The sequence below is a fragment of the Falco punctatus genome, assembly GCF_963210335.1.
Source record: "Falco punctatus genome assembly, chromosome: 3".
In the NCBI taxonomy this organism is placed as follows: domain Eukaryota; kingdom Metazoa; phylum Chordata; class Aves; order Falconiformes; family Falconidae; genus Falco; species Falco punctatus.
In genome coordinates, this window is record NC_137582.1 from 39,359,624 (window position 1) to 39,431,712 (window position 72,089).

Genomic DNA, 72,089 nt, shown 5'->3' on the forward strand with positions numbered 1-72,089 from the left:
TACACAGGGTCTAAACTATAGAGGACTTCATTAGTCATAAGTGCAGCTCACATTTAATCAAGAAACAAATGGGAAGCCAGTGCAACCTCTGGGAAACAGATATCAATGCTGCTCCCACTGACCATGCACATTGCTACTTGCTGAACCCTAAGACCCCTAAAGGGGCTCATTGCAGAAAGCCAGAGGTAGCAGAGGTTTAGACAATGCCAGAAGATCCTGCATCTGAATGAAGATTTTGCCAGTCCTCTGTCTAAGAGGGAGAGGAAAGGACAGGCTTGGCCAGTTCAAGTATCTTGCCCTCTGCAAACAGCCCAAGGTCTAAAAGGACATCTATGGTTGTGAATCTGAGCAACAAAACACAGGCACTTCCCTTCAAATAATGGTAGCCCTGAATCTGCCATCAACCCTCAGGGCAAGCACACTTGTACATCTGCCACACCTGTTCTTTCTTTTTTTGTTGTTGTTTTGGTGGTGGTTTTTTTTTCTTCCTACCTTTCAGTGTTTAGATGTCTTGACCCTTTGAAAAAGGGACATGCTAACTAGATACTAGACTGGTATGAGGGTGTAGAGCTCCCACTACAATAAGCTGTCCGAGAGGAACACAAACAGTAATGAGGCTTTCTGAAAGCTGAGCACTGTCCTGCCTCGGTTTTGGGTACTGACCACGGGACCCACCAAGCTTTACACAGAAGACAATCAATTAAAAAAAAGACAATTAATCTCCCCCGGTGTCTGAATAATGAATCGGCACTGTGTACACACTAGGCATTGCTCTTTGCTTTACCACTTCATTCATGAGAATAACTGTAAAAGACGTAGCTTTTTCTTCCTGCCTCTTATATACACACACCTACAAACGCAGCAACACACACACATATAAACAAGTGCGTGCAGGTATACAGCCACATAAAAATTCACAGTAAGGCTCACAATCAAACGGAAAATTTGCAAATGCTCTAAATGTAACACGCCGGCTAACTAGACATACAACAAAAGACTTCTGAACCTTTATCAAATACAAATTAACAGGAATACATTTGAATTGTTAAGGCGAACATTGCCTTTCAAATAGGTTCGTAACGATTTCCTACTTAGCATACAGACGGGAAAACTATTGTTGCAGCTCCACCTAGTGGGAAATGGGGGAAAACACAGCGGCGCAGCCCGGTCCCGGGGGCCGCTGCCGCGGGGAGAAGGAGCCCCCGGCAGCGAGGGGGGCAGCGGGGCCCCGGGCCGGCCCCATGGGGGGCAGCGGCCACCCCGCCCCCCCGCACCGGGGCCGCTGCGGGGCTGCCCCAGCCGCACGCCGTGCCCCCTGTTGGGGACCAAAGCGGAGCGGCTCGTGGGTTTTATTTATTCCTCAGGTGAGGCAGCCTTGCTAGAAAACACCACCACCACCACCACCACCCCCTTTGATACTGGCGGGACCAAAACAAAAGATAAAGCTGCATCTTTTTTTTAATCCAAAGGAGTCTGAAATTTCATATACATCCAGAATTTTCCTGCGGCCTCTGCCAAATTAAAGGTAAGGGGATTTACTGTGCCCACACTTCACTGCAGTATTTATCTGCGCTTCTGTAACATGTTTCATTACTTCAAAGTTCTTTCCAAATATTAATGTGTCAGTGTTGTACATTTAGCTAGACATGAGTGAAGCCAGGGGGTGGTTACTGAAATCTCTCTGTGCCTCAGTTTCTTTACCTTTGCCTGACGTACCCAAGTTGACAGAATATGAGAATCGTGATGTCCTACAAATACATCACCTCTTCAAGGCAGACACTGAAGGTAAGAACCATTAGCAGGAAAAAACAGAACAAAACCAAATCAAAGCCCCAGACCCTTTTGATGTGTATAGGTGTTACGCTCCATTGCAGTTTTCTTTTCTGAAAGGCAGTGAATGCAATAGAATGTTCTCAGCTGAAACCCTATTTATTTTATTTTTATTATTCATTTTTCAAATATTTTCTTACGGTTTCTTTCACAAGCAGGCTGTGTTTCATTGTGGCCCGTTAAAAGCATCCATCTTTTTAAAAGCCGGAGCACTCTGTTAAGGCCTACTGTGTAAGCGACATCTTTCGCTTCTGTGTTTTTACCAAGTTGCTCCACCACTCAGTTTCTCTGCTCCAGATGTGACAGCCAGAACTGACCTTACATTTCGCAGGGCTCTAAACTGCTGGCACTAAAGATCAGGATTTGAATAACCAACACTCCAGCCCTGCTGCCAGAAGGGCAATCTGACACTGAGCTTCTACTAGAGGAGGCGATATGAAAGAGATCTGGGAACAGAAGCGGTATTAATGGACAACAGACTGCAGATGAGTAGTGCTACACTGCTTCTGCTGAAGTATAGCATACCCATAGATTAACTGTAATTTAAAGCAGCAGTATAAATAATTTCATTATACAAATAGTTTCATTCATTCCAAAATATGTAGTGTGCGTTGGGCACGGTGAAGAGAAAAATTGCAGTTTTGTGCATGTTCTTACAAAAATGCCTGGGACTGTGTGGGGTAAAAATGGAAAGAAAAAAAAATTACTGCGTGTGATTTAAATAGTGAAAATACTTAGTCAGATGTTGAAATTGAAACTTGCAAATATTCCTGTTGCAGCTAATGGGACAGTTCACAGACCTTAATTCAGCTTATCAATATATATTAGCAGAACTGTAGCTCCACAGAAGCAACAGAAGGAGGGGATCCATCCACCAGAATGATTTACTTCAATATTTTTATCTATTTTAGCTTGTTTCTCCTGAGAATGTAAATATTTTTTTCCCAAAGAAGAAACCTGAAAGGTGCATAATGATTTCACTAAATTCACGTTAACTATACGGGGTAAATTAAGCAGAAAACATAAAGGCCAAACACTGTACACAGTAATTAAGCTCAATATTACAGGGCTGTACTGTAATAATTACAGCCAGCACTGCATACACACTCTGATAATTCACTTAAATTGCCTTCAGAACATGCCAAGAAAATCTCCTTTACACAGACAGGAAAAAAAAAAAAAAGAAAAAAGAAAAAAAAAAAACAGAAAGAAAAGCAAATTTGTACTTTTCATGTTGAAAACTATCATTTTTCCTTTCCCTATCTTGTCTATTCTGGAAAAAAAAAACACCACCACACCTAAATATAAATAGAGCATTTACTGTTGTCTTTCTACTAAAGCTTTTAAATTTAAGGAATAATAGATGCCTGTCTAGACAACCCTAAAATTGTTTTAGTTACTGATGTATGGATGACTGATAAATGTCATCTTTTCTGCCTGCAGTGCATTTTGCATCCAGTCTAGTGACATTTGTCTATAGCTGACCTGAGTCTGCATTTTTCATTTGCATTAAGCATTTAAATTTTACAACTCTGGAGCTTCAGGATTCACTGTTTACTGGAAAATACAATGCCATTTTCTCCTCCCCCTCCACCCCAAAGGAGAGATGCTTTCTTTGCCTGTCACGTGGCCATTTTTAATTAAACCAGCAGGGAAGATTCTAATCAGACAAAGGCAATGGAATTTGCTTCATACCTTTCCAAGTGAAATAATTATTAATTCCCTAATTTCACATTTCTCATACAGATAAAATGAAATATGTAGCATGGGCAGTGAAAGGACATTTTTATTTAAATATGGACAGGGTTTTTTTAAACAACACAAAAAAAATTAAGTATTTCATAGTAAATGACAAATACATGGAGATGTAAGAAATTAATAGGTACCACTTGCTTTTAAAATATGCTTTATACTGTTAACATCTTTAGACATGGAATTGCAAGTTGGTAGAATTACCTCGTACAGAGATTTCCATTGCAGAACAGATCACTGCATTTTTACACACTTCTACTGAGAAATGTTTGTTGCTGTTACCGCAACCAATACAGATGGTTTCGGTATTATACTGTGTGTGAACCATATTCTCCAAGCCACCATTGCTCAAACCAGACATGATTTTTTCAATACATCACCTCAGAGGACTGAACTCAATCAAAAGTCTTTGCAACCTATAAGCAGTCTGCCTGATTTTAAGCATGGTTTGTTTTCTAAAGACCATGCAAATATGGGATTGCAGCAAGCTTTCGCTGTTCACAGTTTGTGCAGGCTTTTAAGCTTTGGGCATCTTAAAAAGTCACCAAAAAATAATTCCACAGAAATTACTGTTTGTTGTTAACATTCTTGGTGACAAAACTAGAACCATTTTCATTATATACATTCAATATCATTTTTTCATTGCAGGTTTTTCCTACCAGTATTTTTAGAAGAGTTACCAAGGTAAAAGCTGGAGGAACTGCTTTGCTTTTTTGGTTGTTGAACTAACTACAGAATGGCTTTGGTGGAAGTAGGGAAGACCTAAAGCACATGTCTATCTACCTACATGAATAGCGTCATTAAGGCACATAGATTTGCATACTTTCCATTAAGGGTGCACACAAGTAGTCCACAACAGGCTTTTTGTTCTACTAATAAAGCTATATCAGGGTATCTGCCCTACTGCAAAACCCTCAGGCAAACATTTTCCCCCCTGACTGGTACCAGCACAGTTCATCACAGCTTTGGGGAAGTCTCACTCCTACATACCATTTTCTTTGACAGAATTATAAAAAGATTTCTCTTTGGTGTAAGCCTATCAGGACTTTTCAGCTAATACAAGGAAAAGCAACTATTTCTTCTGTGCCTGCCTGCCTTTGGCAGAAATGCATCAATGCAAGACAGAAGCAGGCGCTTGTACAAACAGATGTGTTAGCAAAATCTCACCCTGCCTGGTAGAAGATCCCTCTAATTCCCTTGATATAGGCAAATTTTGTCTTGGCCATTTTTTGCCAAGCCATACCTTCTTTGCTTTCCATTCTACAGAGCTGGCTTTAGTATTTTCACCTCTCCAGCACAAACCAGCATAGAACACCATCAACCACCAAGCACCCCTAGCAGTCACAGCTATAGTGGGAAGAGTTTGGGGCGTCTATTTCTCTACTAACCACTGCTGCTAAAAATACAGCTAGACCCTAGAAACAGACCAAACTGCAAATGATTGCTGTACACTTTTAACAAGCATAGAGGGTACAATTTTTAAATGGGACTTTTTACCATTTCTGGTTAAGTCGTCCCCCCTAAAAAAAAAAAAAAAAAGAAAAAAAGAAAGAAAAAAGAAAGAAAAGGTTCTTTTGACATAAGCTCAAGAAAGCATATGCTCTGAGCTCAGAGGAAGTTGTAGCAAAGGGAAAATAATTAACTTTCATCTTGTATATAAATCAGTGCAACAGATGTAAAAGTAGGTGTACATTTGGAACCTAGTGACCCAGAACACCAGCATCAAACCTTTGCTTTCTCTCCTCTCCAGTATGACTCCATCCCATAGTTTTTGCTCACAAGGCACAGAAGACTGAGTAGTTTTGGGTTTTTGCAAGTTTCACTGAGAGAAACATTTCTGCCTTGTCTTCTAATGCATCTCCTTTCCTCATAGGAAGTGAGGAATGGTGTCATCACGGGACAACATCCAGTGTTCAGGCAATCTAGGCCACCTGGTCTTCTTAAATGCAGGGATCAGGTATTGCCAGACCTGAAGGAAAAAAACAGCCAATAACACAAAATCACTCTAGGATTGGCCTAAGTAGTCTCCCATTAACATTCAGCAGCAGTGCGATAGCAAAGAAGAGAAAAAAAAAACACCCCACAGATACATGAGAAGGAGAAGAGATAAAATAAGTCCTGAATGAAGAAAAATGTTTCATTTCTTAGCTGTGGATTAAGAGGAGGAAGGGGGCTCTGAAATGGCCTGAAGCTCTTTGCTTATATGAATATCCTTCCAGTGATCTGAACCAACATCAGATGGGAGCACAGAGCTACTCTTCATCTGTTTTCAGCACTGTGGCTCCTATGCAAACTTAGGGAGATACCAAGTGCAAATTTGTGTGAAAAAGCTTGTTATCAAAGGCTAGGAACAGAATTTATTTCAACATTTCATGCTGAAACTTTAAATTCAATGCTGGGAAGCACACTAGAGATTTGCAGGCTTCTCAGGAGTGAAGCTCTCTTACAAGAGGTTACATGTACTATACATCAGGGTCCCAATCTTGCAGTTAAGCTTCTGTGAGCAACCCTTTGCAGTCCATCCCAACTTCATGAAGGGAGAGAGAAAAATGAACAGCACAGCAAGATAAGTTCAAGCACTGAGTTGGTTTCTAAAGCAGAAGGTCTGTATAAAAAAAAATAATAAAAATAAATAGTTGTAAATGTATATATAATTTAATATTTTAGATAACTGTCTATATATGCATACATATTGTAGTCAACAGAAAATCAGAAAAGCTCTTACAAGCCTTCATTTATTTTCTTTCATTTGGAAGGTCTTCTGAAAATCTTATTTCCTTTTTAAAGGACTAAGCAGGCATTTTTCTCTGAAAGTCTCATACAATCTACATTGCAAACTAAACCACTTTAATTTGCAAAAAACTGAAAATTGTCTTCCTGTGACATAAACAATTCTCTCTTCGTAAGAGCAGACCCTTATCAGAAGACAGGTTTTAGGATCCAGCTTGTACTTGATGGAGAAAATTCCTTAGAGAACTGTTGTGTTAAAATGAAAGTGAAAGCACCTGTATTGCTTTAAGGATCTGGTTTTATATCATTGACACAGGCTGAAAATCATTCTTCTGAAACTCCTCGTATTACAACAGTACAAAACTGGTCTGAATTTGACCATTCAAGATTTTTTAGAAGAGATGGAATAAACGTGTGTCCTCCTACAGAGTGGAAGATTATTCTGTTTCTTGGGGGGAGGGGGGGGTGTTGTTGTTCTGACTGCTGAAGGAGACAGTTATTAGGACTGTCCTTTATAAATTTCTCTGTTTATCATTTTTATTTTTTTATTTGTCTATTTTTAAGCTATCCTTCTATCTCACTCACCTTTATAATAACAATAGGATTTGCTTGACACGTACAGGGAGATTCTTCATTAATTTCTGCATACCATTCATCCTTTTATGTATATATTGTGGCATTTAAATACAGAAATAATGCCATGCTATACTGGAGAAGATTGCACCCACCAAATACTTGCCTGGGAGAGACAGGAGGCTAGATAGATGGAAGTTTGGAAATGACATTAAAAGAAGGACAGGTTGCAAATTGCTTGACCAATAAAGTAGAGTGATGGAGGGAAGAACTGAAAAAGTATATATCCTATAGGGATAAGGAGGAATATGGGTCAGTGATGAGAATTCAATTGCCATAATAAAAGAGATGGAAATGAAAAAGCACAACTTTCATGCAGGGGCAATAATTGCCTTTGCATCCAATGGCTAGTGCTCAAAAATTAAAAACAAAGCTATAAAAGCAGAAAAATAGCATGAAAAATAATAACGAACAGTTGGGTCCCACTGAGTGTGACTGCTCTCTCTGTGCCCATTCTCCCTCTGCAAATATCTGCCTGTGCCCAAACACATTTCTGGAGCTGGTCCACACAGTTTTTATAACCTGCTGCAAACAGCACTAATATTTAGAGACATCTGCACTCAACTGTTGCTTATATTCAGGGATCTTCAAGGGCTGTGGAAATGATAGGGATTAGATGTTTTCTGCTGGCAGATGGGGAAACTGAGACCTATATAAAGCAGTGTTTGCACATGGTCCCATGGGCGCTCAGTGGCAAGGAGGAAAAGCTGCTGCAGGAGCGTCCTTAACAGCCTGTCTGTAGTGATCAGCCAAGTCCCTCTCAACACATGTGAAGCTTGTGAGAGGATTTTCTGCCATGAGATAGAAAGTAGGTGCAACAGAGCTGCCTGGGGAAGGAGGCACAGTGCCCCTTGGCTCTGGTGGGCAAAGGGCTGCCCCTGCAAGCTGTGGGATTTTGCAGAATCCCTATCTATGGCTGTGTGATCACCTTCCCTTGTTTGACCCGTGTTAGATCTGTCCTTCAGCAAGGCTCTCATGTAGCGCGGTCTCTACAGCCAAAGCAGTGAAAATGTGAGACCTGTGGCTAGAAACGCAACTTAGCTCTGTATCTTTTCACTCCTAGCTCCAGACACTGTTCTTTTCTCCCAGATAAATTCCTATGCATCCCCCATTCTCAGCTGCATGACTGTAACACATCTCTGTCTTCATGAGTGCGTCTTTCTTGCCATCGTATGAATCAGATGTATAAAACATGAGTCTTCCGTCTCAGCATGGGAGACTGTTGGTACAGACTCCATTACAATACAACATCAGTTGCAACCCTTTTCATGTTCATCATATCAAATTCAGACCTTCGTAACATCCTGACATGCCTGTTTTGTGAGCTGAAATTACCTGAGCATAGGTTCTTCCTAATACGAAATTACTTAGGCTGTAAAATGTAAAAGTTTCCCGACTATTTTCACATGTTAGCAGAAAGACACATAAACACAAAAAAAAGTCCTGTAAATCTAAATGTCAAAGAGATTGAAAAACAAAATAATTCTCAATAAAAGCTGAATTTTGCCCTAAGTGCAAAACAGTTTATAGATTAGTCCTCAGACTTCACATTTGAAAAAAAAAAAAAAAGTGTTTGTTAGCCTTTTAAAATTGTGAATTGGTCCTATCTGGGAGTGGGGGGAGGGCGCTGCACACATTTAAAGAACTTATAATGCATAAAATTTTCACACTAATGAATTTTCCATGTTACGTTATAAAAGATGATGAAGGATGCTTTATCATATAAAAGATGATAAAGGATACTACACTGAATGAGATTCACTAATCTCATGTGAGATCACAACAGTCATTTTTTCGTTACTATAAATCTCCTTTCCAAAGGATGTAGTTAGGGCTTCCACAAAGTTTTAAGATGGAATTTTTAAACTAGTGACTTTCGTGTTCCCAATTTCAAAGAACTTGAAGAGGTGAAAGAAAGTATTTAAAGAAATTGAAGTTCTTAAAAGGTTGTTTGGAGGTTTTGTGCAGGTCAGTCAGGGAAAAGGTATTAAATTGTTTTCTTAGGCTAATTCTCAGTTGTCTTTTACCTCTTATTGTCAAATGTGCTTCATCACAAAAACCAAGAGTCATATAAAGTGAGCTGGAAAATATTTACAATAATTTTGCACTGGTATACACAGATAAATGAAGTTCAGTACAGCAGGGAACCAGTCTCCTATCTCTATCTGCAAGAGCCCCTAGCAAGGTGTGCATAGCACGAAACTTCTGTTTATTTTGGACACGCTGTAAAAAGCAAGGACAAAAGTCAAGTGGCTCTAGTCAGCCAGAAAATGGGATTGCCTGTTAAAACTATTTTTATTTTTTTTGCATTATTGCTTCCACAGTCCTTTGTTTCCTATTTGAAACAAATCAGTAGCATCTGCCTATGGCTTTAATTTGTACTTGAACTGTTTCTGCCTGCTAGTAGCACATTCATTCTGGCTTGTAGCAGTCCAGAAAACCTAAAAGCCTAATTACAGGTGATTTCAAAATCCCTCATTATATTATATTATATCTCCATATTACTTTCATCACCAATACATGCTCAGTTCTGTTGTGTTGGAGAGGTTTTATTTCTGATGAAGTTTTTGTGTGATAATACCAGTCTTGTTCCTCTCCCCTTGGTTTAACAGGACAGTCAAGGAGCTCTACTTTCACTTCTTCAGAACAAGGGAAAATCAAGTTGCTTTCTCACAGCAAATGAGGATATGTTAGTGCCATGGCAGTAAAGTAAGTCGGAAGCTTTACACCGGCTCCAGAAGGGTCTGGATGCCAGATCTTAACCAATCTGCCTTTTACCTCTGTCTAGGTTCTAAAATATCGTTGACAGCATTGCATGGTAACTAGCAAAGCCCTCAAGTAGCATTTAAAAGAAGTAAGATTTGATTATATTTTGTTCAGTGAGAACTATGCAGCCTTCTTACAACTCAAATACGAGTTAATGTCACTTCACGGAAAAGGAAGGAAACCAGATCATTCGAATTACAGGATTGTTGATGGATTAATTTGTGACAGAAGAAAGTGAAAGTGAGGTGGTGACAAGGGGATTAGTTAACAAGATGCAGTAAGAATGCTAGGAGAGCTGCTCTTGCTTTACAAATACACTATACTTTTTGAAGATATTGCTAGCATGACAGATAAAGGGAATGTAGCTGTGTTATGTATTTAAATTTTCCAAAGGCTTTTGAAAATATACTGCACAAAAGGCTTATTTTGAAAATAAAAGCCCATGTGATGAAGAGGAAGCCACAAAATGAATTACGTGTAAGAAGAAAGGAGGGGAAGGAAAGGAATAATGAATATAATACACTTAAAATGGAAGGTATTCTCCTGAGAAGTATCACAGAGCTTTGCAGGCTTAAACCAGGACACCTGCACCTCGTTATTTAACCTATGTAATGCTTTGCTTATAGACTCTTATTTGACCAAATTGATGAAAATACTTTATGGGAATACTGATGTAAAAATATTTGTTTACCTTATTTATACTATTCATACTATTTTTAAAGTATGAAGCTTCTTCCTTGATATCACTAAGATGGAAGAAGGGGTTAGGAATAGCCTTACCATTACAAAACTCACATATTATGGGCTTAATTGTTACAGAAATCCTTTCCCTCTTCAGACATGGAAATTACTTTTCTGTAGTACATCTGTTACAGATCATCTTAAATTGAACACCTGGAACCTCTAGAAAAGAAGTGCCTAGTGGAGTCCGTAACCTAGAGGTGTTGCACTTATTTAGTTTCTCATTTCAGCTTTTGTGAATCACTGGCTCACTGGCTTCATGCACTATTGTGTTATTAGATATCCATGCACAGAATTTACATAGTCTCACTAACCTTGTTCCTGCAATTTTATAATTACACTTGTAGGATGTGTGAAGCACCAATATCCCCTTTATAGGGACAAGGAAAGAGAGAGAGAAACTTAAAGGGTTGGCCCCTTAAAAGTAACAACACAAAGTATTGCAAAATTTAAGCCATCACCTAATGGAATCTTCAGTCATTAACCCTCCATGAGGCTCATGAACCTAAACCTGTTTTCCCTTTTGCAAAGAAACTATCAGAAAGAGCGTAAGCTGAAGTCTAAAGCACTCACACAGAGGTAGGTGATCTGCATTCATGTTCTGGCTCTGCCAGATCTAGACCAAAAATTTTCAACATAGTTCTGGCAGTTTCCATGTAAGTACCTTAAAAGTAAAATACTTAGCTTTCTGGTGAAGTGTAAGTTTATCTCACTGGAGTTAATCTCTCCTTTATAAATTATTTAGTATGAAAAAAGGGAGTGTCTCTTTAAACCAGTATTTTTCTTCTATCACACGGAAGGTCTTGTGTTAGTTCACTGTCATGAAAAAGAGCAAAACAGGGATCAAAATCCAGTTTTCCCATCCCCAAGGGAAGTGATCTTTGCACTTAGTCACTCTTGTGTTGGACATAAAAGTAAAAAATATTGTTCAAGAAATACCTATTTCAGATGCCTGCTTCATTAGCTCTAATTCTAAGCAATGTGTCTGATCTTGGCAAGCGTTAGTTCTTATGCACCTCTGTGCATATCCTCCGACATGTCCTTGGACAATGGTATTGAGGATGGTACCTAAGAACTATTTAATGCTTAGTTTGAGGAACCCAAGAACTGCTGGGGACAAGACATTTGCTAAACGACACACAGAGGAAAAAATGGAGAAACTGAACCTGTTAGTCCAAGTCTATAGCCTACATATGAGATGTGCTAAAATGGAAAAAGGAAGAGCATGTTGTGGCATACTCTTTGATTGGTCACAATGCAGTTTGTCTCCTGCCACCTCAACATTTTGGTGTTCTACCATCTTTTCACATTTGCTAAGTAATTTTACATCCTTCATAGCCATAGTTTTGAAGAAAATGCTGTAATTTGCTGAACAACATAGTTAAGTTGTTTTAGCGGTGGTACTTGAAGAGGACATTTCAGAGGCCATTGAATTAGGTTTAGCATTGTTTCCTAAGTAGGCTGGAACTTCCAACCTGAATGCCGTCTTCTCCTTCCAAGCCATGTTGCTGTGTGTGAGATCAGAAGAAGGGATTAAATTCTCTGGGGCCTGATCCAATAGAAAAATTCCACAGACTTGAACAAAGCTGGGGCAGACATTAAATAAATAAGAAAAAAATCCCACTGTCAAGGCTGTTCTTACCAGCCCAGTTCAGGTTAAATCATCCTACACATACTCAAATTTAAACTCCTGGTTAATTCTTCTCAAATCAAACACTGTATGCAGATACGAAGAAATTTCTTGCAAGGAAAGTTACACTTACAGTAAATTTTGAATATGTCCAATATTAAGATTTACTGCTTGCTTAGGGCATCTGGACTTCAGTTCTTCTCCAACATGAATCATATAACCTCTTTTTTGTTGATATCCAGGGATCTGTAAAATCCTTTGGAGGACAGGAAATTATGGAAGTAATTTGGCTCGGAAATTATGGAAGTACTTTCGCTCAGAAACTATGAAGAGAGAATTTACTATAAGGCATTATATATATGATTTATGTATAATGTCAAATGGATTGTGCTTGGTTTAATGAAGTCTATAGTGCTCATCAGCATGATTTGAAGAATAGTCACACCCTCACTGCAAACTAAAGATGGCAAACATTGTTGACTATTACTTCTGCCTAGAAATTCAGAAGGAACAAAACCACCAAGACTCAAAATCTAACTAGCAGAAAAACAAACCTCAGGCTGGGTATCTGTTGAATAGCACATTTTATTTTGATTATTTCCATGTCTTTCTCTCCTTTCCAGCTTGAGAAAGACTCGAGGTGGCATGATTTCCATGAACCTATTCTACTGTGCTCTGAGGACAGGTTCAGAAGTTCAGTAGCACAGACTTTGCATAGGTCTCCAGAAATCCACAGAGGGGAAGACTGAAAGCTTGTGTGAAGGCAGAGCATACCCTCAGTGGAAAAACTGGCAGGAAACTATCCACCCATAGGCTTTCCCATTAAAGTCTCATTAATGAAAGAATAAAACAAAAAGCAGGTGTTGGTTGTGGAGTGTATTTTCCCATTCTGTGTTGCTCACTCTGCATTTGATGCTCTCGGCCATGACATGCATTTCAATTGCTTGTTACAGTCCGCTGGCATCTTAGGAAAGAGAACCCAAACACAGGCCTATCAAAGCTGTTTTGTAACAACATGCAAATGTGCACTACAAGGCAGAAGGTGTATCAATTTCCTCAGCTTTTATTTTGGAGTGTGGGTAGTATACTAGATACAGAATGGCTTTGTTATTAGGGAAAACGTTAATTACTGAATAGCAATAGAAATAGAATTAGCTAATTTTCACATCGGTATAGATGCAAAATTGTTGATGCTGGCTTATTGCTACAGGGAGGTGTTAGCTGTCAGATCCTATTGATTTCAGCTTAGATGTCTTAATTAGTCAATCCTATTGATTTTGATGAGGATGTCATGAAAAGTAATTACTCTACAACCAGAATAGTCATTTTTCTATTTTAACATCTCTTCTCCTTCAAAAAGCAGTACTTCTAAATTGCTAATGGCACTAACACCAAGGCAGCAGCCAGATATTTGGTTTAAGAATCAAACTAGACTCCTAAGACCACTTATCGTTTTGACAGTTTTTGAAACAGACCACCAGAGCTACACTCAAAACTGTCAAAAAAAGAGTTGTGTTTCAATACTGCTTCTTCCCCAAGGCCTGATTACAGTTTGGTATTCTTAACTTATTGAATTTTCCCTCAAGTAGTCTTTGTGCCTGAAAATTGTTGAGCTGTTCCATCATATTAGCAAGAAGTGCTTGTTCTAGTATAGTATGGCAAGGACAACAAAGCTCAACCATTGCTATGTCACTTCATTCATTTTTCACCTCTTTTCATTTTTCTATTTCATCTCTGACAAGATCTTCACTATGTTTTTGTATGATCAAAGCCCGGAAAGTTAGGTTTTGGTGCAATGAATATGGATCAAAGAATCTTTTTATCTAAAAATCTTGCATTTGGTTAAAATCAATATACATATTTTATAAAACATTTCAGTTTAGTCTCCAGTGCTGTTTGGGTCATTCTTTAATTTAAAATTAATAACTTTTCACAGATAGAAGAGCTCAAGTAAAAGTATTAACTCTTGGAAAATATACTAACCACTTTTGAATGTGAGTATATTCATACAAACCCTAAGAAAAGTTCTCCAGAACTAGGACAGCAGAACACATTTCTTCTGCTGCTCTTATTTAAATAACACAAAAAGGGAAATAAAAATAAAATAAATAAATAAAACAATAAAGCAAGCAACTCTTTATGAAAGGTATCAAAGATTGCTAGGATTTAATGTGCAGAAGTAGAGCACAAGATTTTGACCACACAGTGGTCCTATGTAACTCTGACAGCCTTTGCAAGCAAGGTTAACACATCTTTTCAGTTTTTCTTTTTTACTGAGCCTGCCCCAAAATATTCCAGTTAAGGCTGGTTGTATATCAGTAGCTTTCCAATGTGAATACCAAAAACAGGTCCTGAGTTTTAGGCGTTGGGTAGATCATATTTTAGGAGTTAGGAATACTAGTTTTAGAAGAACTGCATAGAGGTTATGAATTTATATTACAAACAAAAAGCAGCAGCCTGATGTCATGAGGTTTGATGACAAACAATGGAATCCAGTTTAGGAGGAAAGTTCAGACTTAAAAAGGCAAAGTTCCATACTTCCTTGCCCATTCCTAAATCACTTTTCCCCCTCAGAGATTAGGGAAAGTAAAACAGAATATAAAATGGGCACACAAGAACAAGAGAAATCTTTTTCTCTGCCTAGCCATGAAGATCCTTGGTTGTCACATGATCAGTCCTTGGAGCCTCATTGAAATAAAACCCCGTCCCTTCTGATTAGTCCAGAAGTAGCAATGATAAGCTGCAAGGCTGCTTCATGCACTCTTCTTGAAGTGTTACATGTTTGTTTTGAGAAATAAGAGGTGAAACAGTCTATAAGGAGATTCCCTGTAGCTCATATCAAGGGCGTTGTGATCTTGTGAACATGCCTCACTTACAAAGAAAAATAATATCATTTTTCAGATAATTTGTACAGAAGAAGAATAGTTGATGGTAGTTCATAGTTTCTAACACTGGAAGAAGAAACACTGTATTAAAACCTTCTTCATTAAGCCTAGATTCTGGTACTTTAAGAGAATAATACTTTGTTCACATAGTGGTATTGAAAGCATAACATTCTGGGAATCAGGGATTGTACAATATCTGCAAAGAAAACAAACCATCAGTAAAGCATGTTGGACCAGTTTTATACCAACAGTAAATGTCTGACTATGTAAACCTATGACAAATCTATTATAATTAATACTAGCTTATCACCAAACTGAAACTGATTTCCTAGACTATAAACTTTTGTAAATTCACTGTTCAGGCATGATTCATTTCAGTGTTTCAATGTGATGTGTTATGTAACTGCGTTACTATTTTATTTTATTATAAAATCAAAAATTTCCTGGCATGGCATATTCTACTTGCTTTAATATATATTTTTCCCTCTTGGAATCAGGTGGCTTTTGTTTTTCAGACCTTCCGAGCACCTGCTGCTTTAATCAGGATGGGCAGGACTGGTGCCAGAAGTACCAGTACCTCATTATCTTATTATCTCAGAAGATCAGGAAGAAACCAAACAACCCAAAAAAATCCTCCCCAAACTTGAGAATACCTAGGAATCTGGTTCTGACAGAAATCTACAGGAACTGCTTTTGTTCAGGATTTTACATTTGAATAGTCTGTAAGTTGATTTTGTGACACTGTTTCTGAAAGTGATGTTTTGAATTCTGCTATATTTTTACTCTATTTCTGATTCAGCTTTTTCTTCCTTGGGAGGTTAAATCTTCCCTTTTCTCTTTGTGCCTTAAATGTTCAGATTTCTTCCTAAAGTCTAAGTTGTGGAAACGGGCCATGAAGTTCAATGATATAATAAAGACTTTCGCAGTGAGCTTTGTGGCTACCATTTTAATATTCTTTATATCTATTTTTTATTCAGGTGCACAAGTATAATATGGTCACTTAGATATTTACAGATACTGTGACTACCGTATTTATAGTGTGCAAGATCTAATAAACAATAGAGAAGTTTTTGCGCTTTAACATACCCTCCTGAATATCAAGAGTATTGTTTTCTATCTTTGTCTACAATGAACAGTGTTACACAAATGGAAGATTTCTTCTTGCAAAACAACTAGGCCAGAAACAGCTTTCTGTTTATTACCTCCTGAGTTCCTTTAGGATCATCCTCACAAATCTGAGTCTAGTTCAGTGTGTAGATTAGGGTGATAGTCTATAGTGTGCTGAACTTCTATGATTATGAGGGGGAAAAAACAGCGTCTTCAGGTGGTACAGTAAGCTGGAGTTTCCATAGAAAAAAGAAGATACATTTGTCTTATTTTGGATATCTAAGTTTGGGCTTACATCAGATGTAAAATGACACTGGTTTATGGAGGGGCCAGTTTTTTCCTAAAGTTTCTGAAACAGTTGGAATAATTCAATGTTCATTGTATAATTGACAGAGAACCAAGGAGTTGAATCTGCTAAGAATTTCTAAAACATTGTGCCAGTCTTTATGTGTATGACAGCAGATCAATTAATATAAAAAAATATACAAATATAATTCATATGTGTATGCACCATAATCACATACTTTGTTTAAATAAACTCACAAATATACACATTTTAAATAAATAAATGTCTAAAAATGTTGTAACAGAGTCTTTTCTATCAAAAAATATTATTCTGAAGGGTCTGAACATCAATATACATCAGAATTCAATTCTTTCTAGTCATATGAAGTTGGTTTTATTTCTCTTTTAGATTGCTTTTGTCCCACTAAATCGAATTGGAGCTGTGGGTTATTTTGTGTGCTGATGTGTATGAGGGTTATGTGTTAGAAATATGGCTTCGCAATTTCTTATTCATCTCCTATACAAATCTCTAGTCTGTGGAGTTCTTATGAAACATTTGGGTTGTAACCTAAAAAATTAGGTTATTAATATCCATCTGACACCTTTTCATGAATAAGTCAAAGATCAAAAGCAGCAAATTTTAAAATCTCCATTTTGTCTTTTGTCAGAAAAAAAACTATGAAAAATAGAGACTGTCAAAGGTGACACTGTGCTAATGAGCAAAGTCAGTGACAAAATACTGTAGAACTGGAGGCAGGGGCTGTATCCTTCCTGCAGGTCCTGGACTTCCCTAATTATTGCAATTGCATGCAATTTTTAGGAATATATTGAATAAAGTTTGAAGTAGGAAGACTGTGCCTTACATTAGGACTCATGGGTGCTGGGCTCCAGCATGGTCCAACACTCTGTGGCCACTGTACTGCCACAACCCGCCCCCCAGGCTGTGGGACCCCTCATAGCTTCTGGCCAGCAAGGCAGGCTACTAAGGAGCATGTAGAGATGAAAAGTGGCCATCACATAGAGGTGAGATGGGAGACAAACACGTTTACAGAAAAATACCCTGCTCTCATGGGAAGTTCCTCTTTTCCCTCAGGGAAAACTTTTTTTTAGTTTTACTACCACAGGTTCCAAAGATAATAATTAGAATTTTCTTCCTTTCTTTTGCTCCCATTTTCACATCACCAAGAAACATAAGCAGTGCTTTCTTACTTGTCCGTTTAACTGTGCTGAAATTCACTTGTTCATTCCTATTTCTCTTCTCTTAAAGGAAGACTATTTTTTACCTTCACCCTTATAACTTCTGAGTTACTTAATAGACTAAAAAGGTTTTTTGGAAGACCAAATATATTTCTACTTCCCTTTTCCAGTATTTTGTTAGTATGCTCAGGAGAACTGTAGTATATAAAGCTCTGATTCATCAGATCACTTAAGCCCGGGTGTAAATCTTTTTGAAATACACAATTATGTGGGTGTTCTACTGAGTCAGTTCTTCAAGATGTGATTTGCTTTTATAAAAGCGATGTGGGTTATAATAAAATGAAGGGACCATCAAACTAGTTCAAAATTTTGCAGTTAATTTCTGTGGTGGGTTTAGGTTTTTTCTCTGTTTTTTCCCCACTGTGCCTGATAAGATTAATATATCTGCAAGTCTCAATATCATTTTATACAGTTTGTTCAGAAGAAAGATATATATCGTCTCTTTGTCAGCTGTGTAAGATCTAATACAAAGAACAACAGATTCTCTTGGTTATATTTCAGGTATCTGCATGTCAGTACATTAAGCTGATTGACCTCGATGTGTCTATCTTTCAGTTAGTACAATCCTTATTTTGCCTTGATCACCTCTCTGAGCAACACATACAGACTAGGGTCGTGCAGTCTTTTAGCATCTATGGCCAGATGATCTCCTGATCTCTATCCTCTAGAGGAGGAATGAGTAATCTGTGGCCTGTACTGTTGCCCAAGGCATGTCCAGTGCCTGTGAACCCTGGTGGGTCAGATGGACTTATCCACCAGGAGGGAGAGGGACCAAGGACTGAAGCACAGTCTCATGTTGAAACCCGCAGGCTCACACTGAAGTTCATATTGAAGTTGGCAGAATGCATGAAGCAAGACACAGTATTACCCACATCCAGATCTATTGCACTGTTCTTTGAAGGTATGGCTGGAAATAAAAAGGATTCCCAGGCATAAGGAATATGGACAAGGCTGTAAGGCTTAGGAGATTGAGGTTACTGGTACTGACGTGGTATTGGTTTGTCAGTGTACCAGCCCTGGAGACAAACTGGCTCCAGATAACTCCTCCTGATGCATTTGTATTGCCACAAGTGACCGAATCACAGTGATGCTCTGCTTCCACTGAGCACTTGCTCTTTCAGTTTTTTCATGGACAATTTGGCCTCCAATACATGATTTCAGCTGCCCCCACTCCTCTCTACATAAATAAAGGAAGTAAATTTAGGAATTAAAGAAAAAAACCCTCATGTAATTCAAAGCTAAGTCCAAAATTTCTCAGTGTTCATGAAGCTTGAAGTCAGGTCTGGAATATGATTTCTCATATCCAATCAGACCTTTTCTTCAAGGCTAAAAATTGACTTTCCTTTCTGAAGAAAGAGTGGGAGAATATGCCAGGCCATTATGGAAATGCATTTGTAGTTAATCCCTTGTGACCTTCTGTCTAGTTACTTCAACAAGTGTCTCCCCAGTTCTTCTGGACACTCACTAGATGACACTGCAGCCATCTCCCTGCAACCTGATGTTTATAGAAGGCCAGTTTAGCTGTACCACACTGTATCACTGTTTGGGGCATCAATACAAACCTGTGCTCTGGGAGAAGATGAGTACTGGACAGAAAAGGATCTGTGCCAAACCTTTTGTGGCAGAGATGAATGCTTGTAGAGATGCTCTGCCCAAACATAAATAAGCGTTTTAAGATGCATTAATTAATAAAAAACAACAACAACAAACCCAAACAACCAAAAGATTGGAGGGAAAGAAGGGATTCTTTCAGTCAGTATATACTTACTGGAAATACAAGCCCACTAGTCAACTGAGTATTTGTCAGAATAATTCTGTCAGCAACCCTTTAGATCACCTTTCTGTTCCTTTGTTACCTCATCTTTCAAGTATTCTGGGATTTAGTAAATAGTTATAATGAAAATCACATACTGTTTTCAACTATTTTTTCTATGACTAGCATGAGCTAGGGCATTTGAACAAGTAATTCACTGGGGAGTGTTATTCCCGGTTTGTGCTGGATTCTGGTTTCTGCCCATTTGCATTGGTGCCCTGAAGCATTTTGTAGTTTTGTTGCTTGAAAAAAACAGCTGCAGCACTGTAGTTACTCAATCACTCTCACACAGCAAATTCAATCAGCAGAATTCGTTCTGCAGCCACTTGTTTAATTTTTTTTGTGGTGGTGGTCAATTACACAATGACAATTGTCAGGACACTGGAACAAGGCTCTGTTCCCTAACAGGGAGGTCAAATGATATTTCAGCTGGTAAATAGTAGAAGCTCAATTAGTACATGAATCATTTAAAACCAGATTGAATGCAGCAGTCGATAACATTCTTTTGGGAGTAATCTTGCACTTGCAGAGGGATCTGTCTGCTTAGCAAGATAGCCTCAAGGCTGCTCTAACCTGTGCCCGAGGGCTGGCCCTGCACACAGCAGCCCAGGACAAGGGGAGGACTTAGGTAAGAGCTCCTCTTCCTGTGCATTTCCTCCTTTCCTCCCCAAATCAGACTGTACACTTAGCCATCGTGCCTGGAAATCTGGCCCATGTATCGGCACCATGTTTCCTCATGGAGATCCACAGCCCAGTCAAGCAAAGCAGTGAAGAAGGAGACAGTGTCCTGTTCTGCCTTTTAATTGCTAGCATGGTGCTTAGCACACATGTGAATTCCCACACGGGAGGTATCTGTACTAGGAATGTAAGTAGCCAGTTTACTGCCCACTAGTCAAATTCTCAGTCTTGATTTAGGGGCTCTGCCCTTACCCTGCTTGGGGACATATTTTAAACCATAACCATAGCAGCTGGTAGGCTAAATGATGAGTTCCCTGTGTTGTCCAGTAGTAAATGAAGACAAGAGGTTTCATTCTTGTTCCTCAATGGGTGTTTGCTCAGAGACAAAGTGTCTCCACTCAGGATGCATCCCTCCCTAGCACTGGGTGTTTGAGATAGGTCAGCCCCTTGAGCCAGACAGATTCTGTAGATACAAAATTGGGCTAGGGCTTCCACAAGGGAAAATATATCACTGCTATTATAAAGATCTCAGCTTACTCTTTTCAGTGATTTATATACTGCTAGTGTATAAACCTTTTTGTCCCTATATGAACTGTAAATGGTAGCCACATTTTTTTCAGATATGACAGTCTCATGCAGTAGGTTATTTTTTTCCATTAGTACACATGCCATTAAATCCATTATCCTTTCCAGTTTCTCTGTCAGTGCAATCTATCTCTTTGCTTTGCTACAGTTAATGCCACTATTAATTAATCTTATCCTTAATTCATACCTCTTATATTTTTTTTAAGTAAATGTAGAGCTCGTAATGAGATGGACTGACAGATTTTGAGATCAAAGGCACAGAACCTCACAGATACATGGGCACTCAATTATTGTTTAGGTACCCAACTTCCATTGATTTCAGCAGTAATTCCATGCCAAAATATCTTTGCAGATTGGTACCAAAATTTAGATTTACGTATTAGCTATAGCACAAAGTTCCCATCACTAGATCCATTTTGAGAGGGTCTGTGTCTAAAGGTATTAGAACATAGTGCGGGCTCCCATAGTCCATTCAATCACAGATGTTGCTGCAAGGATGTGATTGTAACTCTATTTGTGAGCATAGCTTTGTGACAGGACAAAACCTTCTACCCAGCTGATGGCTGAGCATTCAGTTCCAACAACATTTCATACGCAGGTGGAAAGAGTTATTCGGTCCCTTCAAAACTTTCACCGAAGTCCAGGGGTAAAAATCCGAATTTTCTACCTCTTATTGATTTTATGTTCAAAATGTTGAAGAGGTGGGGGAGCCTTTGCCATTTATAGAGGATGCTTAGCTCGGTCTGCATCTTGTCTTCTGACAGTGTTTCCTGTGGATAGAAGAGAGCATCCATTCTGCTGAAAGTTGTTTTTTTAAACTACTGTGGCTGAATCAGCAATAGTTTGCATGACAGGCTGCAGCACTGAAGTATTTTCCATCTGGCAGGGTGGCATGCAGTGGCATGCTGCCTACCCCTACACAGCATGCCAGAGTGCACTCATCTTTAAGCTTATAAGCAGCTCCAACAAAGTCAGCCATGAGTCTTAGGCCATGACACTTAAGTGCTCTGTTGGATTGGGTTAGTGTGCTAAGTGTTTTTTCAGATTGTATCTCAAATGTCTTAGCAGCCTAAAGAGCTCTACATCATGCTCTGAAGGCAGGTGCTTATTTGTATACAGTAGGTTACATTAGTAAGCAACACCCAGATACTCTTAATTTCTATATGAGCAAAAATAATAGGACTCCTGCTATCTCTCCTCGAGTTTGCTTACTTATGAAACTCCAAGGTAGGCTTGCTGTGCTCTTTAGCAAATATTTCCTTCCAATAATATTCTAGTGTTTTGTATTGTGTCATAATATTGCACTGTAATATTTTTCATATAAAAAAGCAAAATACCTAATGCATGAATAAGAACCATGCCATTGGAGCAGCAGCTTTAGTGGAGGCTAGGCTATCTTTATGTCACAGAAAAGAAGCAGAAAGTAACTCTCTTCCAGTTACAGGGTGATGTAGCCCTACAGACATGCTGGAGCAGGCGCTCTGCTGTTCCTTTCTTAGATTAGGGGTCATCCGCACCACTTAGCCTCATTACCACGGAGGACACAAGTCACATGGGAATGACCAAGCACTCTCAGTTGTATTCCTCATCATCTGAAATGAAAGAATATTAAAGGAGCTTGACACTCTACTTCAAAGGTCAATAAATAATTCTCAGTGTCTCCATATATAAAGCAAATGACCGTGGACAATAGGCACAGCTTTGTCTCCTGTGCTGAATGTAGTTTAAAACAAAGTGACAGGAAATAATGAGGACTAAATTGGTGAATTGGTTTGTGTGTACTGGGGATCAACCTGTAATACACATTGCACCCAAAATACAGAACTTCAGAGAAGAGCAGCTTTAAAGCGTTGTAGCACACACTCTGACTGCAATACCTCATTTACAGAAATACTGGTATTCCTCATTACTGTCCCATGGTCACAACATAAACTTAAATCAAAATCTTAAGCTACCTTGTAATAAAATTGAGTGGTATTAGAAGATAAACACTGCTGGAAAATGATATTATTAAGGTAAGTAGTAGAGCAAGTGAAATGCATCAGCTAAGAACTGGCCCGAATGTTACATTTTTACTAATACTTCAGCATCAGTATTTATGAATGAAAAAAACTACAAAGAGGCAAGGGATGACTCATGAATTTGTGCTTTTTAAACAAAAGAATGGGATGAAGTAACAGCCAAACACTCCCCGTAACAATCCAGATGGAGATTGCCCAGAGAAAATGAGTGGCAGCATACAGACCTTTATGTCACCATACATCTCCCTGTGACATGAGGAACTACTGTGCAGTCACTAACATGTTCAGGGGTCATAAATAGTAGGTAGTGAGTTCAGCGGCAGTAACAGAAATGACAGGATGCTCTGCACCCTTCTAAATCTGCTGCTGTTCTCTCTTGCCTTTTCTAGTTATTCTAGTAGGTGCTTTTTTTTGCCCCAGGAACCTCAGCCTGAGCTCACAAGAAATGGGGCTAGCCGTGTGCCAACACAAGTGCTACAGGCTTGATGGGTTCAAGGATTCTCAGGCACGGGATTCAATATAAAATTGAAAGCTATAAATAAATAAGGACTCTTACTCTGGCAAAGATACAATTCAGGTGAGAGAGAGGACAGAGCAGTGCAATTAATAGTTATTACACTAAAGAACCTTTATCATCAGTAAATTATACTAGGATTGAAGACAGTAATTTGAGCAAATAATTCCATTCACAGGCTTTAGCTGAAGTAGGTCCCATGAGTCTGTCTAGCGTGCTGGTGAAGGTGCATTCTGGTCTGAGAGTTCCCACTGCTTTGGCTTTTTTGTGGCCTTTTAATGTCTTCATCCACTGCCTCTACTCCCCCCTCACCAGGCAGAACACAAAAATGACATCTGATGTAACATGGTGAATTCCAAGCACTTAAAATCTGAAAAAAAGCACTAAAAAAGCAGAAAAATTGACTTGTATAAAAAGATCAGTAAATGTTTTCAAAATCAAAATAATATTTCTTCTGATTTTTCTGCGTGTAAATTTCATTTTTTAAGGAAGTTCTCCGTTAACCATGCTATCCTGAAGCTTTCTCTGACATGACAAAAGAAAGATTCCTCTTCACATACTCACATAGTTCCAGAAGCTGAGGAAGTGCAAAAGGCAGTAGTGCTGTGCAAAAGGCAAAGGCAACAGTACTGTGTTAGTACCTCTGCTGACTGCCTTTCTGTGCTTATCAAGCCTTCTTGAATCTGTCCTCCCCAACTGGGTGCCCTTTAGTCTAACAACACTATTTTTTAAGGGATTTTTTTCCCACTATTACCTCTATCTTCAAAGTACAAATTTCTCCTTAACAGGTGTTGTCTTCTGTAAGCATGTTTTTTCTGTAACCTGAAAGCTCCAACCGTGCCTTCCTCGTGATCATGGAGATGTGGATTCCTCTTCTGCCCTCCAGAACTCCATCCCTGTTTTCATTTTCAAATTATTTGTTGGTTTATGAGCAGCACCTCAGGCTGTCAATCTCTGAAAAGGCCCAGTGTCACAAGGACGGAATATTTGCCTCTATGTATTTAATCACATGATGCAATTCTAATCAACCTGCAAAAAAAGCTGCATTAAAATAGAGGACAGATCATGCTACAGTTAAATTGTGATTTTGCTCTTGAGATAAAAAATGGATATTAAAGTTCATGTTGCAAAAGAAAAGTGTACTTCACAGTACATAAATATATAAAGTTTGTTATTTTATAATACATCTGTCTGCATATTTTAGAGTATTGTTTCGTTTTATTACATTTCTGATCAAGACTGATGCTCATTAAAAAATTTAACATGACAATGAAAAATTTTATATGGAAAATTCTTGTCCGCTATTACAACTGCTATCTGTTCCACTTTTTGGAAACCACAGCAAATTAGTCTTGGACCATGGTAATCTTAATTACATCTTGGAATAGATGATGTTGGAAATATATTGAATAAACTCTTTTGGTGAGATTGCCTTTGCCTCTTAATTCAAAATCTCTATGTTCATATGCTTACATTATTTAAATTACAAAAGGCAGGCATCTGAATAATGGGATGCTTTGTTGGGCAGTCATATTCATGAAAATTCATTCAGTTGTGAGGAGGGTCAAAAAAACGGGGGGACAACTGCTTACTGATCAAAATGTAACATAAGCTGCACCATTTCATTATAAGTGGCATAGTGCAAAGACTAAAAAAGAAATTTTTATGTGATCTCAGAATTGTGTTTCTATGAATTTGGCATAATTTTAGCTAGATAGCTGTTATAATCCAATCTAGTTAGTTGATTTATTTCAAAAAGGCGGTAAATAGGGGCCATTCTAAAGGGTGACACAAGCACTCTGCAGATCGAGTGGCTGATGTGAAGGTGTCAGATGAGAACATCACCAGCTCCAACGCTTTTTTTTTTTCTCCAAAGTTGTATCAAATTGAAAAGTTGCCTCTTTAGACAACTAAAATCTTGACCAAGTTTTTATCTCCTCTCAGTTGGCCTATGAGAAGTATGAAATAAAGCCTGACTTAACATAATGGATCAGCTGCTACCATGATCATTTTGCAAGGTGACTGACTGCTGGCCTGGCAGCATCAGTTGGGTGCTCGCTGTTTGTAGTGTTCCCAGAGTGGGGGAACTTGCAGAGCTGCTCCAGGAAAAGCGGTCAGGACATGTGCACACATAGTGCAGGTGATACAGCTGGGAGGTTCAGCTGTGCCACATGCAACAAGACACAATGATAAAAGGGGATTGGTGACAGTAAAGCACTACCATGGGCTACAGGAAGGGTCCTGTTTCAAGTGCATGTCATTACTGTGCAGTGATCAGTGATGTGTTTAAATAACACTTAGAGGAAGGGTCCTGGAGCAGTGATGCAGAATGTGCCCAGGCCTCCCTGCATCCCTGCCCAGCAATCACAACAAGCTGTCTGGGGGCACCTGAGGGCATGCTAAACTGGGTGGGATACCTTTCATGAACTGCTCAAGAAAAAATGTAAATAACCAGCTGTTCCAACTTAATCCGATGTTTGCAATGTGCAGGTGACACACTGGATCACAAAGCAAACTATCTTGAGCAAAGCTGTCTAATGTTATACTTGGGCTCTTCATGGAATTGACAGTGCTATCAGATTTTTGTGGGCCTTCTTTCTTTCCTGCTTTCACTAAATTCCCTTGAAGGATTGTGGTACATCTTATTCTATACACTATTAAAATATTTTTCTCTAGCCAATCACTATCTCCTGTAACTTCTTAAGGTAGTTTCGCTCCCAGAGACACATCTCCCTGCACATTCTTTGTCGCTAGGTGTCCTTGAAGACATTCATAATTATAAAATTGAAACAGCAGCTGCTGTCTGTTTGGCCAACCTACTAACAAACTGGCAGAGCAGGTTACGTGGGAGGCCAAACCCACAAAGCCACTGAGCCTGATCAGACACGTGAGCTTCTCAACTGTTCAACTCTTGCTACAATGAGACTCAAAGAGACCAGCCAACGCTATTCAGATCCAAGTCAAAGAAATTAAAGTGTGGATTTCTAGGCTTTTCTCTTTAATCTCAGAGCACAGTTCTAAGCTTTAGCTGATTTGATCAGTGTGTGTAAAGGAAAATCTTCAACATTTGCTGCTGTTCACCCATTGAAGCTCACCTCGTCATGTTAGACATCAGTGACATTCACCCTTGCAAAAGGAAAATAGTGGTGTCAGGCCCAAAATCATTAGGTAATTAAAAGCTCTGTGTTGGTGCAAGGCTGTACTGCCATCAAGTGACCTGGAGCAGCTGTCACATCAATGTTAGTGAGGAGATGACAACCCTCTCAGCCCCACCAGTAAATCTAGTGTCAATGTGTCAACTTTGACTAACATTCGACTCAGATGAACTCCCAGAAAATACCAGTAGCAATTGTAGGTCCACCACATTAAGGAACAGAGGTCATTGTCATAAGAATATTTTTTAGGCATAACATGCTTGTTCCCCCATCTTGATCAGATGTTGCCCATCCTGTTTAGAGGCTATTTAGATATGCTGGTATTCAAAGGGAATGATTTGCCACGTTCCATCTTCTGATAGAAAATGGAAGTTCTCTTTCACCGTGTAAGTCTATATATTTCATTTTTCTCTTTAAGTTCCTCACCCTTTAATAGAAATAGTTATCATTTTGATTAGAAATCAGGTATGCATTGTAATTTTTATGGAAGAAATTTTTGAAAACATATTTCCTGCAGTTCAGCAACTTTACTCCTCCTCTCTATAATCAAGTTTTAATTTTGACTTCATAGAGGGCTCTTTTATTTGCATGTAGGCTTTCCAATTAATGAAGATATTTGGATTTGCCACAAGAAAATAAGGAATCAGAAGGAAGCAGTAACTGATGCCAGCCTTGATGACAACTATGTTATCTTTCTTTTTATATTTCAAAAACACAGAAGAGAGGGAAACACAATTGCAATGTTAACACAATTACTTTAAATTTGGAGGTAAATATATTTTTTTTTTTCATTTCTTGCATTTGCCAAGGGAGAATGAAGAGAAAGAAGAAAGCTAATGGCTCTACATCAGAGACAACATTAAAAATGTAGATATTTTCAAACCAATACAGATTTTTTAATGAATTACTGTAAAATGTGGAGCTAAATATTTGCTTACTATATAATTTAGCATAAAACAAATATAGGACACGCACAATCAGAAATGTTGCTTGTTGGAAAGACATAAAAAATTTTAGTCAGTCACAGACTGACAGACATCCTTGAGGTGAAAACAGAACTGCCAAGTATACAAACATTAACCAGGAGCTATAATGGATTTTCTTATATTCAGAGAATGTTAAATTCTCTGTTGCAGAAGGTTCCTGGAGTTCAGTAAATACCTTTACTCACATTCAGAATTCCTTAGTTGGGAAGAATTTTGTACAGTGCTTAGAACTAAAAGTTAATACATTCATTTCTTTTTGTAAAATATGCACTCCTGATTCACCTATTGGAGCTGCTTGTAAAGTTGACTTATGGAAATCCTTAAAGAAGAGTCTGTCAGCACTTCATGGCACTGAAGATGTAGGGGTTTTCCTACGTCTTCTCCTTTGTATGCTGAAAAAAAAATCTCTTCTGTTCCCTAAAATCATAAACTTTCACCCAAGTCAGCATTTACAAGTAAAGGGCAGAGAAATCCTTCATCTAGAGTAATCAGCCACAGACACGAGTTCCTCAGAAGAACCTGAATATCTCCAGCATTCAGAAGTGGAGTCTCTTCTTTCTCCCATGGCAGCTTTGCCCTGCAGCTCTGCAACCCAGAGCACAGTGTGAGCAAAAGTAAACAGCCCAATTCATTGTGCTATTACCACCATTCAACTGCAAAAAACCCAACCAAACCCCACCTCTACTCAAAATGTATTCAAAGGACACATACAACTGAACATACTTTCTGATGCTGAAGAGAAGCTGGTTATCTAAAAGAATGTATTTTGAAGAGTCTTTCTAAAGTTTTCAAAGTCTTTACCTACAAAATATATAACTGCTTAGTTGCAACTAAATTAGCCTAAATAACAATGCACTACAGCAATGAAAGGGAGTGATTTGTTCAGTTGTCTCTGTCCAGGAAAAGAAAAAAAAAAAAAAGCTGTTGAACATATGCTTCATTTTAAACACAGATGGAATTAAGCATGTGCTTCAGTTCTTTTCTGAGTCAGAACTAAAAATTAAAACCCGTAGCTATGTAATACTTTGCCATGTTACAGTAGAATCAACTAAAATGTTGCCATCATATTCTTTCATATGATTTCAATATCCTGCTTTGAGCAGGGGGGTTGGATAAGATGACCTCCCGAGGTCCCTTCCAACCTCAGCCATTCTGTGATGCTGTGAATACTGCAGACATGAAAGCATGTTACAGTTTTATATTCATTCATAACATAAGCAATATAAAGCATTGTCATTGTTTATCTGAATAGTAAAAAATTTACCAAAAGGCAAATGTGTCATTCGGATCATTCATTTTTCTTTATTGAGCTTTGATGAAAAACAGTCCATTTGAAATACTTCCAGCAACCATTTCAATTCCAAATGCTCAACACAAAAACTTGGTATCGAAATTCAAACATATAAAGTTACATCTCATTATAATTTAATATTTAACAAAGCTAATCATTTCTGATTTTTCATAATTAAGTTTACAAAAATAACATTACATTTATAAAATAAATCAGCTTTTCCCAATAAATTACAGTGGTGGTGTTCTTATTCAAAAATGTAATATATCGTACAAAATAGATAACAACTTTTTGTCAGATAAAATACTAAAGTATATTTTTCATCCAGTACATTTTGGCAGTGTGTGACAACATTTAACTGTACACTTTATATCTAAAGTACAGTGTAAAAACTAAACCCATTAAGCTATTATTCAGATCACTTATATAAGGCAAGGGTGGCCAACTTGGGGATTACTTTTTATTTCCAGTTAAATGTTTTTAGTCAGAACCAATACCGCCATGTTTATGCGACCAACTTAATTAATCCGACCCAGTAAAGTCATGCAGAGCCAACTTGAGTCCAGCATTCTTTCTATGACAGGTACACAAAAGTAACCTCCATCAGTCAACTTTTGGGCTGCTTGGTATTTCTCGTGCATGCTTTACTTTTTTCTTTCTCCACAAAGCATTGGTGGCCAATTTATAAAAACAGCACAGTTCAGATTCCCCTAAAGTTAATGGCAAAACTTCAGTACTTTATTCTGTCATAAAAACTCATATTAAAAGGGATTTGTAAAAAGAACAATGCACTGATAAAAACTAAACAGTAAACAGCAAAAAGAAAAACACTCTAAAAAGCAAAAGGTACACATTAAGGGCTACTGTACACAGACTTTGCAAAAGCAACTACTTTAAAATAACATCAAAAACCACAGCATCTACCTGGTGGTAAGTGTATTCTCATTAAAGCCTGTTGAAAGTTCAGGTCAGCTCAGCAATTACTGTGGTGCAATTCCCACCTGCAAAAACGTATCTGAAGAATCATACCAGTTTGAGCAACTTTCAAATGCCAGAGGTATAACATCACCCATCTTTGGATGCTGCAGTTAATGCAGGTGTCTGGTTCAGGATGATCAATATCTGACCTTGCGGAATTTCTGACTCCACTGTTTTCTCTTTGCAATAGTTCATCAAACAGCAATATTTTCCTCTCCTTTTTCCACCCTCCATTTCTCTCTTACATAACATCTGGGAAGAAAGTCTACTTTAAAGTACTAAAGGAAAATCATTCGTTTCTGGAATAAATACATTGTGCAAAGTGGTGATTTTGTTATGATGTCAGTGTTGTATGAACAACATATCACTTTATGTATCATAATAGATTGTCTTCACAAATTGTAACTGAGTAAGTATATGTCCAAGTGAGTATGTGTCACAAGGTCCCCCTTGTGCAAATCCACAGAGGGTCCAAATCCAGATGGGTTTGTTATTACAGACTCCAGATACAAAACTTAGTGTTGGATCCCCCCAGACTGGAAGGGAAGGAAGAGGAGAAGAAGAGGGCTCGTCACAGTAAATCAATTCATCCCAGTCTTCTGAAAACTCTTAAAAATCCAGAGGATGAGTATCTGGTGTGCTTGCTGCCTTCTAGCTTGAAATACCATGGCTCAAACCAGGAACATCTGGAACTGAACTCAGGCACATTTGCTGCTTGAGTCAGTAAGCCGTACCTCTCCAGACACAGTGCTGCTACATAACTACAGTTTCTCTGTAGCTGAATTTTAGAGTGATTGCTAAAACATATATTCATTAGCCAGTTAGGCAAATAAACACAATGGCTAACATTTACACTAGTAAATTGAACAGTACAAAGTCTACATCCAGCCCTGAGGTCAAGTGGCATGGTCTGGCCATATTCCTAGTTATACTCTCTGTGCCCCTGAAGAGAGGTGGCCATATCCAAAGTACCTGGTATAAAGTGTCTTTGGACTGGCCTAATCCCCAAAGTGTGCCCAGAAATTGCTTGGGAAAGTAATAGTTAGTCCTGACCAGAAAACATACTAGTCCTTGTTCTAAGTACTTAGCAATATAAATGCTAGCACCTATGCCTTGGCACTGTCCAATTGACTGATACAGAAATTACTTTGTATACAGATTTTAAAAAGTCTTCAAACGAATTAGCCTATGGCAGGACCTCTGATTCATACAAATAACTAAGCAGGGAGGAATTAATGGAATCTTAAGTTTTGTCTGATCAACCCACTTTTTTGTGCCTGCAATTCACAGCTAAACAAGCACTAACCAGTTCTGCCACAATTAAAAAAATATATACACATTTAAAACAATAATATTAAGACAACAACTAAAACAGGAAATAAAAAATGAATCTGTGCAGGTATAAGATCTAAAACTCATATCAACCTTTATACATATTTGTCAGACTGCAGTGTCCACAGTTACAGTTTTATGTGGCAGTCAGAACAGTATTACTTTCCAAATCATGAGGTGTTTTAAGAAACACCCACAGCAGTGGCTGCTGAGGAAATAATTTCCTTTTTAATCCTGAGATTTTAAATGTGCAAGTGTCCTACCAATTTATCTAGTGCATAAAAAGGAAGAAGGGAAGGAAGGAAGGAAGGAAGGAAGGAAGGAAGGAAGGAAGAAAGGACAAGTAAGACAGACAGAAACATCACAATGGTTTTTGTTTCAAAATAGATTGCTGTGCAATGACTGAAGCCTGATTTGTAGACATTTTGTATTCTTGCCCAGAGCCTTGAGGAGGGGAAGGTAATGGAGTTTCTGGAGTTGCTGAAAAAGAATATAGAAACGATTATGTATTTTTACATTCTGACCTACTCTGCATACAGAGATAGATACTACTGTGCTGAACGGAAGTTCTGTTAGATTAGGCATGCTAGGGAAACAGAATATTTTAATTCTCAGAATTTTTAGTTTATTAAAAATTGTGCATGTGAAAACAATCACATATCAGAATGGTGATGAATTTTTTAAATATTAAATTCAGGTCAAAGTCTCTTACTTAACACTATATACATAAGGTTCTAATGCACAATTATTTTACTGTAAGAACGCTGATGAAATAACTTTGAGCATTGAGGAGCCACCAATCTAAATAATATTTTTAAATATAACAGTGACATGTTATGACAGAAAGCTAACTTGCAATTACTTACAAATCTGTTCTGTATGTAAAGGAGCAGACATTGAACTTATGAGGACAGTTTGGCCAGTTAATGGATCTTGGGCTAAGTGAGGATGTATTGGATGATGCAGATGACTGGCATCATTAGAAGTACCTGCAAAAATAACATGAGCATTTATTAATTCAAAAGACCAAGCTGTCACCAGCAACTTAAACTTCAGTAATTACATTTCTGCAGAGCAAATATTTTGATTGGCAATTTGAATAATTGCCTCTGGGTATTCATTAAACAATTTAACCAGACCAACCACATTAAGCACCGTATTTGTTTTCTCTGTTTTGACTGCATTAACAGTGGATTTCATGAAGTATTTGTAGGGATTCTTCCACGTGCCTAGGGAATTGTATGTCTAGATATCCAGCAATGACTGAGAAGAACACAGCACAATCTCAGGTTGTAGGACTGAGTTAATAAGATGAGCAGCCAAGACAAGAAGGCTTTAGATAACAATTATATGACCCAAAGCTCAGCCAGCAAGGCAACAGTCAGAGTGCTTGCTTACATCATGATCCCCTCATGATGTATGCTAAATTCAACATAATACAACATAGTAAATTTAACAAGCTGTTATCCTACCTCCCAGTAACATTTCCTGAAGTAAACTGTCAATTTTAACAATTCCAAATAGTTTAACCAATTGTATTTGCTCAATCATTTGCCAAGTGATGCTCTGGAGTGTGGGCAGTAGAAGCAGAAGTTCACCAAATCTTCCTCGGGAGTCATACTGACGGTCATTAATATAATCCTCTAAACTGATCTGGACTTGGAACCGCATGTTCTTAATCTTCATTGGATTACTCAGGCCTTTTGCATCTTAAAAATGACAAAATCTTAAAGTCAAGACAGATTATGATTTGGGAGGAGCATCTTACTTTTTTCATTTTATTCTTTTCCATCCAGGTATATAACACGAGCACATGGTACCTCAACAAAAATTACTTCCAATATAATCACATCTAAATTAATTCTGAGAGATATTTTTGAAAAAGTACCTGGATCAAAAAACACAATTGCTTTCAAGCAAGCATACTCATTGTCATCTATTTGAATTTCCTGGAAGGGTCGAACTAATTCATCCAGAATCCGATTTGCCACTCGGCTGATTTCTACTTCAGTACTGTTGCGATGGATTATGTAATTGTTGCCTTAGAGAGAAAGAATACCAACATGCAGATTGGTATAAAGACTTTGATGCAACATACTAGATGAAGCCCATTTTCAAAAGCGTATCTCATTTCGCTTAATCAAATTAATATTTTTTTGAGTAGTAACTTTCCTTTGTGTCATACAAAACTGTTTGCAAACAGAGTAAGTGCAAAATACAGCTGTCACCCAGTAAATAATCTGTGCACATAAATATGCCAACATGTACAGTAACCGATTAGCCCATAGAACTGAGGTCCATATTTGAATGCACAAGTATGGAGCAAGTAGGCCTTCAACTTTATGTAATAGATAAATATAATTATAAACTGATCTTAAAATTTATTCTTCCCCCATTAAAATACTATATTCCAAACTGAATGATCAGGATTCATCAATGGTCGAAGAAGCCTTCTTCCAGAGGAGACACCAGGAATTCTTTTTCTAACAGAAGCTTTTGTTACTCCTAAGAAAAACCATAAGCATCATAAAAATTTTCAGTACAAAATAAGTTTTTAATTTATGTTTTAATTTTAAATTGATATTTTGAAGAAGTCTCCATCACGGCATCTTAATTCACCTTCTGTCCAGAAGTGATCTAACATAAGTTATATCATATAACCCAGTGAAGGATCCACTTCAAGTGACCAAGAATATGCTTATGCAGGCATGACTGCTCACTGTGCCATGGATTCACCCGTCTCCCACGTGGCACAGGACAACAGGTATGCTGTTTGTATGATGGCTACTTGGCGACTGCCAAGGCAGCAGTGAGAGGGCTCCTGGGAAAGCGAATTGCAGGGAACAGGCTATCCAACTTTTTAGTCTATAGGGTGTTCTCTGACTGTGTCTGAAGGGCTCTTGAGAAAGCTCCAAATAAATGGTTTTCACAAAGACTGAAATTAGTACATGGGCCACAGGTTGGCTGCTCCTCTCTTAATCAAAGAGGTTTTATGGAGCTTTTGTGTTCTGTTTTTTTTATGGGACAAAGGTGCAGAAAGGATGTTCATGTAAGGAGAAAATCTGCCAGCCACCCCCTTAAGTTGTGGCTTCTGGTATCCATTTAAACCTTTAGCCGTATTAACTCACAGGAAGCTGTTCACCTCTTTTGCTGGAAGGGGGCACGTGACATTATACCATTAAATAGCTATTTAGCATTCACAGAATGCATTGCTTTGATTGTGCCATATCAGTTGTCCTACTTAAGTGATTACATGGTTGCTAATGTACTACAACATCATCATTATTAATTAAAACAAAACCAATATTTACCTAAAAGTAAAATGTCCTTATACGCCATGGACCGTTTTGCTGCTCCAAGCAACAGGTGTTCCCCAGCATGTGCTCTTAGCAGGGCAACCTCAAGAAAAAAACAGCAGACTCTAATTAGACAATAAAGCAGTAAGTTTCAATAAGGGTAAAAGAAATGAGGATGCATATTACTGTGAGTGCATTCAGCTATAGGTACATGTTTAAGATTTTTAAAATTCTAATGTAAAAATGTACAGTGAATGTAAAAACACTGTACTAGCAGTACACTATAATTATCATCCCCTGTTAGTTCTAGCATTTGGTCTATATTTTAAACATACAGCTCTGCAAAATACTTCTCAATAAATACATACTTGCATTTATTTCCTAGTACAGTTTTCTCTGGAATTTTAAGTTGACACTAAAGACTCTGGTGGGCTGGAATGAACTGTTACAGAATATTCGGCACTATCAGTGTTTCATTTTTCTCACCTTGAATGAAAAATTTATGGGACACTCAAAAGAGCTTTTTCCCCAACAAAACCAGATATGCTAAAATATCCACTACCATCAACAAAGAAGAAACCTGATTCATCCCGGGAAGACACTTTAAAATGTGGTCATTACATTACTCTCTGTCACCTATTTACTTTCCTTGGTTCTAGTATCTGTTTGAAACTTCAGCACTAGCCTCTATTTTCTCAAGGAACTCCTTCCTTGGCAAGTAATTATTTTCTTACGAATCCAAGCCAGTACTTTACGCGTGATGTAAAGGTACACAGCACCTAGGAATTCTTAATGTGTGAAGACTTTTCAGCTTGTCAGTAGAGCTAACTTATCTGCTCCGGCCTGCTCTAGGGTTTGTAAATAGGCTGATTCCCACATGAGGAATCGTTTGCTCAAAACCAGACTGTTTATTTTTTAATTAAATGCACAATGCCCCTTAGAAAGGCTATCACAAATGCAAAAGTGGCATTTGTTTTAACTCCCAATACCTTTGTCACACTCTTCTTAGGTACTTAATGTTCTGGATTATTTCCCAACATGTACTCTTCAAGCACCGCAGGGGTGCTTTCAGCCTATCTTTCTAAGGTGATATCTTATATTTTTTTTTAAATACAGGAGCTTTTTAATGAGGTCTGATCCTTCTCTTTTCCTTCATGCCATCTTAAAAATAAAAACAGCAATATTTTTGCTCACTTTTGTTGCTCTTGTGTAACCAATGCATTAAAAAATTCTATTCTTTACATGAACCGATTTTTAAATTATTCCAGTATGTTGAGATTGTGCACACATATCACACTCTGTGGGTCTGAAAAGACATCAAGGTCCTATCTGAGGGGTCTTCTGTGGGCTGAAACACCCTGTATTCCTGGGGAAAAGTATAAGAGGGAATGACTCAGTTTGAGTCTCAAACCCAAGGAGGATTTAACCGTCCTTACAGGATTTTCCTAAAAACTGAGAGACTGAGGAGGCAAAAAGGAGGAATTACACAATTCAACTTCATAAAGTCACTTTCAAGCTGAGTCAGATTTTGGTGGACTGGAATCAAGAGATCCTGAGCCATGAATTAACCTCCTGCCCAGGCAGCCGGTAAGGGAACTGCTCACCGCAACATGGAGACACTGATTCCAAGTGTGCTAGCACAACTTACTCTGAAAGCCAGTGATATATCAGGATATATTGCAGATGTAATGATAGATCAGACCTCTGTCATAAAAACCCTTAAGAATTTTCAAGGTTTGGTGCTTTTTTCCCCTGCGCTTATTATATACAATATAATTTTACTACACTGTATTATATGAAAGATTATTTGCTATGGATTGATATCAGTATGTTTGGCATTTGTTTGAGATACTAATGGATTTTATTTTTTCCAAGTAGAGAAGACATGTTCAGATTAAATAACATGCTGTCTTAAACCATATTACAATGAAGGGTGAACATGAAATAAACACTTTGCAAGGTCTGAAAAAAACATGGCTTTTTTTTACAAGATTTTTTTCATTTTTCCATGCAGGTTGGTATCTCTGCTTCCAAAACAATACACAAAGCACAAAACAATTAAAGACATAGTAGGTTGCTGCTTCTTTTCATTAGTGTACTAGAGCCTTATCAATTTCCTCTGTTTGGGTCTTTTTTGTGGTGGTGCTATTTCATAAGTTTAAAAACCATTAAGATGGTAGACCTAGCACTCAGCTACCAAAAAATGAGTGTTTAATTGTAACATTTAAATATCACAGAAATAGCGGGACAGTAATTAAACCCCTCTCTTTGGTCTCCTCTTATACCTGGTCATCCAGTGGTAACTCACAGAAACCTGGAATGTATTTAGCCCATTCCACCAGCACCAAAAGTTGTTGCTTCATAGATTCACAGACATCACTAATACCAGCGATTTTCTTAACATTTATGTCAGTGCTAGCACCAGGACTGGCGACTGAGATCTGGCCATAGTGAGAGAAAAAAGTAACAATGTTAAATTACATATAACTGAATTTTCAGTGGTTAACAGCATATTTAAGAAAAAAATCACATCAGTAATCATGCATACTCTTGAGAATTTCCTTGACCATATGGACAATTAGTCTGCACATAAATCTTTCATTTCTCATTACTACCAGTGTGTATTACAGTATGTTAAAAATTACACTATTTATATCATGACACAATATCTCCTCATTCTGAAATACTATTTTTAATATACCCGAGCCCTGATAATTTGTAGGGGTGAGGTGGGGGTTTTTATTCCTTTACAATGGTTGACATTTACCTCATTTCAGAAAGAAAAAAGAGCTCACAGGGGCATGCAGTAACATTAAGGGCAAAGGAAGAAAGAGTTAAGGGGGTAGCATGCTCTTCTAGTGAAAAGATAAGTATCATTAACTTTAGAAGGTAAAACAGGGGGTTTTAGTGCCTGGAGGAGAATGGTTTGTAATGATGAAGCGGCAGTATAGGCGGAGGCCTGAGACATTTCAGAGCAAATGTAAAGGATATGAGTGTGCATTAGACCACCTGCAGTGAACAGTGTTCTGTGAAATAAGAAGAGAGCAATATCTTTCTGGGTCTGAAGCTAGGGTACTTTCATGTAATCACTGAGCCAAAACCTGAAATTCTTAATGACTTTTCAAAGAAAGGAACAAAATCAGGGTTGCTTTTAAGCTAGGCAGGAAAGACAGCTTAAGATAAAACCAAGCCTGAGAAGAGAAGATGAGTTTATAGTTGCTATCATATCAAGGAAGAAGACGAAGATGAAGACGAAAGAGGAAAAAGAAAAAGGAAAAGGAAAAGAGAAAAAGAAAGAGAAAGGATCCCAGCACAACAAAACCCCACCACTGTACAAGGCATATGAAACTGATTTTCACCTTATGTTTTACAGAAAGCAGGAAATTCTGTAGTGTGATTATCTCCTTCCCACCCACCTACACCCCACCCCCCAAAAAATATTTGTTTGGTCTTCTAATGCTGTGTACCTACACATTTCAGGATGGTGGATGCTATTTAGGTTGACTCCTACCAGATCCCCTTCATTCCCAGATCCATCTTAAATCCCCCAGTGGGATCTGTGGTGAAATCCCATTATCCTTGGGTGGTCAAAAGGAGTTGCACTTCTGAACTAAAGCTCAGTGCTTCCTTCATAATTCAGTAGTCTAAAACACTGGAAACAGCTTAGATATTAATGGCAGTTAACCAGCTGAACATTAGTTCTCAGGGAAATACAACAGCTAGGCAGGTGAAAAAAATCCTCTGATACATAATTCAAAGGCTATCATGTAGGGAAAAGGTTAGCGGTATTGTCTTTTTGTAGACAGAGCATTTGTGAAATCCCTGCTGTAATCATGAGTCCATTTCTGGCATCTGTTCTACAAAAACAAAGTTGAAAATAGTGGATAACATTCAGGTGAGAGCTACCAGAATGATTCAGTCAAGAAAACATTCAGTGCAGAAACAGAGTAAATGAAATTAAACAGATTTCACATTTTCCAGAAGAGTAAGAGGAGTCTTGATCATGATTCAAAAGTGCCTACACAGAGAGTTCTGATAGCAGGAGGCACTCTGATCTACCAGAAAAACAGACTACCATGTACCAACTAGAAGTTAATTCAGGAAGGTAAAGAACAGGTATATTGTTTAACTGTTAAGACTTACTGGCTCATGAACTTAATGCATTGTCCTTCCATTAACATCTTTTAATCAGAGCTATGCATCCTTATAAATTACATCTTATAGGACAAACTATAGACTCTGTGCTGAAATTACTTGGTGAGCTTCTGCTGGGAATTCATGAGATTCATGCGGTATCACATCTGAAGGACATGGCCAATGATTAGTGACACTACCACCTCCTCCAAGTCTCCCGTCAGGATTGAACTCATCTTACAAATCCATTAGATTGAGTGAAAAACAAGGACTTTAAAGACTTCACTTTTCCATCATGTTAACGTGACCTCTTGGTCTTTGAGGACAAGAGTGTATCTTCATATATGCTTGGCATACTGGGAACAATTACCCCCTACTACAACATACCCAGTAATAAGTAGAATAAATTTGTGTATACACAAGGTGATGCTTTAGGCCTGGAATCTACCACCCAACAAGAACTTTGTGGCAGGAACAGCTGAAGATGTGATTCTGTTTAAGACAACTCTTATTCCTGAATTGCATATACCAGTTGGAAATGATTAAGGGAGTAACACACACCGAAAAAAAGCACAATAAGCAAGTTCAAGGAATTACTAAGGAGGTAAAAATAGGTATATTTTTCATACTGTATAGGTATGAAAGGTAGGAAGGTCCATTATGTTCATCTAGTCTGCCCAGACATGCAATACATGCCAAAGACTATCACCCAGTAATTCCTGCATCAATTCTTTACAGACAGTTCCACCCTAAGAGCGATGCTGATAAAGGATGAGATTACAAAACATTTGGGGATGTATAAATCAGTCAGCATGAAATCATAAAGGTGGCAGTTAAATTCTAAGTTAGTAAGAGGTGCAAGAATGCAGAATCAATGACCATGATTTATCTGAGGTGCAGAAAAGGACTGGAGACTGTTCCATTCAGCAATTGATTGGATAGGAGAAAAAAAAAAAAAAGAAAATGAAGTTCAGATGAGACAAAGAAAATTTAAAAGCGAGATGTGAATAGAGTCTGTAGTTGGAACACTTCTGTTTGCCTTATTTATAATGTCTAAGGATATTAAAAATGGGATTTTCAAAAGAATGTAAGGAAATGAGTGTCCACACCCCTTTGAATGTAATGGCTTTGGACAATTTTTTTCCTTAATGTTTCATGGGAAAGCCAGCCTCAAGGATAGATAGATGCCACCAGCTGCCTGAGACAGAACTGATTTAAAAGCAGTAAGAACCATAAAGCTTTATTAAGAAAGGTGCCTAGGACATATTTTCCTGTACAAAGTGGAATTTTTTTATTGACTTTGCTTTAAGAATGTATTCTATCACTGATTCTTTCATTGGGAAGAGGAAACTGGGTGCATTTGGAAGTAGAAAAAAGTAATCTCAATAATTATGCTTAATACAATAAGAAACTGAAAAATATTTAACTTCAGAAAAATGGTGTTAAAGTAATCAAATAATGTTGTGGCAGATCTCAGTACCTGACGGGAGAGTGTCTCAGCTTGTGACAATGTGCTAATAGAGGGAATGTTGCAGCCATCAAAAGTGTTTCTTCTTGTGCTTATCCTGTCCCGTTCATTTTGTACAGCTGGAAAAGAATAATCATCTCGTTTATTGACTTGTAGACATTGCCACACAATATCATTTCAGAAGTTTACTATATAACTATAAGAATCAAAACGTATGATATTAAAAAAAGACCTTGTGCTTTTAGCTTTAAGTAATGAGGAAAGATGACAATACATGTTTATGGTCTTTACCTGTATACTGTTTGCCTATAAAAACTACGTATAACTAATTAGATAGACAATGAATTATCAGCACTTTTGTGACTGGCTTTATTACAGTAAAATCTCTTTCTTCCTTTGAACTTGAACATACGCTGTCATTTTGTTATTTTAACCAATTTAATAAGTGAGGTTTTATGATGATGGTAGACATGGACATCTCCAGACTGCTGAACAGGTCAAGAGGTATACAGCACCGCTTTACAGAATGCCTCAGTCAGAGGCAGTCTGACAGCCTTACTCCTGCTCTCCTGTGAGAAACCCTGACACAGGAATGAATTGTGAACTTAATCCACTAGCAGGATAATGTTGAAACTTAAATCTCATGTTCCTCCTCTGTGACATTGCATTCCTAGCCAGTTTACAGAACATAAACTAAGTTAATATAAAAAAAAAAAAAAAAATAATTAAAAAGGCACCAAAAAACTTTCAGGCCAGTAAGTTTTGTCTCATGGGGTCCAAAAATAGGCAGTTAAAAGTGCTTTGGGTAAGGAATCCTTAATTAGCACATGCAAGGTTTATGAAGCAACAAGGCTTACTTTTGAATTGAAGGAAGAAGAAGAAATAAAACTATCAATCAGATTTTTCTAAAACCTAGATCATGTCCAAGGTTAGACCAAGGAGAAAAGAAAAGAGGAAAAAAAAATAAGAATTGTGCTGATCAAAATCTTTTTATTGCACAAGGAATCTCATCAATTTTTAAGAGCAGCAGCTTTATTTCCAAAGATATGTTTGCTATTTTGTGGGAAACAATCTGCATTACTGAATTTAGGAGCAGTACCAAAGGCTTCAATAAAAAAATAAAATATTCTATACACTGGATAGTTTTCAGGGTTTATCTGAGCAATGCACAAGTTTATTTGAGAGGTGTACTAACTTTTTGCCAAGGACGCTCACTGATGGGCCTTTTATTAAGGTCACGGTAAGAAATGTGCAGTGATAAACACAAAGTGCTAAATCTTCATGTACACAGGAAACAAAAAAATATAACCCTTTTTAAAAGAATGCAGAAAAAAAACTTTCACTGAATCTCCACAGTTTAAGTGCTACCCAAATAATTAAAATAAGGTCAGTGCCAATTAGAAAAATACTAAGGTATTCTGACAATCACTAATGAAAGTCACCGGTGGAGGGCTTTCAGAATCATAGCGAAATGCTTCAATTTTCTCCTGCGTATGTACAATTTTGGATTATTAGACCAGATTGTCTGTCTTGCTAAAGCCTTTTCATCAGTTCAGGCTAAAACTGCCTTAAACAGAGACTCCATGAGGAAGGGGGAATATCTGTTTAAAGAGCTTATACCAGGGCCTTGGCCCTGAAGAAAAGAAAGTGATCTGCTAGAAACAAGCTGAGGAACTATCATATAGACTATGCTACACTTACGCTATGAGACATCCCCTGATGGTGTAGAGAGGTATATAACAACACACAAACAGTGTAATTTACAGTTCTGTGTTTTAAATTATTTTAGTACTGGGAAGACTTAAATAAACATGGCTCAGATGCAAAAGGAATATTTTATAGGTAGTGGGACCAAAGGAGGAAGAATGGTGTAAATTAGGTTAAAGATTTCAGCATGCTTCATGATGATGTCAGCTAGCCATACACCTGGCTGCATTAGCATGTTGAGGGGAGTTTTTGTCTCTGTTTTGGCTTCCCAGTACACAAAAAATGCTGGAACCCTGTGCAGTGTCCAGCAGAGGGCTATGGAGATGCAACCCACAACACAAGGTGAAGCAGAGCGAGGCATCTTTGTTCATGCGGAAATGAGAGAACCAAGGTGGAGGTGAAGGTTTTAATTTCTGTAGTTTACAGAAAATGGAGCCAGATTCTTCTGAGGTGCACAGGGAAAGGACAAGAGGCAACAGACACTACCCTCATTGCAGTAAGACACATTCCAATTAGCAATAAGGAAAAAAAACTCTTCCCAGTGAGGGTGGTCAAGCACTGGAAGAAGCTGCTGAGAGAGGCTGCGGAATCTGCCCTCTCAGGGACTGTATAAACTTGGCTGGACAGGGTCCCAAGCAACCTGACTGAACCTAGAAATTAGCCTGGCTTTAAACGGGGGCCTGGACTAGATACCTTCCAGATGTCCCTTCAGAGCTAAACTATTCTTTGGTTCCAGGCTTTGAAAGACTGTGAAGCTCTGCTTTTTGTAAAACTTTTAAGGGCAGGTCTTCCCTTTTCTTCATGTCAAATTGATAATATTTATACAATATGTTACTGATTTTAATGGCTCAAATTCCAAAAAGTTACACTGTGTTCAGGGAGAGCCACAAGATTCAACAAACCGACTTCATAACATACAGAGCGTAACGCTGTTTCAAATATCCCCATCCAGCTGCAAGGAGAAAATCCATTTTACCTCATACCAAAACTTGATCACTAGCAAGGCAATACTGTAGTATAGATATATGAGAACATAAAGAAACAGTTTCCTTTATCTTAGGAAAGCTATGTATAGACTAAAAATATTAAAGCCTTGTTACAGTACAGGAGGACTGTGCCCACAGGTTGCAGACTGGCCTTCAGGCAGGTACACCATAAGCCAAACAAAACAGGTAGCAAAGTTTGTGATGAACCATTTCTGAGTACTTATTTGAACCGTATCAAGTATCTTTTGTCTCTACATCATTATTGCCAGTGAAGCAACAGTCCCAACAACCTGACACAAGAATCCTCTGATATTCCCACTGCCTTCCTTTCCCTATTGTTGTGCTCCTACGGTCATTGCTCCTTCCACGTTGACAGGAAGATCACAGAGACACCCATGTTTCTTCACATCTGACAGTGAGATGTGTAAGCAACAATCTTCCCATATTAAGCCCTAATGAGATTAGACATTTTTCTTAATTAATGTGGGCACTCCACTGACAGCTACCACTACTGTTGCCCCCACTACTTTTTCACTCAACTTCACACTCCTTCCTCTGGCTTAAATGCTTCAAATGTTTAAATTCACAGGAAGAAGCAGTAAATCGTCACTGTCATTAATTAGAAAGGGGAGAAATAAAATCCCAGATAGAGATTTTATTACATAAATTTGGCAAAAAATTAACCTAAAATCTCACAGTTTGAACTTTTCCAGGATATGGCTCAACACTTAGAAATCAATCAATTTTGACACTAGGATTAATGGATTAAACAATTGCAAATTCACTTTAAACCCATAGATTTGCTAATGCTCAAAGTGTTAAAGTGTTTACTGACCTGAAAACTAGATGACGCATATTTCACCTCAATATAAAAGCATTTGTCCATCATGAAGGCATTATAGCAGATTTTCCATTGAATTATCCTGCTGGAGCTTTTTAGAGTTTTTATTATATTTTTAAAATAATTGAGATTATTTCTCTTTGCATATAAAATAAAATATCATTACCTTCTTTTTTCATTCCTGCTCGAAAACACTTTTTTAAACGACAATATCTGCATTGATTCCTTTTGTCCTTGTCAACAATACATTGCCGGTTAAATCTATCAGAGACAAGAAAAGATGAATGCATTAATTACATTAACATTAATTATATTATTATCACATATTATTATTATTTTATAATTGCCATAATATATAGTATATTATATATAATAGCATATAATTATATATTAAACTATAATACTGTTTAAATATATAAAACCTTAATAATGTTATTAATATTATTATATGGTAAGAATATTAATGATAGTATTAATACATTAATAAAGAGCACCCTGATTACAAAGAAGAAAACCAACCAGTACGGCCTGTCAGAATAACATCTATAACCACAGGCCTTCTTCTTTTGTTTTGTTTTGGTTTTTTTTTAATTAATCAGTCTTGAGAAGTGTTTCATACCTTCTTCATTTGCAGGAACATATATGTGTGTGTAGACACATATATATGCATTGGAATGGGCAAGTGTTGAAAAATTTGAGTTTTGCACATCATTTACACCTTAGTTTATTTATGAGAAATGTCAGTAACTGGCTGCATCAAATGGCAGTGGGAGGGAAAAAGAAAAAGCTACAAAAAGGAAAAGAAAAGGAGAATCAAGAAAAATGCGAAGTATGACTGTCATGGAGCAGCCCTTAGCTGCAAAACCAGTACTCTTGGCTGGCAAAATTTTACTCCTTCTAGGAGATACCAGTGAACAAGCTACATGTTGTATCATCACAGGTTACAATTTAAACAGCAAATGGGAGGAAGATTTTCTAACACAATGAAATGAAGACATGAGGAAACATACTGAGTGTGACACTGCAAGAAGGTTCACCCCAGCTCTCATGAACATCTACAGGTATGCCTAAGGGGGATGCACGTGAGCAATCCCTCATTCTCCCTGTTTCCTTCTGCCTTTTTGTTGTGTATGTGTTTGTTAGATAAACAGATCTACGTTTTGCAGAGCTCTTCCTGAAATTACTTTTATCAGCTCTTGTCACACCACTTTAGAGGTATGTCTACGCTGTATCACTGTGGTATGTCTATAAGGGAGAGATTTCCCTATGAGTATTAAAGCAACCAAGGAATAGTGTAGCAAACATTTCCGGTAACAAGACATTCTTACATGAAGTTTTCTCCTTTAGTGATTTGTCTAAACTCACAGAGGTTTGCCTATATTCTGTGCACAGCTTAATACTGACATTTTATGAAATTGTGCATGCACAGAGCAATTCTTCAGACATGGTGCACACACCTGCAGTGTGATAATCTGGACAGCCAGACACCCGGAAATTAACAGATTGCCATTCAGACTGACAGGGGGGAAAATGGTCACTCAAAAGAGAAGGGTGTCATGCAAAGTGGGAAGATGTGCAGATGTGCTTGTACAGCCCTTAAAACAAGACTCATAAATCTTAAGTCTTTCTATTCAGAAACTGCTTTCATAAGAAAAATTATGAAAATATTTTTTAGAAAACAGTTAAGAATTTCACAGTACCAATGAAAATGTAAGAATTTTTCCTTTCTCCCCCTCCCCCAGGAGATTACTTCTGTGATCATAAAGAAAAGAGTGAAACAGCTCCTGAGTGATGTAATGATATCAACAATATCAAGAGACATCTGGAGTGTGGTATCTGGAATATTTAATATCAAGTAGTCTTGAATAAAAGACATTTTTTCCAGTCAGAAGAGTATACCATGAACCAAATGCTCATCAAAAATGCTGGTTAGAATTCCTTAAAAAAATCTGAAAATACCCTGGCATAGTTCTGAAAGGTCTGAAAAGGTATGAATGTCATTTTTGCTTAAATTCATTAATTTAGTGCCTCTAGACAAACTTTTGAAATACCTGCATGTATAGACATGATTTTTCCGTATACTGCGTCTAAAGAATCCCTTGCATCCATCACAGCTGGAAGCACCATAATGTTTTCCAGTCGCTCGGTCTCCACATATTGCACAGAGACTACTGACCCCGTTGTCAGCAGCACTCATGTTGACAGCTTCTCCTGAACTGTCTGAGGAGAAGCAAGAACAACATACATAGTTATGGATAACAGATTCAACAACCATCCCATGAGCAATATGAAATTAAATGAAGGTTTTTTTCTGGCCTTTTCTCTTTTAATTGCCATTTTTGATTTATATAGCATGGCATATCTGATTCCACCTGGTTTTTATTCAGATGAACACCTTCAAAGTTACAAAGATGTTAACAGAATTTGAGAGGTTCACAAGAATAAGTAATTTTGTTCTAAACTCAACTGAAAGGGGCTAAAAATCAAAGTGTAATTCTGCACATATAATTACGTATTCATTCTTACTAACATGAAGAGGAACTTTGGCACAAAGCAATGTTGCCTAGTTAGCTGACAAAGATCTCATAGGAGCTGGCAGTAACTGGCAACTATCATACAAAGGTACGTGACATTAAACAAAACAAAAAGATAAGACAGTTTCTGCACAATACTTAATAATAAAAAAAAAAAAACAACAGCCACCATTCTAAGAGGACTGCCTAAGTGTTATTTCCTTGAGCAGATTTTCTAAAGGAACATTGGTGCAGGCTTTACTTGCACAAGAGAATATTAGCTACGTGATTAACAATTAATCATTCAATATGGTAAACAATACCAAAGAAATTCAACCAAAATCAAACCAGACATATTTATTCTTGTTTGAGTCACAATGTTTAACAGATGTGTTCAAAGAAATAATTGCAAGATAGCTTTTTCTGTTACGCTTCCAGTCTTACAAAAGGAAAGCTGTTTGCAATATGCCCAAAATATATGCAGTTGTTCAGTCAGGGAGAGGAAAGAGTGACACATTAATTAGTTATTCAAACACCCAATCAAAAGTCAAGTACATGAGTTCATGAACAGTGGACAGGTAAAAAAGTAAAAATGTTCATATTGATACATATTATTATTCATATTGTACTAGATCCATCTGAAATGTATTACACAACTATATTATAAAATTTGCATTGTGTCCCAAAGAGCTTACAATTTAAACAGTTTTTTAGACAGAGAGAAGAAGCAACATTTTTTCTGTTTTAGAAACATAATCAATTAATTTAAAATTGATTAAATAAAATTGAAATTTTAAAGCTAAGGATTCAGTTCTGTAGTTTGTCATGATTGCAAAATTATTTTTTAAAATGGGTTACAGAATTACTTTAGCCAGAAAAATATAAAACCTTTCTTCTGGATTTTTGCAATTTTTTGTCATAATGATACAGCAGAATAATTAAAAATACAGTATTTAAATTTAATGATGAAATATTTTATAGCAATAAATGTTGCATCTATATATAAGGATATTTTTTCTTTTGTGTTACTCTGAAAGAAAATGTCTGGGAAATTGACCTGATTTTGCAAATTTCTTTGATTTCAACAGAACTGCATAATCTGCCTGCATTCTCTTAATGTTTCTAATTCATTTAGACAGCTACAAAAGACACATAGGGAAGTTCATAAAAGGCAACTTTCCATTCCAGGCTACAAGGCAATGATTTTATAAATTCTCTATGAAAATACTCAGGCTGAACTCAAAGCAAACTTTAAACAGAAAAAGGCTACTCCTAAAACTTCAAAATTACCAAAGTAATCACTTAGAGTAAATAATTTAACTAGGTCTATCACCAACACATAATGCAACACAGCATAACCTTCCTAACCTGCCTTCCCATTTTATGTAACATTAACAGATCTGAAAGGGTGCTATTCAGCAAAAAACAACTAACCAATGAAAAGACACATATTAGAACAAATAGTAGAGAAATCATCTAAAAGTTATAGAATCATTGTTGGTAGCTTCCAAACCACTTAGGGCATAAGGGTCTGTTTCTTCTTTCTAAATCAATAACCAAATCCACCTTTCTGTTTACTAAGCTTGCTGTAAAGTAACATCACAAATTCAGATAAAACTTCAAGCCCAACAACTTAGGTTCTATATGGCAGGAATATGTGGAAAGGCAGGTGCTAAGTATTTTTCCTGCAAATCACTAAATATTTGTTCTGCTTTCTAAAAATAGATATTACAATATATCTATGAATTATATTTTTGATACACTAATCCAGGTTCTTAGTATATTAGAAGATTTGGAAAGCCATTTTAGAGTAGTTTAATTTGCCTGATGTTTTTCTTCACTTTCATTGACTGATATTTCCTTTTAGCTGATCAGTCAGTACTCAATGATGGCAGAAGGAAATGGTGTGCTTCCTGTTTCAAGCATAACTTATTGATATGATTTCTCAAAAATTTATTCCATTAAAAATTCCACCTAAAGTTAAAGTGTTACATTAGTCAAACACAAGTATTTTTTCTCAGCTGAACATTAGCCTCTAGAAAGCCAATGTGATTTTTTAAAAAAAAAATCATTCTAGTTCATATATACACATACCTAGAAAGTTTAGATTAACAATTAAATAAATAAAATTACTCCAACAGTTAGTAACTAGGCATCAAGAAACAAAAGCTATTTTTTGTTCACAAGCCTCTGGATAATTTTACCCTGTCCTTCTGAATGTTATTATACAAAATATACTTTCATGTCCGAACTGTCAATACTAGTTATTCATTTGTCTTACAGTAAATAAAACAACTGCTGAATACACCATTTTCTTCCTTTGATTAACTGACTGGTGACAGTACAGTTCAGTTAGTTTATTACACATAACCTCTCTTTTATTTTCCTTAATGTTAAAGAATTATAATGTTATTAACTTAGAGCTAGTGATGAAGTGTAAAATAGCAGATTTGCAGTTTGAAAACAACCCCCAAATGCTCCATTAATAAAACAGTTAGCTAACACCTTGTAACATTACTAAACTTCACTTTTTCTGTTAGCTGGCTTCATTTTGCATCACAGAGCAAAACTCACCGTTGCCATTATACAGAATCTGCATCGTTTCAAACTCTAGTGCCGTATACGTCGGGTCTAAAACTTCACTGTAGTTCGCCATTTCCATGTCTAGTATTGGTTCCGAGAGCCTCATCGTTGAATGCAAAACCAGTGAAAAAGCTGCTCAAATGTACAACCTTCCCATTCTGTTTCACAGTGATTGATAAACCAAAGTTAACTATAACTGTGGCACTTACGTGCTACAATGGGAGGAGCTGGAAAACTGCTTCTGCATGCTATATTCTACCTGGTGTTTTTTTTCTTTTATGATACAGTGCAACCCTTCTGATAATCTTGGAATGCTTTATGGAATAAACTTATCAGAAGTTGTACTGGTTCCAGTTCTTAAGTAAACCCAAGGACGTGCAGGAAGCTTCCTACCTCCTATGCTCTGCTACACACTTTGCTGTCAATGGGTATAAATGGTCCTAAACAAACCATTCTGGTTGTTCTATGCAAAAAGATCATAGGTTCATATGCCATTTTGCTTTCTCTCTTCAGAACAATAAGGAAGTGTGATACAATTATGGACTATCATCATGCCCAAAACATCCATCATCATCTTTTAATAGGCAGCTGCAAAACCTCCCCTTTTTATAACCGTTAGTGTTCTTGTAACAGCAGCAATGGCTGTGCAGGCATGCTCAACCAAGGCCTCAAGCAACGCAGGCTCTGCAGCAAGGCCACGTTATAGATTTCCCCCATCACACACCATGCTGCTGCGACGGCTCTAGTCAGTGGACTTTGCACACTCCCAGAAGGTGTCTTCCTGCCCTAAACCTTCTTCATACAAGATGTGATGGCAGCATGTTGTTTTCAAGCACCACTCAGATATACAAATAATAAAAAAAAAAGTATCATTCACCTTCTCTGAAAAGTAGAATCTCTGTGCAGGTCCACTGTTCAGGAGTTGGTACACATGGCATGTCCAAACCCAGTTACAAACCCTCCTGTAAAGCTGCTTGAATCTGTGCAAAAGATAGCTGAATTTCACTTGCTAATCAGGTGCTTTTAGATGTTAGATAGCAAAATTTCAGATGTTATTACTTCTCAATAAATTCTTTACAGAAAACTACCTTTTACACTGCTGAACAGTAGTTACGTTAAAGATTACATATATAGGAAAACTGCCCAGTTTATGTTTAATTAACAAGAGCCAATAGCTGTATATACATCACACAAATGCTTATTGGAATGGGAAGAGAAGAGTGCCTGTAGTTGCTGTTCAGGAAGAGTAGCTGAAAAATGGCACCATAAAATAACTCTTTAGGTTTTGGTGTTGTTGTTGGTTTGGTTTTTGTTTGTTTTTTTTTTTTTTTTTTTTTTTTAAAAAAAAAAAAAAAAGCAAGCAATTGCCAGACAGGCTACCTACAAAGAAGGAAAATTTACAGGAAAATACCTAGAAAAAAATCTTTCAAAATTCATCCTTCTATTTCCAAGTCCCCAGGGTTACCTGAGAGGTGCAAATCATCCTGTTTCCTGACGGACACACAGATGTAGTCTCAGGCCAGTTCTCCTGACTCTGGTGGATCCCAGTGACATAATTATGACAACAGGATTCTCGTGTAAGTCACAGAACTATCCCCAAACTGAAGACCGTTTACAATCACGTTACTGCTTGCGCAAATTCTCCACAGATTTCGGAGGGTCTCCACAGGGGCTGTCCTTTTCAACCTACTGCTATTCCTTTTCCTTTAAACCACTCGTCCATTATTATATTCAATGAGATACCAAAAAACTGCAAAAGTTGCTACTTAAAAAAGGGCAAACGTATAATGTTCAGTCTTCATATGAATAGTATGTTATTAATGACAAATGTAACTATGAATACTTACTATACACTACAAAAGATGTATGGAAATTTTATAAGATATTTAAGTTTATGAGTGAAATGTTAAAATATTTCATGCCTGCAATCATGGAAGAAATTATCCTCAGAAAGTATCATTTCACAGTACTGGAAGTGTACAAAGTTTCACTGTCTTTAACCATAGCTAATATTTTTTTTCTTAAAGAACCACGCTAAATAAAGAGTGATGAAAAGCTATTTGAAGACAGCCCATATTTGTTTAGGAAATCACAGTAGTTTCATCATCAGATGGAATAATTTTATACTACTGATGGCTCAGTTTGAGAAGTTACTTCAGTAGCAGAATTTGTTGTATTTGCTACAATATTTTTTTGTATTTGTATAGTATTTGTTACAAAACTAGTTACTAGTTACATAACAATGAAACTTAATATACAAAGGGTTACATTTTAACTAGAATTATCTTTTGAACCTTAGTGCCTATGTTTCGATAAGATTTTCTATAAATAATCTCTGGCTTTCTCATACCAAAATTGTATGCTGCACAAATACAAACATATCTAAGACTATCTGAGTTTTATTTCAAAAATTCTGGCATATGAGTAAATTTAAAATACGAGAATGAATGTAAGATGGAAGATATCATGTATGACATGATCAAATCCTGTTATTCCATCTGCTGTTAGCAGAACTTCTTTAGCGCTGCCAAAACAGGCCCCTCAGTGACTACTAAAGAGAGGGAATGAATTGACCCTTCATACATCTGTCATATAAAAACTCATTTCAATTGATTTTTTAATATGGAAAAGTGTATACTATAGGAAAGATGTTCTTTATACTATTTTTTTCATGTTTTGCTAAGGAAACTTCTTACAGTCAAGTGTTATATTCCTAAAAAGCTGCTTTCAGGGGGACTTATAGCATCATGAAGTAAAATTATACTAAATGACTACTGTAAAATACTAATATGTTGTCTTTCTGCCTTAGGTGGATCAGAATGCATTTCTGGAATTAAGAGCAGTTGAGGGAAGAAGCCAATGATGGTCAGCTTTTGGTTGTATGTCAGTCCAAGATTTATAATATTCACTAGTATTCAGATCCCCACAAAGCAAATTTCTTTTCATATTGAACACCTGCATGGTTTTTCAAATTCTGAACAACCTTCCAGCTTGTAGTATGAGAGATTCTTTCAAATTCTAAGTCATCTACTACTGACAGCCAAGAAATATTAGTGTTAGGTAAACAGGAGTTTTTAAATTGTATAATTAGTCAAACTGCAAAACACTCCTTTGAGACATTATACTTTAAACTTGAGTGAGAAATGATTTTTCAAAATAAATTTTGCAGTAATTGTGAAGAAAGAGAAAGCTACACAGTAATGGTTTTTTTCATGTTGTTTTGTTCAGTTTTTTCTTTAAATCTGATGACCTCACAGTCACATACAGAAAGCATTCCTATCTTATCTCTAAGACTATTAACTCTGTTAATTGTACAGCTCTCCACATTAAATGTAATCATTCTTTCTGATTGTGGCATAAGATAGAACACAAGCTAATGAAATCAAGGTTATTTCCATAAAAGTCTTCCTGAAAATAAAAACAAATCTCAAATTATTATTGCTACTGAAAACAGTTTTGGTTTGGGTTTTGGGTTTTAGCTTTTGGGGGGTGAGGTGGTGGCATTTGTTTTCGTATTTTATAAGCAGCAATATGTTCTTTTATCATTCCAGCTTAACAAGAAACATGGGTCCCCAGAAGAAAGCCTTCATTTAAAGGTTGTTTTTGGTTTTTTTTTTTTTTTCTTATTTCCTATGTCTTGTGAGCAAGGAACACATCCTCACAGTATTTCTTGTTTTGCAGGTACAGTGTGTTGTGGTGGACATAGATGGGAGGCATCCTATTTTTGTCAGTAAGCTGGCATATTTATCCAGTATGTTGATAAAACACACATTTTGATATGTCTCCCCTCCCATTTGCTGGCACACACACTGCAAGATATACATGGAATCTGTACTAACCAACCCTAATGAAACCATTCGATTTGAGCCAGAACATCTCCTTACTACTGTAAAAACAAAGATCTCCAAGTGACAGTTTACATGCCAAAAGCTTACTACCTAGGAAGCAGGACACAAGTTTGTGCACACCAGTGGGGAATCTCATTTTTGGCTGAAAAAAAACCCACACATCCATGTAAAACCAGAAAGTGCGTCCCCCTCCTGTAACACCTTCAGTGCCAGGGAGAACAATGCCAGTCACTGCCACATCAGCTCTGCTGCCACTCACCCCCAAGTATTTCACAAATGGTCCATGAGTAAGGACTGAGTAATTTTAAAGGATTTTTCAGAACAATTTGTGAATCATGACAGTAAATGCACAGCACAACTGCTTCCAGTAAGATGATCACAGGCACCATCTCATATGCACTTCTCAAACTCTGCATCAACTATCAGCTTTACTGAGTAAAGTTATGGCACTTAGATGCTTCTGTGCTTTTTCACTTTGCATCTTCCTTTTGACTTTATGCCCAAAAATATAGCAGTTAAATAAAACACTAGGAAAGCAAAGCCAGTACCAGAATTGAATAACAGGTTTTCACGCCACGCTTATTAGGAAATGTGGCAACATTATCTGCAATAAATCATGCCCAGGGAAATGTAAGTAAAAATCTTTGAGGGAAATCTAGGTTAAGCCTCTTTCCATTACACACATTTTTGACACTTAGACCACCCCAGGCATTCTATAAAAATGAGATTCTTGCACATACTGAATCTGCCTCTTTTTTTATTTGAATTAGTGATTCATTATGTTGTGCTCCACCATATCATACGGCAAAAATACACAGCTTTCTAATAAGTTATGTTGAGGGTTGGTTGTTTTTTCTTTTTCTTTTTTCTCATTTTGGTGTAACAGGGAACAGACCATTATTGCAAAATCTGAATTATCTTTATTTTTATGCTTTTGGCTTCATAAAGAATCTGACTTTTGGAACACCCAGCTACAACTTCAACAGCCATAAATATGAACAAACACAGAAAACAAAGAACATGAATGGCTTCTGACTTGTCAAACACTATGGACCCACCCTATTTAGCACATTTTTCAAGCTGGAAATAATCCCAAAATAGTTATAAGGATGCCAATGAGTAGTCTACATAGAGTTTCCAAGCTGGCTAAGAGATTTAATACTCTAAATTCTATGAAGTGCAATTTACAATTTTAATCTCGCATCCACTACTGTCTTTGCCCTGTCTGTACTTGAGGGGAAATATCATAGGATTATGAAAGCTCTAAAATATTTTCAGCCTGAAAAACAGTTGCTGCAGGATAATTCTCAAGATAATTTACACTGGCTGAGGGTATAGCCCACTTTTAGATCTTCCCTCCCTATTCCAAATACCATTCTCTGCAGCTTATTCTAAAAGGATAAATGATTTATTCACTTTATATACCACACTGTCATTGAAGGGATATGGTACTAGCTACTAGCAACAGTAATATAACAGTGTCATATGCAAAGGGAAGATGTTATGTCCACTACTTAAGGTCAAGGTAAACAAAACTATCTGGTTTATCTGATTTTATTTATCACTTACACATGCGAACATACATCAGTGAGCGCCTTGGGTAGCATCTCACAAAGTAGAAGACACATCCCAGTTCACAAACCCTTAGTTGCGCTCTCTCTTCAACAGAAAGGTGTGTCTGGAGGATGATTTTCATATTGAGTTCACCTAAAATCTGCGCAGATCAAAATTATTAAGGTAATATCTTCTGCATTTTCCAGATGTCCTGTGCTTTCTGTCAATGGTTTACTGAAGCCAGTGCTCTGTCTGCATGTGGTGGTCCTGCAGCTGTGCTCTCCAGCCCTTAATTACCTACCAGACTCAGGAAGATTTTTGCTATTGTTATTATTTCACTTTTTTATTATTCTCGTGTTGCAGTGAATTTTTTCAAGTAAGGAGAGTCGGATTACACCTATAACAACTGTATGTCAGCAGCTAATAATTTAAAAACTTTCTTCTGAGACTTCTCAGCCTTCAACTTGGCACAGGGCAGCCTTTCACCAAATAATACCGTTGTAGGTAGTAGTAAAAGTAGTAGGAAACAGTCCAGGAAAAAACACCTTATAGCCAAGGGGTCATACAGGGACCATTGCATGTAGGCCACCGTGAATCGTCAACAGGTAGCTGAGGAGAGCAGTCTGCCCAGGTGAGGAAAGAGTCAAGGCCGTGGCAGTGCCTGCTGAAGAAGCACATTTCTAAAGGAAGATTTAGAGGGATAGCTAATGATGAAGTGAAGGCCTGGTGACAGTCAGTCAAAAAGAAGGCAGGGGGGTGACCTTGCTGTCTACAGCTTCCTGAGGAGTGGAAGTGGAGAGAAAGGGAGGTGCTTGGTCTCCCTGGTATCCAGTGATAGGGCGCATGGTAATGGTTCAAATCTGCATCAGGGTAGATTTAGACTGGAAGTTAGGAAGAACTTCTTCTCCAAGAGGGCAGTCAAACACTGGAACAGGCTTTCTAGGGAGGTGGTCAATGCTCCAAGCCTGTCAGTGTTTAAAAGGCATGTGGACAATGCCCTTAAAAACAGGCTTAAACTTGGCCAGCCTGAACTGGTCAGGCAGTTGGACTAGATGATCACTGTAGGTCCCTTCCAAGTGAAATATCCTGTTCTATGCTATTCTATTGTACTCTGTTCTATTTTAGCCTATTCAGTCAGAACATTGTATGCCAGGTACAGGGGTTAGGAGGTAAAAACTGAGGATGCAGAGTAGTTATATTCCTTTATCTACCTGTTACAGGAGGCTATCCACAGTAGACTGCAACATATGTAGGTATCAAATGTTATGCAGATTTAAAATCTTGGTTTATATATACATATGTATATGTGTATGTATATGTATGTGTATATGATGTATATTTGTACACGTAGGAATGTATTTTCAGTGTTATTGTGACAGCTAGATTTGCCTCCTGAATTATTATTGAGTATGCCTACAAAAAATGGATTTGTTCCTCCTACATACTGGACCCCAGTAATTCTCAACATTGTATTGTCCATGTGCAGATTCTCTCCAAAAACTAGTAGTAAATCTTTATTTTGCCACTTCAATCCATTCATGTGCTTGCTTTGTGTCCAGATTAACAGTAAATTTGCTAACCCTATCTGGGGCTAGCAGGCACTATTAGAAAATTGTGCATTTTCATGGGGAGGAAGGATAAAAAATAAGATAATTTTGCTTCTTTACATAGCAACAGATAAGGTTTACTCTTAGGTATACGATTTGCTATTAAGTAGACTTTAGTATTTAAGATTTCTATTTTAACTTAATATTCTTTAGTTCATTTTATTTCTGAAAACTCAAAATAGTCATGAAGTGTTGCCAGTTTAGAGGGCTTAAAGATTTTTGTAGCATAGATTTTTGTGGTGAGATTTGCTGAGGTACAGTTAAATGGCTGGAATCTCTTGTTAATTATTTGCTTAAATCAGGTAACTTATTATTTTCTGGTACAGAAAAATTAATCAGACACTTGTCCTGGACAGCAGAATGAAATGGGAGGAAAAGAGGAAAGAGTTCAGGAGTAAGATAAAACCAAACTATCGTGATATTGATAAGCAAGACTAAACACTCTGGTTCAATCATCCTCAGGTGTTTAGTAATTTCTTAATAAGCCTCCTTGGCAGGTTTTTATGCCAGCTTCCTTCTAAAAAATGTTTTATATAGCCAGTTAGATAAATTTTACTTAAAATTTATCTACATTTATCTTGAGAAATACCATCTAATAAGATAATTTTTTTCCACATATGAACAGCCTTGCCTTTGTCATACACAATAAAAAGAGTCCAAAAAAAGGTTAACCAGTATGAAGGCAAGTTTTGTTTGGTTTTTTTTTCAGCTTGCCTAGAATTTTCTTTTCTGTGTGAATTAATCACAGCAAGTCTTCTAATTGCTATAGCCTATCCTCTGCTGAATTAGTTATGTATTCTACATAATGCTTCAAAACAAACTCAGTACACTTCCGCCCATGCTAGTGACTATATAACTCTTGGTTCTACGTAAAAGGCTACTTAAATACCTGAATAGTCAGGCAAGTCCCATTATATTCAGTTACTCTATTTAAAATTAAAATTTTTAACTAGCCTAAACTGACTCATCACATTCCTGCAGAAAGAACGTTGTGTCAACACACTTTGACTTAACTCTTCCAAGACATCAGCATGGTTATGCTTAGCTTGACAACTTCTTTCATTTTTATTTTTATTTTTATGAAAATCAGTTAATGAGAAGTTCAGAGCATGTTGACTATGAGTTTAAACTGAATATATGACAAAGGGACAGAAAATTCAAAATACTACCCAAATAAAGGAACAACACACAACCATAAAGGCATATATTCTGTTTCAATGGTATTCTGGATTAGCTCTTAAAACTATTGTGCATGTAAAATGCTCTGCTTTTCAAAGGCATACTTTTCCCTCTGAGAACAATAAGATATGATGGGATTGAGTACTGCTGAAAATACAGCTTGTAAAGCATCTCAAGACCAACAATCCAAAGTTTCTAGAATCCTAAATTGGGCCAAGGAAACAATTACACTAGGTCATAAACAAAGATATTTCACATTAAAATTATTACATTATTTTTCTTAAGAGAACAAAGTAATTAATGGTTTCAGCAAGAATGAAATAACAGTAGCATCTCCTTGAAAATACACACAACAGGGCTGTCCTAAGAATCAGGGCGGCCCTGGACACTTGATATCTTTATGGATAGAGGCATCCTCATTGTAAGTGCAGTAAATTCAGATCCCAGCGCACATAAAACAGAATCCTCTGGAGAATGAGTTTAAATCTATTTTTCCCTGTACACATACAGATCCACTCTGCAATTGGCCAGTGGTTATCTCTTAATTTTAACACATGCTAGGTGTGTGCCCAGGTAGGAATAAAACATTAACTACTGAGACTTCTAAGAAATACAGATATATCTACTCCCACAGATTTTTTAAGAGTGTTTTTAATAAGCTCAAAATCAGTAAAAGTCCCATTTAAAAGCTGATGATAAATATTAGAAAAATAAAGTGGGCTGCATGTCTTTAATTAAGAAAGCCAGAGCACTGATTAAGCTCAGCAGGGAAAAACGCACTGGCATGGAAACTGTGAGAGATACGGTCCTGCAAATTTGTGCTTAGTGTCTATCATAAAAGCAGGTAAGAGGAAACTTTGAGAAATGGTCATAGGTGCAGTTATGAGTAAAACCACAATGCAAATCATCAAGATGCAGTCTGAAAAGTTATATGTACCTGCAATAATGCAGGTTACATGATCTACCTTAAATAATATAGATAACAGTTTTGTCTGGGTGGGTTTTCTGGACATCAGTAATACTCATGTGGCCATATTCCTTGGGTTTAATGCATTGATGTAGGTAGGCTCCATCATTTTATCTGAGAAGTCTCCAGTCGGTTTCCCTGTATCTGTGAGAGAAGGACAAACTATATTCTCCTTTTTATGAACAAAGAACTGAGGCAAAGGACAACTGAAGATAGTGTTTATGACGCTTGAGTCCACGTGTCCACAATATAGTCACTTGCATGCAAACTGGATGTCTAACTGCCTTTGTATATAATGATCAGAAACAGGAACACCTAAACAAATCAATCAAACCTACCTTTAACAAACCTAACCTAACAGTAGGTTGAACTGAATCACCTCTCAGAACACCCATTTCTTCCCACTGGTTGTCTAATCAAAGTGCTCACACAAATGCAACAGACACTTAGAGTTAGTTGAGGTGAATCCACACAAATGACTCCCCAAAATCTGAGAAGGCAGCTGAAGGTGGAAACCCTGGCTGGAGACCCACCTCCTGCACTATCCACCCTGGCATCTTCTCAAAACTGAAAGTATAGCATATAGCCCACCAGCTATGGGTTATGAATGCCAGAAAAAAAGCAAAAAAAAAACCAAACAAAAACCACCCAAACAAAAATCCCCACCCAACCCTTTAATCACATTTTAAAACAAATTCAAAATATTGTTAAACTCCTAGTTCACATAATGAATGTTTGCTCCAAATTAAAGATACGTTTCAGAGGGCCTGAGCTTCAGGAAGAAAGTCAGCCAACTTAACAACAATGGCCATGTGTGCAATCATACAATGTTGGACACTATACCAAATGAGGATTAACAGAATCAGACCCAGGTATCTCTGCATTTGATAAAAATTGAGATACAAGTAATATAATAAAAAAATAAGCTAGGTGAAGAACATTCCTCACAATGGAAAGCAAGAAAGGAAATGTTAAGTTAGAATACCTAAATGTGGGACAACTGTCCTGCATGGTCTTGCCTACAGTCCTGGTTTGTGAATGTATACCCAAGATCCCAGTGACCAGAAGACAGGCTTCTATAATTTCCTTTGGAAGGTACAGCAAGCACACAGCCTCTGAGGCCAACTGATACCTCCTCTGGTCTGGGGAACCAGAAATACAAGGTATGTGGAGGACACAGGTCTCTCTGACACTTTACTGGGACACTGTTCAGGTGCATCTCCTGGGGCCAAGACTGTGATGCATTTACCCTTACTTATCTTACATGTAGATATGGCTGCAGGAACAGTGTTCCACTCCAAGTTAAGCTGCCTCGTCAAAGCTACACTCTATGCTGAAAAAAAGGAGAAATCACAACTACTCTGTTAAATTTATCTCAGGAGACACAGAAAGGCTGTTGCTCTCCAAGGTTTTGGTGATTTTTCAAAACAATGCAGTAAAGATACACATCTTTTAATCTGATTAAGGAGAAAAAGCAGCTGTAAACTGTACTCTGTACTGATTAAATGCCCTGACAATACCTAAAACTGATTCATCTTTCAGATAACATTGCTTTAATTAGACACGTGAGTGCTGACAGTCCCCTTTCGATTGGTAAGTTCTGTAAACACATCAACATTTAAAATACATTAGTATTTGAATACCCCTAGCTGATTTGTGAGAATGGCAGAAGCAACTTCCTGGGAAAACTTAAGTCTTTCAACTTCCAAAAAGAAGCAAAATCACAGTAGAAAAAAATGTCCTAATCAGAAAGAACTGCAGAACAAATTTCTTCAGGAATCAGGAAGGCTGAGTTGGTAGCAGTGGTGTGCAAGAAAACAATGACTTCACTTAGGTGATGAAAAGGTCACTTACTGGGTGTATCCTAACCATTTATGTTAAGGTTTTATTACAGATACAATAAATTAGTCATTTGAAAACTTCCAGAATCTGCAGGTGAGTGGAAAAAATAGGGGTAACAGGATTTTCTTTTTTAGGTAATGTAAGGTCTACAGTTGAAGGCACTGTTGTAGTAGACTTACACCAAGCAACAATACAATTGCTGCACAGAAGAGAATATCAGTGTTGGCTATTTGAAGTGGAAGTCCTGCTTGGTCTAATAAAGATGTGATTTCTTGCTAAAACTTGGCCTTGCCTGGGCATTTGAGTAAGTAAAACTAAAACACCGAAATTTCTTTGTTACACTTTTTTTGACATATAATAAATATTAGGGGTAGGAAACACAGCAAATATTTTCTAATGGAAGACTGTGACTTGTCTCACTTAATCTGCACAGCATTCTTAGGGAAAAAAAAGGAAACCCCAAACCTACAGCAACAGGTTGCTGTTGTCTTGGAAGGAACAGTTAAAAAAACAACCTGAAATCCAACGACTCCTAGGAAATGTAGCAGAAATAATTACTTAGGCACACCAAAGTCTTCAGAATCACTGAATACTAAAAAGACATGAAGACACAGTCTTTGTTGTAAGCTGGTTTATTTTACATAAATGAAGTTGTATTTTTCATTTGTTAGGAGAGAAAAGCAAAGACTCAGAACTGAAACAGGACACTGGGTGCTTTGCTAATTTCCTGAAGAGAAGACTGAAGAGAATTAAAATATTGAGCAGATTGTTGTGTTATATTGTTTTCCTGAAGAGACAGAAAAAAAGAAAAAAAAAAAAGAAAAATAAGAAAAAGAATTTGAAAAAATAGTACTGCCTTGATGTTATTTCTTAAAGGGCTCTGAATATAAAATCCAATCAAGAAAGATGAGATACAGAAGTGAACTAAAAGGCTGTGTGTTTGTATGATACCCAGTCATCAGTTTTAGGAGTCCAAAAGGAAGAACTATATGAAATACCACTATGGGCATGAGGAATCCTGAATACATTCTTAATCCTTAATTCCACAAACCTCAGGAGATCAAGTTCAACATCCTCCTCACTGCACGTCAGATCAGGTTGCTAAGGGCTTTATCCAGTCGTATCTTGAGATACTCTGAAGGATGGAGACTGCCTAACCTCTCTGGGCATCCTGTTCCTCACTGGCCCTAGTTCCCCCTGACCCTCAGAGCCAGGATTTTTCTCCTTACATCCAGTCTGAAATTCTCTTGTTTCAACTTATGTCCATAGTCTCTTGTCCTCCTACCTGTGCCACAGTGAAAAGCCTGACTCCATCTTTTCACAAACTGCCTTGAAGTACCAGATGCTGTTGTGAGGCCCTCTTCCCCAAAGCCATCTCATGTCCAGGCTGAAACAGTTCTGTCTGCTAGCTTCTCCTCAGCCAGGCAGGTGTTCCAGCCCCTGACCATCTTGGTGGCCCTCCACTGAACTTCTTCCAGTTTATCCATGTCTTTCCTTGAAGAAAGAAAGGGGCAGGGGACGGGGAGGGGGCAAAACTGTATGCACTGGTTTAGATGCTATCTAAAAAGTGCTGAGTAAAAAGGAATAATCAATTCCCTTGATCCTGCTAATATAGCCCAGGACGCTGTTGGCCCTCTGCTCCTGGTACACATCACTGGCTCATGCTCCACTCACTGTCTACCAACACCCCTTGCTTCCTCTCAGCAGGACTTCTCTCCGGCCAGTCCCCTAATTCTCACCCCAATATGGGATTGTTCCTCAATTGTCCCCCAGTTTCTCAATTCTCAATTGAATTTTTATTCTCTAAAAATCACAATACTTTTCTAGCCTCCCCTGGCTAAATTACTACCACATTCTCCATTTCTGAGATATATACGTAAGTTAAATTACCACAATGGACTCAGTTTGAAAAGATTGACTTAGCTGTCTCAAACAGTTCTAATTAAAATACTGCCATATCTGTTCACTTAGCCAGAATAAGGAGCCAGCCAGTCACTTCTACCAGTACTTCTGGACACATTTCATAGAGCCAACAGAACTCATCTACACCTCCTGCTATCTGTCATCCATCTGACAGTGAATGGTATTTCTGCTTCCATCTGCACGGGTAGAGGGGGGAGTTAAAAGCTGTCATTACAGCTGGAATTAAGGGGCACTAATGGCTTGCCAGCCATGTTCAGGGCAGAAGAATGTAGATCTTACAGAAGACTAAAAGGAGTTGGTTTGCCCATCTCAGGGAAGTGAAAAGTGAGAGGGAGTTTATTCCACAAATAAATCATGCACAGTAAACAGCAGCATAGAGGGAAAAATTATTTAGACAATAAAACAACGCTGCTGTAAGAGCAAAGGCATAAATTTGAGGCTGGCAAGTGGAAATTTTCTAAACACAGCAGGGTCATGGCACTGTAACAAACCTCCGTTTAGGTAGTAGGGGCAAGGCACCTAACTTTTTAAGACATGGAGAGAAATTTATCAAAGGTATTATATTGGTTGGTGACATCAGCCAAGTTGATGACTCAAGAGATCTCTTCTAGTCTTGTATTGCTGAATATTTTGCATCACAAATATTTTTTTTAAAAGTGGTCAGTGAACAATATCAAGTATGTTATTCTAATTATGAATTAAACAAATATAAATGACAGAAAGTTAACCTTAGTGCAATAAGCAATTAACAGAATTATGCTGTGACTGCAGCTGATACATAATTAACAACTGCTGCAAGTGATGTTATCCATCTAATTTGCTCAGATTAGAGTAGCATTATTCTTAGGCATGTTTAGCAAGTTCTGCAGTAATGTGCACTTGAGTGAAGTGCTCTTTACTAACGTGTTGAAATTCACAGAGCTGTTATTAGAATTGCAAATAAGATATACACCAGCATTATTTCCTCTGCCCATCATTTTCTCTTCTTTGGAACTACCCTTGACAGAAAATCAAATTGTAACAAGTCCAAAGGATGTTTGCACAAATCAAGTAAAAGTGGTGTTATATAATTAAACAGGGAAAACGTGCAAAAAATCATCCTGATGAACCAAGTGGGACTGAATTCAAAACACGTGAGTTGCTGCTGAACAAGAATCATGGAGCTTACTGGGGGACAGCGAAAAGTATTCATGGTAGAATTCACTTAAGAAAGTGTTAAGGGGAAAAATATTTTTTGAAGTATTGTGTGTTTAAGGCCCAGAACTGAAGAATATCTGATCATTCAAAGTCTAACAGAATCATTAGAAAAAATCATCATCTTTCAAGGACTGGGTCTTCAAGGTCAATACATGTTGGAGTTGCAAAGTCCTTAATTGGCAATTCAGGCATATTAACTTAAAAAAGGAAGAACAAACTAGTGGTTCACAGGTGTTCTGTTCATCTTTCCCAGGATATTGGAAAATGTGGACAACTGGATAAAGTAGTAAGACATGATGAGGGCCCAACTGCCTGATAAGAAGCACACACATCCCTGGATGAACATAATGATATGATTTGGCAAAAGTCTTTGGGGTGCGCATACCTTCCACAAACCTACCACCAATTTCTCCAATTTCATGGGTATTTATGTGGTTTTCAGGAGCACATGATCTTTCCAACACTTGTGTCTCCAAATGGTCATCATTTTCTGAAAGAGTGGCATGTTGAAATAGGACAGCTAACGTTATAGTCTCCAGCAAGCAAGGAGATTAGTGAAACATGCAGCAAAACTTTACTTACATTCAAAAAAGTAAACAGACTACAGAAGCTTCAGTTCTCCATATACAGGTGAGGGAAGGCTGATTTCCTAGGCTATATTTCCATCCTCACCTTTAGGTAATACCTGCAGCCAATAAGAGTAAAAGAAATGCTAAGCTACCTGCAATGCAAATGAACTGTGCTCCTAAAGAATATTCTTATTTGGATTATAAAGGTTGAGAATACAGTGCTTTCACGCAAGGTACAAAGGCATTTCTGAAGATTAAGGAAACTTCAAGAAAATGCTTAAGTAATCAGACAATGTTGATGCCAGATTTTCTTTAACTTGTAGAATAAAAAATCATAGAATTTATACAATGCCTTGAAATACTGAAATCTGGAAGGATTACATACAGGGAATAAGAGACAAAATGGTTTTTAAGACTGCAGAACTGTTGACATAGAAGCGTATGAATAAAAGATTCCCTGCTCTTTGGATGACACTAATGTTTAGGTACTGGGTAAACTACATAGTAAAACAGGATTTGTAGTAGAAAAGCCTACAAGAAAAGTAAGTTTAATTTGACTATGTGAAGAGGGTTTCAAGAAGGATAAAGGCATGAAGGAAACAAAGGGACATTTTGTATTAACCTTGAGAACTACTTTATAACTTTTGCAGCCTCACTGACTTTTTTTGGGTGAGCTGCACTTTCAAATGCTAAACTTTAGCTGGACAGTTACTATCTTTTTTGGTTTATATATATTTATGTCAATGCTACCTATTAGTTCTATTCATTCTTACCTATGTTAAGTCTGTACATTTATGAGTAATTCTTAAATACAAACAAAATATACACTGGTCATTCATAAAGTTCTGAAAGACAAATTTTCTTCTGCATCCCCAATGTATTTGCATGCTGTTAAGATCCAAATAAGAGCATGTTATTTTTAGGTTTTCCTATTAAAACAATAATATCCACTGACTTCAGCTAAGACAGCATCCTTTGCTTTGCTTTCTACTTTACTAGAAACCTTATGGGTCATACCTTGTTTTTTTCCCTTGGAAGAAACTGACAACACAGAAAATCACTTCCAGACACCAGGGACGAAAGTAGCTCCCCTTATTTAGATACAACAGGACTTTAGTCAAGAACAGAGATTCTTACAGTCTAACTTGTAGGTCTGCTGAGGCACTACATTCTTTATTGATTTTGCAAACTGCAGTGCATGCAAAATAGAAAGCAGTAAAATTATTAGGCCATCACTACTTTCTGTCCTCAGAAGCAATACTGCTACACCAGCGTACCAGATTGATTCCGGCAATATCAGAAATAAAAGTATTTTATTTAATAGTTAAAAATATATAATCCCTAACTGTGTATTTTCATATGTAGACCCTGGATCAGAAACACACAGTTTGGCTAATTGTGGAGGAAAAAAGCACTACTTGTAATGACACAGCCTCTCCCACTGGGGCCACTATAAAGGCACATTGAATTATCAGGTGTACTAAAGTGAGGATGAAGCCTGGAAATGGCTCTGTTCTTTAAGTCCCTCTGTGCTTCTCTCCCTATCCTCACTTATGTATGCAAGGTAAATTAGTCTCTCCATCATCCATGATGAGGAAAAGTTGGAATTTCTATGAGAAGCACACAATTTTTTATACACCTTTTTTAGACTTAGATTTTCAGAACTCTCTTACACACCTAATCCTATAGCCATTAGTAAGGCAATAAAATGACATAAAATGAGCAAAGAGCAATAAAGCAGTCATATCCCAGCATGTTTATTTAGTTGTGGTCCTTAATGACAGAGACCTTCGTACCAACTGATACCTGGAGCTGCTACTAATTCTCCTCTGTCTCAAATTCCTGGTTATCATTACTCTCAGGCTTATGTCCAGTCTTTTAAAGCCTGCTTCACACAAACTGTGAAAAAACAAAAATCACAGAAAGAAAGATTATTTTTATTAAGAAGAACAAAAGCACTTTGCAAATTCAGCCCAAATCCATTCTCTTTTAGAGCAATACTGAAAGAGTTGAGTTAGAGAAGGCAGAATGGTGGAAGAAATGTACATCAGGTCTGCCTCACCAGACAGGTACCAGCTGTGCTTCTGCAGCCCGTGCTGTGACCCCACTGGATGTGAGTTAGGGGCAATGCAAAATTTGCATAGCTGCACTAAGGTTGTATTAAAGTGTGTTAATGTGTGCCTTTGCCTCTGAGTGTCCTGTCCAAATCAGGTACATTAAATGGCTGAAACATCAAACGGGTCTTGGTGGCTGTTCTTACTAGGCTGTACACATATGCTCTAGTGGTGAGAAAGGTATTTAAAATCTAAATATGTAATTGTGAATCTGATGGCAAATCAGACTTTCCTCAAAATACTTGAGACAAGCAGTCAAATTTAAGCTGTACTAACTGTATCATATTGTGATTATTTTTACAATCATTTCTATGTTGACCTAAAACCTGTTCCTTCAAAATACCACCTTTTCAATTTCAAGAGCTTTAGTTACCTATTGAGTATTTAAGCAGAGTTTCCTCTGTCTTTACTTCACCATTTATATTATTTTCTAAGAAGCTTTAAGAAACATAATTCCCATGAGGGGACACTGATAATCTACATTGACTTCTGATTAATGCAAAAAAGTGCAATTTGATCCAGTTGTTCATAATGGAGACCAAGAACATGTGGTTGTCCTTCAGGAGAACCAATCTGATTTTAAAACGGCCAATAACAATCTACTGAAAAATCCAGGGACCAACCACTGCCCGGTGATCAGTCACAGTCACAGTTACAGTCACCGCTAAAATATAGTAACTTACTTTCAGTTTGGGTATTTCTAATTTCACCTTTCAACTGTCCGTGGTTGTTTGGTTTTTTACTTTTTGTGAAAAATAATCCATTTGATTTTTTTTTAGGGTTGCCTCTTTATGTCACATAAGATATCGCAGTCACTTTACTTTCACCTCACCCATCTGCCGTGTATGTTCATCTCCTTCCCAATGTTTTTCTCTCTCTACTTTCCCTGTCCCACTTGCTCCTTTTTGTCAATCTCTTCACTCTTTTTGTCATTTTGTTTAATTGATTCCCTACATATAAAAATCACTAAAAATAATTAAAATATATATATCATGAAGCCAACATGACTTTAGACTACTACTGAAATTAGAGAAAAACCTTCATGGAATCACTTGTCAGGATCAAAAAATCATAATGTTTCTGAACCTGGAAAGGCCACTGTTGGATTTCTTATTACATTGTACTAAAATGCCAGCAGATTTTACTTTTTCTTCTCTTAAACCTTCATAACAGACGTTTATAAAATAACTGTGAGGGCAGTTATGCATTTCCTGTGACAGTGTGAACAGGATTGGTCTTCAAATCCTTTCTTTTTTAGTCTGGAAAAATTATTTTGTATTTTCTTTTAAATAATTGGGGGGATATGTGTGTGTGTGTGTGTGTGTGTGTGTGTAAATTAGTGTAAATTACATTTCCCTTGCTGCATGATACACCTGTTTCATTGCTTGTTCTTCTCTTGCTCTCTCCATCTTCTCCAGACTTTTCCAGAGTTAGTCTTTTGTCAGAGAGATTGTTTTTACTGCAGATTTCAGCAGTGCTTTGTTCCTCTACTGCGAGCTCTGGGAACCTGTTCTCCTTTAAACTGGGATGAGCTGCACAAATGTGGAGGCCAAACCATAAACCAGCAACTTACGGTTAGTTAGCTTAGAATAAATAAATAGTGTGACACAGATAACATGATATGTTGCATTAATATTGTAAGCAAAACATACAAAAGGTTATGCTTGCACAAGCTAGTACATGCGATAGATGGAAAATGCATATAGCTTGGCAACATTCTTCAAATAGCATGCTCTAAATATTAAAGTTGGTCAAAAATGACTCTGAGGAAAGGATTCCCATTTTCATTTGAATTTTCAAGTGTCCAGACAGTACGCTATTGTGCAAAAAATGGCTTGCTGAAATAAAAACACAATAAAAAAGAGCTATGTGTTGAATTATTTCTTGAGCTAGGATCCAAAGTAAAACACTGTGATAAATCACGGCATTTTGCTTCAAAGCAGGGGAGAACAAAACATGGACAGATAGAGGGGAAAAAAGTGAAGAAAAAAATAATGGAAGAAAACCAAAACAAAACATTGCTCCTTTCAGGATGATTGAATTTTGTTTAATCCATATTTTACTCTCTGCTACATAATTTTACGCTCTTGACAAAGTGTCAGGCAATTGGAAGAGGGTTGGAAAAACATATGCAGCTTTTTGTCAGCTTTATGCCTCCCTAAATTTAGAAGACTTTTCTGAATAAAGAAACTAAAAATAAATCAGGAAAGAGTGTCAATAATGGGGTCTGAATTATCCAGCAATAAAAAAACCTGAAAACATTTTTTATATATTTAAATAGAATTTTCATAACATAAATAGTGGCAATGAGACTTGACTGGCAATGAAAAAAAAGTGATTTGTAGCTGACTTACAGAGATGACCTTTTAAAAAAAAAATTACACTGCCTATATATACTGTGCCTTATTTGCTTACATGTTAAACTATTTTAAGAACTCAGTTAAAATGCGGCCAACATGTACTTTACCTAATCTTAATAGCAAAAGCTGGCACTGAAGTCTTGGATAAGCAAATATATTCACATTAATATTTACAGTTTTAGTTTCTAGAATGAAAATCAATGCCAATTTACCTGGAAACTGTAAATAAATTAACAAAATATGCAGAAAAATGAATGTCTACAGATTTATTTTACAACTTTATTCTTACACACATACATAGTGTGCTTATGTGTATATAAAGAGATAGAAAGTTATGCAGTTTGCCTTACGGACAAGATTATGGTAGAATCATGTTTAAATACAATACAATTATCTTTAAGGAAATGTGCTAAAAAGTTTAAAAGTTGAAAAATATAAATTTTTATATATATAACAGATTTAAGTCCGGATTTTGTAAGAAGAAAACTTCCAGAATTCTGTAAACTTTCACCATACTAATTCTTTGGTCATTAGAGTAACATCATCAGGGAGACCTGACAAAAATGATAACTACTACACTAAGTAAAAAATGTGTGTATGTGTATATATATACATATTTGAGTGTATATATATGTATATATATACAAATAGTACATACAAATTTTCTGAAAATGCATCCTCAAAATAAAGGCAGTGAAAAATGAATAAAAAAGAGGGAGTAATTTGGTTCTCAAAATCAAGAAAATGTTAGTCAATCCAAATATGAAAAATTATTAATCAAAGTTAAAAAAAGTCCTTTAAAACTTCAGTGAAGTATTTTTTTTTCTAACTAGCTCCAGCAATAGACACATATTGAACCCAGGTTCATATTTACATCCGTTTCTGCCAACTCTTTACCTCTCCACTATGAAATAACATATTAGGTCCAGAGTTGTAGCACAGTGCAGCCCACCTGCCCAGTCAGCCAACAATATTAATCTTTTTTTCTCTTTGGGAAGTTGTAACCAGTGAGGAGCAGAACGACCAACCAGCTTTTTTACAACCTCTGGATGAGATTAATCGTGTCGCACCTTACAAGCTACTCAAGACCCTGAAATTTTTGATTCTGTTACCCTTTCATGTCAGTTCTCTTATTCTTTTCAATATTACTGGGCTTGTATTTTCCTATGTTTAAGAACACAGACTTATATCACTCACTCTGTCATGTTCATCAGTGAAACCATTGCTTCTCAGAGCTATGTAAAAGCAAACGGTATTAATTGTGCCAGAAGTGTTAGTAGACTAATGTTTTATCAAGCCACTGTTCTTGATTTTCCAACATATCTGCATTAAGCTAAACAAATACAATCAGACAATAAACTTCCAATATTTAACTGAATGTAGTCATAGAGTACACCACTCAGTAACCAAAACCACACACAAAACGTGCAATTGCAAAGCAGCACTACATCTGAAACAGCAACATGTGTTGTCTCCTAAATGGAACTAAGGGAAAAAGGACACAATCCCATTCAGTCTTTAAAAAAGGTAAAACATTCAGGATATTTTGTTCAAACAAGCCTGTGAGTAAAGCTATCTAAAACTTTTAGTAAAAAGCAGAATTAGAAAAGACAAATTTGAGTCTAGAAATAAAGTGAATCTAGAAATAGAAGCTTGCATGAGTCTGAGGATAATCTTCAGATGATGACTTGATGGCAAGTCTGATAAAAGATCATAAAATTTTATACAAAAAAGAAATTTTGCAGTTGTTTTATGCCATAAAAGGGAAAGTCTGTAAATGTTTTATGCCACAGAAATATTTACTAATGTCTTTATAGGCTGCCATGGATTTTAGTTGAAACAGTCCATTAATTATTGGAAGACATGGTATAGAAAATATTGTGCAAAGCAGTAGCTAGTCTTGAATTTAGATAAAATTTGAGATGAGACGAGATGAGACGAGATGAGATGAGACAAACAGAAATGAGAAGAAACAGTGAGATATACCAGCCTACTGATGTTCTTTTCATAGAGGATGCTCTGTCCCCACCAGCTGTAAACACTTAAGATGGTGAGCAAGGAGATCTTAGACCTGCTTACAACTCATCTTCTCACGAAAACATTAATGGACACACTGAAATGAGAAGCACACACAAACTATGAACCAGCGGAAGATCAAGTACCCCCATAAAATGGAGCTGGAGCGATTTTTCAGAAGTATTCAGGCACCTTAAGATGCAAATACTATAAGAGAACCCATGGCACTTGAAAATGGCTGGCCTCATCCTGTTGGGAAAAAGCATACTGAGAAGCATGATTCTCAACTGAAAGAACAGAAGAAGGAAGGACAGGATTGCTGCTGTTCAAAAGAGGCTGAATAAGAACAGGTATCTTGTACAGCAACTTCTCCAAACCAAAGAGGATTCCTTTTTACACACTCACACATGTAGCCACAGCATTCATTGTACCACCATTCTCAGCAAGAAAGGGAACCAGCAACCACAAACATTTATAATGGTTTTGATTACCCTGTTCCTTTTTGCTGGCAGACAAGATGATGAATTTGCAGACACTGTGCAGGATAGGTAGACTGTATTTCACTAGACATCTACTTGTATCTGTTGATGCGTGAACCTCTTTGAAAATCTGACCTCAGCCAGCCCTAAGTATTCCCTAGAGAAGTGTGATGGTAAGACTTTGTATTTGCTAGACTTCTTTTGCCTTGAGCTCATCAGTTGGCAATTAACTATAAATGATTAAGGCAATCATAAATGCTAGCAGGCAATTCTTAAGAGCTCAGTTCCAGGTGAAAATGAAATCTTTTAGGAAAATAAGATTTGGAAAGTACAAACATCAACTGAATAACCTGAAAATGCCTTTTTTTGTAGTAGACATCCTGAAAAAAGAGCCCAAGTTTGTTTTTCTGGGGTTTTTTTTCTGCATGGATATGAATTTCATGGGCACTGTAAGCAGCTAACATGTCTAAAATACATGATAAATTCTAATTTAAATGCTTCCAAAATAATTGAAATAACTGAAATAAACTTTAAATATTTGTAATTATTAATGAAACACATTTTTCTGCCAAATTGGTTTCCATGTATCTGAACTGCATGCAACTGTACCATCAGCCACTTTCTGCTAAGACAACACAGACAGTAGCAATTGAGAAAACACATTATACATAGCACTTAGTTCACCATGAAATTCTAGATGAGTTAATGATAGATAATGGCCTACAATTCGCGTGTGACTTATTGTAGCAAATCTCACTGATACAGCAATTCAAGCGCACTGCATCAAGGCTGCACTAAGTGTAATCGAATGGGCTTGCAGAAAAATCAGCAGAAATTACAAAACACTTAATAGAAAAGAAAGTGACATGCTTATAAGTCCCATGAACTCAGTGTTGTTTGACTGTTTTAACACATCTGTTTTATTAGGATTTCCAGCGCAGAGTTTGTGGATAAAAGAACTAAAGTGTCAGTGCTCATTAGTACCCTGCTCCTTACCCAAAGTTATTGAAATAGCTACAAAACCTGTCCAGTATCACTGTGATGGCTGCCATCTTGACTGACACTAAAATGACATGTAAAGGGTATCTTTGCAAGCTCTCTTTCAACTTTTTAAGTGGGTTAGCAGGTCCACATCCAATACCTAAGATGCAGATGCATCCTAGATGTAGCCTGTGGCAGTAGGTCTACAGCAACAACAAACTTTGCAACCTCACAAATCAACGCCTTTCAAGAAGCCCTGATGAATATATTGAACAACAGAAATCCCAAGAATATCTGTTTATCTGGACAAGTCTATGTGTGACTTCGTTAGTGATTTCCTTTCATTACGAAAGCTAACCTTAAACCTAATCTTAGCCCTACCCTTTGTTTTCTATCTATTAAACAATCATTAATCCAGGGAAAATCCTTCCATTTTAACCCGTGATAGCATTGTTTCTTTAGGTGCCTTCTGACAAAATTTGCCCAAGGCTTTTTGGAAAATTTAACTATACTGTGGCAGTGTCAAATATCACAAGTAGAAAGCACTTCAAAGCTCCTGAGCCTGACATACCCCAGCTTTGCTACATGTTTTACTGGGATGATGTCTGGAAGGGCACCAGCCCCCTTGCTCCCCTCTCACTAGCTACGGCATTTGCTTGCTCTCTCGAGACAGGACAGAGACCAGGACACAGGGAGCACACAACACCGGGACATCCACAGAGGCACACCTACACCAGTAACATACCCTTTTCCCTATACCTAGTGACTCCTTGAAAGAATCGCAAGTTTATGCAGTGTGCACTCCCACTGCAAAAATTATTTTTATTAGAGATTTAAACTATTTTTTTTCTCACTGAGCTCATACTGTACTTCTGAAGATTTCATCTGCAACCCTTTTCAGAAAAAGAAAATAAAAAATGGCATGGCATTTACCATCTTATATGCTATTCTGGTCC

The 72,089-nt window shown here is 37.3% G+C and overlaps 1 protein-coding gene across 1 annotated transcript; it reads right to left on the reverse strand.

The window, feature by feature from the left end:
• Positions 1–1,429: 1,429 nt before the first annotated feature.
• HNF4G (hepatocyte nuclear factor 4 gamma) lies at positions 1,430–45,621 on the reverse strand. The gene is made up of 9 exons (XM_080381106.1): positions 45,453–45,621; positions 43,568–43,662; positions 39,880–39,986; positions 36,551–36,706; positions 34,281–34,368; positions 32,858–33,010; positions 32,442–32,678; positions 31,836–31,958; positions 1,430–31,449 (listed from the first exon to the last, which is right to left on the reverse strand). The coding sequence occupies exons 1-9, from the start codon at positions 45,596–45,598 to the stop codon at positions 31,331–31,333; spliced, it is 1,224 nt and encodes a 407-aa protein (XP_080237232.1). The 5' UTR covers positions 45,599–45,621; the 3' UTR covers positions 1,430–31,330.
• Positions 45,622–72,089: the final 26,468 nt, after the last annotated feature.

What these genes read in the sequence shown, in the direction of transcription:
- HNF4G (XM_080381106.1), bottom strand. Translation starts at nt 45,598, where the DNA reads ATGAGTGCTGCTGACAACGGGGTCAGTAGTCTCTGTGCAATATGTGGA. An exon ending in AGCAGGAATGAAAAAAGAAG is followed by an intron (nt 39,987 to 43,567) that starts GTAATGATATTT and finishes ATTCTTTTCCAG; the next exon opens with CTGTACAAAATGAACGGGAC. An exon ending in TAAGGACATTTTACTTTTAG is followed by an intron (nt 33,011 to 34,280) that starts GTAAATATTGGT and finishes TTTCTCTCTAAG; the next exon opens with GCAACAATTACATAATCCAT.